A 72,089-nucleotide genomic window follows, 5' to 3' on the forward strand; every position below is an offset into this window, starting at 1 on the left:
ACAGCAAACCCTGCTCTACCTTGCTAGCTACTGTAATCACAACTCTACTTCTTACCATTGGTGACTGAAATTTCCATCTTGCTTTGCCTTTAACCTGTCACAATAATTTTTATTTTGCTACACCAAAGGCCCTTTTGTTTGCATTTGAGGTGGTGGGTGGCCAAGACCCAGAACCAGTGAGAGAGGTTCTGACTCAGTAACAGTTTTTAGACCTTTGTCTTGTAATAGTGACACTCTATTTATAGTCCTGGCATTTGATCTGAGGTGACCAAATGGCCTATGACAGAGATGATGAGGAAATTAAGAAATATTTTCTTCCTAGTAGGAAGAGAGTGATAAGGAGAAGATGTCTGCTCTTTTTCTTCCTGATCATGGACAAGGGTTATGTGAAGACATGCTGTCTGGTACTGTGGCACACTGAAGGTGACAGCAGAAAAATGGAAAAATCATGTGTCTTGATGGCATCATGGAGATTCTCGATTAACCTGGGACTCCACACCTCCTACTTTTTATAATGTGAGACTGCTATTGTGTGAATTGCCTTTGATGGGATATTCTATGACTGAAGCTCAAAGCATCTTCATTGACAGACTCTGAATAAAGAACAAGTCTGGGGAGAATGTCAAAGACTCTGATTTTAGGAGTAAGTATCCATGGAAGAGCAGAGCTGAGACAGAACTGGGCATTTTAGGGAGAGCTCAGTCACCACCCACCAGGGCAGAAAAAGGATTGGATTCTTGCAACCAGGAGGAGCGAGAGTATTCCCCACTGCTAGATGGTGAATGAGAACAAGGAGACAACAGAGGCCACTTTGGTGAGGAACTGAGGACTGGTGCAGCCAAGCCTCTTTGTCTCTCCATGGGAGGGACAGGTTCAGGGCCCCCATGATATGATAGCTCTGCTGGTCTGATGGTGGTGGAGGAAGTAGGGTCTTTGGAGTCAAACAGAACTGGCCCTGCCATTCACTTGAGCAAAGCTGTAAAATGAGGAAAGTCATACCTACCCTTTCAATTGTTACACAGGTTAATACACATTAGCTCTTGTGAATTTTCTGGGATGTAATGTAAATATTTCTACAATATGCTAAAAATTGTAAAACATGGTTATTAGTATTTAGCCTTGGAGATAATGAAAATACTTCATGATTTACCACTGATGCAGGATCAATAGATGATGGGTGAGATAAGGCTAATTTGAGACTTGCCAGGGCAGTCTGATGTGGACCTACTTTGATTGGTTTTCTAACAGAGAAGACTCCTGGAGATGGCGATCATTTCTTCTCTGCCCCTAGGGGCATATCTAAAACAATAGAAACATTTTGGAGGGGATCATTAATATTTGCCATCACATTGCTTCCCCCTGAGCAGGGATGAAGGCAAAGACAGAAAGTGTGCAGTGCTGATAGAAGTGAGAATGCCAGAGAAAAGTGGGCTTTCCAAGATTCCTATGGGACTGGGTGGGGATTATCATGAGACCTCAGACTCCAGGGAGGAGGGAGAAATGGCCCCACCCATCCCATCATTGACCGCTTGGGTTATGAGGGCATCAGGGGTATAAATATAATAACCAGAACCAGAGGTTTCCTGCTCACGGATGTGAGGGAGGGGAGAGGACCAAAATAACCACACAGCATTAATAGCATACTCCGAGAAGCCACCCCTTCTCTCCCAGAGCCCCTTCCAACACCCCTTTCAAGTAAGTCCTAACCTTGTGATGATTCACAGAAAGAAGAAGAATAGAAGTTACTGGCGTTTGTAGTAACAGGATGAGAAAGTGCGAGACTTCCTGTTATGAGTGTGTGACAGCTGGTGATAAGTGGAGGGCCCCGCACAGGAAATCCGCTCAGCTTCTGCAATGTGACCTGCCTGAAACTTGGTCTCTCCTTTAGTCTGGAGGTTGATGGCAGCGCAAAGGGGCGGCTGGACCATGGGTGATGTGGTAGAGAAGAATTTGGAAGGACCCTTGCCACCTTCTACAGACGATCCTGCTCCCAAAAGAGGAGATCTAGTAGAAATCTTAAATGAAGACAAGGTAAAATTTGACGACACGGGACTCTCCTTAATTCTGCAGAATGGCCTGGAAACCCTGCGAGTGGAAAATGCTCTGACAGATGTCATCTTGTGTGTGGACATTCAGGAATTCTCCTGCCACCGCGTGGTGCTTGCCGCAGCCAGCAACTATTTCAGGTCAGCACGCCTAAGACTGGAGTCAAATTGGGTGCAAGTTGTAAGGAAAATCTGTATTGATGTGAGAACTCAATCGAAACAGTTGGCAGTTGCATTTATGGTTTATGTATTTATTTAAGTTTGCGGGTCTATTCAAGACACAAGAAAAGAAGTGACAAAAATCTTAGCTTTTAGCATTTAAGTCATTTTAAAAGAAGATTGGCATTATTTAAAAACAATGTTTGTATATTATGGTCAAACTTCCAAGTATATGTCCTTGTTCCAGAGGATGGAAAATTACTGAAGTTGTGAGGACTTTTCTCCCTGGGTCGGACTAGTATGTTGGAAAATGATGCTCTTTGTTAGTGAGCAGAGGTAGAGAAAAGAGTGTGGCCCCACTTTTGCAGTTATAAAATAACTTGTTGAAAATTAGGGGCTTCTGCATGTGTGCAGTGGGTGGGCATGAAGGAAAAGCACTTGCCAAGGTGCATGAGAAGTGAGAGACAAGCGGGCTTTCCAAGATTCCTATGGGACTGGGTGGGGATTATCATGAGATCTCAGACTCCTGGGAGGAGGGAGAAATGGCCATCTGAGAGGTGCTACTTACAGTCAATTTGGAGACTTGTTGGGTTCCAGGCCATGCTGCCTGCCCCTTCTAATTATGGGACTTGAGAATGTACTTTAATGCTCTGAGTTACTGTGTTGTCATCCTGTAACATTGGGACAATGGGTGTTACCTCTCAGGATTGTTGTGATAATTAAATAAGAGATGCAAATGGGTCTCAAACAGTGCCTCATGTCTAATAGATGCTCAATATATATCTTTTTTGAAATTCTTCCCTTGATTTTGCTTGACTCAGCTCAGAACCATTTAGTGAGTGTTTACCTTTAGTCAATGCCTGGGCTAGGATGTGGGAAAATCTGGAATCCAATGACTATGGCTGTAAACCAGAGGTTTTCGCATCGGTGTAGACATGTGAGAACTAGTCCCCAAGGGAAATGTGGATGAAGAAGGTATTTGGGGGAACTTGGGAAAAAAAGCGACCCTTATAATTTTTCTTAATGAGGTTCTTCTTAACTCTTGGTTCAGGCTGAGGAAATTAAAAGTTATTAATCTATGTAAATATCATGGACGATATTTTATTTTTTATCTTTTGGAGTTGCCTAGCGGAAAATGTTTGGAATTCAAAGAGCAGGGTGAGCAGGTTGTTGTGGGACTGATTAAGTCTCACATGTAGACAAGGCAAGGGGATATCTGGGTTTGTGGGAAGTAGTGTCTACTATGCACCAGACAGACACAGTTATCTGACTTTATTTTTGTAACAGCATGATGAAGATGACTGGTAACTCTTTTTTACAGAAGAGGAAATGGAAACCCAGCATTATATATCTAGGCGTTGCTGGAGAGGGATTGTACGCATTTTAGAAATCTGTGTTACTGTAGTACAGACTGCCCACACAATTTGGGACTTATTCCACAGGAGACTATAAAGATAAAGCCTGGGCACAGCCATAAAGACAAATTTACGGAGATGAAGATACTACTTGCTCCACCAATACAGGCCATATACATTCACATTGATCCTAGACCTTTTTAAAAGTGAATGAAGACAACTTAGCTCAGTGTTCCGAAGACTTACTTTTAGGTTTACTCCTTCTGTTTTGAATCACTGGAAAACTGCTATCACAAAAGCTGCACTTAATCAGCAATTTTGTTAGTGCTCGGCTTGGCTATGGAATGGGGCTCTTGGCTGTGTGCTCTCCAGTACCTTCCTGGTCCTCAGATTTCTCTTCCTACACAGAAGGCATTGGGCTCAGAGCCTTCCAACCCCATTCATGTAGGATACTTCGGGGAGAAGCCTCCTCTAGTCTTTGCAGGAGGCAGCAGCAAAGGAAGCTGAAAGAGCTTGTGGATGTAGTTTCTTCTAAAATTGTCAGGTCGTGAAGGGAAATACCTGCCATTCTTTTCTTCAGAGTAGTGACTTTTGATTCTTATCTTGGTATTTCCAAGAAGACTTTCCTGCTATAATGAACACACTCTTGGAGACAGGATTCTTTTTTCCGCTGCCACCAGTAATAATAACTTGTGTTTTTGAGCACTTAGTGTGGGTCAGGCGCTGTGCCTCTGGGCCACATATGCAACCCCCTTTTGCCTTTTTAGCAACTCTCATGTACAGACAAGGAACCAACGCCCTGAGTGTCTCCATTAATAAGTTGGCCAAGTGGGATTTGGACTGACATGAAATCTGACATTGCCTCACTGCCTGTTTTGCTTTGTTTCTAAGGTTTTGAAAGGGGCTGGGAGCCAAGTTCCCCTTATGCTCAGATTTAGGAAGGTCAGAGAATCTGTTGTGAGAGGCTTCCGACATGGCCTTCTGTGCTTTGGAGGTACTGGAAGCTGATTGTTAAATTATTTAAGTTTTATTTCCTTTATTCATTGAAAATACAAACATTTTCCCTTACTGAGAGAACCACAATTAATTTAACTAGTCCCCTACGGACAGAGAGTTGAATTGTTTGTAATCTTTTGCTCTTAAAAGCAATGGTGAAATGAAACCTTATACATTTGTTATTCCATATATATGCGTGAGTGTCTGGGTGTGCATTTCTAGAAGAGGGTTTGAAGAGTCAAGACAAATGCATTTGCAGTTTTAGTGGATATTGTCAGATTGTCCTTGATAGGTGTTCAATTATTTGGCAAAATTGAAGAGCCTTGCCAAAAGAGAATGGCGACCAAACTTTGAATTTTCCCCTATCTGTAAGCTAAGAAAGAGTACATTTGCAGCTAATTTGCATTTTTCTTATTTTAAATAAGGTTGAACATCTGTTCAATCTGTTTAAGAGCAGCATGTTTAAGGATAGTCTGCCATTTTTTCCTGTGAACTCTTTATAGCCTTTTAAATTTGCATTGTATATTTTAAAATATAAACTGTATCTTTGTCAAATAAATACATGTGAATAGTTGTTAACAAAGAGTCAAATGATATTTAAAGGCTTATAATGAAAAACACAAATTCCTCCTCCCCTCCTCTGCCCTTCAGTCTTGCTTGTTAGATGCCACCATTTTCGACCATTAACTGCTCCTTCTGATATATTTTATATTTCTACAAAATATGCTTAGATTGATCTTTATTGATTTCTAAGTGTTAGGCACCATATATTGATTTCTATGTATGTCTGATTAGGACTTAGCGCTTTTGCCTAATTGTCTTATGCATTTCCCTTCCCTATAATCTCTCAATATGGTATCACATTTTGGGGGATGCATGCACTTGCATTAAGTTTACATTATGTCCAAGGAAACAGTTTCCCATTGAACCAAATGTGTGATATGATTACCTTTCTTGTACACCTTATTGTCTTTCCTGAAGTTAGCAATTCACTCTTTTTTCCATTTGCTGACTTTGGCGGTATCTTTTAAAAGCTCACCATCTTCACAATGATGTGGTCCATTGCATCAGAGAACTGGGATTCAGACCTAGTTCATTTAGATACTGTTCCATTTCTCCCCAGAATCTTCCTCATTTCCACCATCCCACATATATTCTCTGGACCTGCTGCTCAGTTACTGTATCTGTGTCTTGACCATTTCTAAGAATCCCCCTTAACTCTTTCCTATATTGAAGTTTTTCTCCCTTCATCATTTATCTTCTTCTTTCTTGGTTTACTCTTACTTTGATGGTGCATATCCTCCAATAACTTCTAAAAAAGAACATATTATCGTATTGAAGTCTCAGAACACTTAGTTCAAAGTGTTATTATCAGCAACACTTCAAAGAAGCAGAAACATTAACCTCTGAGAGTTTAAGTAACTTGTTCCAGGTCACAAAACTAATGGGAGAGAAAGCACTTCCTTGTGTCTTATTTCCTTCTGGTAATAAACTCTGATTTTGCAAAAACCTACTTTCCCTAAAGACTCAGGCAGAATGCCAAGGAAATCTATGTCAGCAGCTGCCATTATCCTGTAAATGTTCAGATTTCTGCTAGCTAGAGGGATAATGAAACCAATGCCTTGTGTCACTTTATACATGAGAGAGAAACCTGTTTGGTCACCAATTATTCCATTGTCTTTGCCACAAATTGCCCCTGGTCCCCAGCAACAGACATAGAAAAGCAGCTTCAAAAATTTATGTAGTGTCAAAAGACTAAGGGAGTGGGGGTTGTCAACCTGGAAATGTAACTGTAAACAAGGACTATATTAGTAACCCGGACAGTATAGTTCCCTTTGGAAGCCATATAAGTCTTGCCTGGAATGAGGAAGCTAGGAAAATATGTAGATTTGAGACCTAGAAAAGGGTGAGAGAGACTAAGCTTAGAAAGTAGGTCATAACCTACATTAAATGTGAAACAGCCAAATGTCAAGCTGTCCAAATATTTTCATATCAGAAAAGTCAGCGGAGGCATAGATTTTTTTTTTTTAAGATTTATTTATTTATACAAGCACTGGGTATAGTCAGAAGCACGGAAGGGCGAGAGAATTCACCAGAGCCAGAACGGGGAACAGGACAGGCAGAGTGATGAAATACACTGCTGAGGGGAGCAGCGGGCACGGCAGAAGAGGTCTGTGCACCATGTGGGACCCTCGCTGGTGGCTGGGGATTGAACCAGCACTGCAGAGGCTGCGAGCATCTTCACAGCCCAGCACTCAACCACTGTGCCACCAGGAGAGGCCCAGGGGAGGCATAGATTTAATGCTCATTAACAAAGCTTTATTTAATAATGCTACCAATGGCTATTATGAAACTATTAATAAAGATGCCATTTGTGTTGTGCCTATGGACAGGTCCCCAAGTCAGTCATTGAAAGGAGTTGTGCATACTGAGCCCTACCTCCCAAAGGATCTTCATCTAAACCTGGATTTCTCACCACTTGGGGGAAGGAAGCTCACTGGCGAGTATGACACGCTTCACCAGTGGTGCTGCTGTGGGAAGGTGACCATGTTGTGATGCCAGGGGTGGCCGAGGGAGGAGAGTAGTGGCCGCGTAGAGCCAGGTCATGAGGTTTCTCTTAATTCTATCAACATGGATTTAAAATTTCCAGGCTGAGACTGTGTCAACAGAAGCTCCTTTGTTGTTGGTGCTGCCTGAAATCCTCGCCTGGGCTTTGACCCCTGCCTTGTGCCTCAGTAGCTGTCTCTGGGTCTGGTTCTCTGTGGTTGTGATAAGGGAATTTTACCACTGGCAAAGAAACTCAAGTACAGGTCAGGAGGGGAAATGGTGTTGTACATATAGCCTATTAATTATTATTATATATTAATCAATCACCAGATAGCAGGAAGTGGGGCAAGAGGTTGCTCTTAAGTTTTGCTTATGGGTTTTAAGCAATCCTCTAAGTAGCCCTTAAAAGGCTAATACAGTCCTTTGCCTTTCCTCCATAATGGTTTAAGATCCAGAGATAAACAAGAATGTGTTTCAGACCATCTGGGTCTAGATTAAAAAATCCGGCTAATGTCAAAAGCATGCAAGATTCTGTTGTCACAGTGGGTACTCCCGATGAATTCTAGTGAACTGGCAATTATTCTTCCAGCTGTAGGTACTGTATGTTTAACTTTCAATGTCATCTTTTAGCAGAACCGGTATGGTGGTTAATATTGAAGTATTATAGATCTCTAATTCCTCATCTGCAATTCCTAAAGCCCCAAAGTGCTGAAAAATGAAAAGCATCTCATAACTCATTTGATGGCCATATCTGACTAGAACTGCACTCATCTGGCAGTGACATCTGTCCTGAACCGAGGGGAGTTTACTTAGAGTATTTATTCTGATTTGGGCAACTATTCATATGTTTGCTGGTGAGGACTAATGCATTGGATTAAGTGGTGCTATAGATGCTATATGATAGTCAAGACATGGTAATGTCCAAAGGTAAAAATGCTTTCTCTATTGGAATCCAAATTGAAAACAGACCTCTCTACCAGGCAGAGATGTGGCTGCTAGGACATTTCCTACGCAAGACAATAAAATGGATTAATATATGAAATTATTTGACTGAACATTTTTGGCATGGTAGTAAGTCAGATTTCTTGATCTCAAGGAATAGAAATGAACTGGCTTTGTTGTTGTTGTTGTTGCTGTTTTTGTTGAGATGAAGAGGGTTTGTTCGGGTAAGTCACAGATTTCCCTGAAAAGCTGGAGTACCAAACTCAGAAAACAGACAGGGACAAGGGAGGCCAGGCAGTGACAAGGACCCCCACCCCAAATCACCGGGAATCTGTGGGGGGAGCACTCCACTGCTGCTGCAGGACCCTGGAGACTGGTTAGCACAGTGACCTTCTGGGCACAGCCACAGCCACTGCTGTCATAGCACAGCTACCTTCACTGTCGCTGGAAACTACTGGAGGGCACTGCTGCCTCTGCCAGAACTAGTTCTCCTCTCTCCCTGCGCCTTGGCCTCACTGGCTCCCAATTTATAGCCTGGGGTGGTTTTATCTGTTAGGTCAAGGTTGAGTTACATTTATAAACCAGCTAAAGCTGGGAAAGTGAGCCTTGGACCTTGGAGCAGGAAGTGGCTTGTGCCACCCACCATGTTCTTATTCAAAGCGGAATTCATCACCTAGGGAGGGTGTAGACACTAGGTAATTGAGAACAAAAAAGGTCTGTTTTATGTAACTGCTATGCCAGGCCTACATTAGGTGCACCATGACTGTGGAGTATAAAGTAATTCCATGACCTCGTTACATATGCATCAGAGCTAAGGATCCTGAGAGAATGGCAGGCAAGAAGGCAATTATTTGCACCTTTACTCCTCTGTGAGTAACTCTGGGCACCCTTGTGGGAATGTGTGACATGAAGGCATCACCCATCATGATACCAGAAACAGGCTGAAAGTGTGAGCTGCGTGAAGTGTTTGGCCCTGTCTCAATGGCTTCTGTTCAGCAGACACCCTGTTTGGCATGAATAAAAACTTGATATTCCTCCTGCCATTTCAGTCTCTGATTAAAAATCATCCTGGTCAGAGTAGGAAGTCCTCAGAGTTGGGAGTTTATTGCATAACTTTAGAAAAGGGAAAGATAATAAAATGTGGTCATCATAGGAAAAATTGGAAGTTGCAGTTAGAAAAATCCAAAATGCTTCAGAACATTGTGGATCCAACAGGTCACTCATCTGACCACCTTGACCCAGATGCACTCTGCCTGCCCAGGGACTCCATTCCTTTCTTAGCATTGAGAGATACTTGCAGGAAGCGGGGAAGTTGCTGTTGTCCAGGGCAGAAGTGCAATATGTTTTCTTGAGTTTTCAATAACATGTCATCTCTGTCATATCCCTGGTGCCTAAGGCCATATTTCAGTCAAGATCAGAAAATTTATTCTTCTTCAGTTTGGAATAATATTCTACGCAGCTTTGAACTAAAACATAACAGAGAAATACTTTGAGGATTGCCTCTCAAGTTCTGAGCTTTAGTCCTGCATCAAGGCCACAGTAAGTAACTGGCCTCCTTTACAGATGGAGATTCTGTAGGTGCCGAACAACCCCTGAGAAGAGCTGGCTGCACGCAGAACGTGTTGTTGGTAAAGCTGCCTTAAAGCACCCCATTCACCATGTTGCTCAATGTTCGTAGGTTGGTCAGAATTCTTTGGTTGTGAGGGATAGGAACTCAAATCACATCAGCTTAGGCAAAAGAGGAAGGCATTTGGCCACATAACCAAATCATAGGAAGGGCTGGATGCAGCAGAGTCTGGCAAAAAGAGGAACCAGGACCTTGCAGACAGTTGGGGTGCTTTCTCTCCACCATTACTGGGCTTCTTTTTGAGGTGGGATTTCTCAAGTGTGCTTTTTTAAGTTTTTTTGCTTCATATTGGGAATTTGTTGGTCCACAGCTTTGAGACTCACTTCTCCCAGCTTGGTTCCCGAGTGAAATGAAGAGCTAACCTCAGTTGGAAAAGACCCCGGATTGGTCCAGCTCTGTTCAGTTACTCAGTCCTAGGGTAACTCCCTACCACTGTCAGGGAGGTGGGGTACAGTGAGGAGCAGCCTAGTTTGGTTTAGGAGTCCACCCTTGGCCAAAGGGGGGTGTTTGTGTGTGTGTGTGTGTGTGTGTGAGAGAGAGAGAGAGAGAGAGAGAGAGAGAGAGAGGAAGAGGAGAGAGAGGTGGGTAAAAGGTGAGAACTCCTGTTTCTCACTTTTAAACCACCTGATTTGAATGAAACTTGGGACCTGGCTAGGAAGGGCACCCCCATCACTTCATGGGGCTCTACAAAGAAGGAAACTAAATGTCCATTAAAGAAGGATAACCAGGGCCTCCCCTGGTGGCGCAGCGGTTGAGCACTGGATTGCAAAGCTGCCCGCAGCCTCTGCAGCACCAGCAAGGGTCCCACATGGCGCAACAGACTTCTCCTGCCACGCCTGCTGCTCCCCTCAGCAGTGTATTTCGTCAGTCTGCCTGTTCTGTTCCCCACTCTGTCTCTGGTGAATTCCCTCACTCTCCCGCACTTCTGACTGTACCCAGTGCTTGTAAAAATAAATAAATAAATCTTTAAAAAAAAAAAAAAGAAAGAGGGATAACCAATCTTGGTTCACTTTCTTTTGTTAACTGACTCATTGCACTTCTGTTCTTGCTTTGGCTGTCAGGAAGCTCAGTGCATTAGCTTTCCATAACCTTGGCACTAATGATAAACTCTTTTCCTACTTTATTTATTTAATTCTAATGTTACTACTGTTTTGTATTTTATAATACCTCTGTTGCATTAGAGTAAACCACCTTAAGTTCTTTTGGAGGGGCCATTTCTGTCTCCTAAGGAAAGACTATCATTTAGTCAAACTTTGTCTGCTATATGGGTAGGCATTTTTTGGTTGCATTTATCTTTTTTAAAAGTTTTAAAAACACAATAACTACAGAAATACTGATACTGCTGTGACTTTAAAAACAGTCAAACAAATAATTGCATCATATCCTTTTTGAGGAGACACTCAGAGGTCTACAAAACTGGTGAGCAGGTTTGGATGAAATGATTCAGGTCCAGAGGTCAAGAGTTGACTAGAATTCAAGCAATCGTAAAGTAAGTTCACTTATAAGGGACTGGATCATTTTGGTGTTGGGGAGATAAGGGTGTGGCAGTGAATAATTCCTGGAAGGTGGGTCCAATGAATGCAGCACACAAAATAATAAGACAACAAAAATGGACATTAAGAAGTTTAGGAAGAGTTTTGGGTAACTGGCTGCATCCTGAAAGCTTAGGAGAGCGAGTTGGCAGGTTATCTGTCTTACTTCAGATGACCCTTAGTTGGACAGGGAGAGAGAGATTTCTTAGTAATTGCTACGAAAACCTGCATTCCTTCTACACCTCTTCACTGGATCACCAGTGACTTGTAGGCCTATAATTGTGGAACTCTGGATCATATAATCTTTCTGAAGGTGCAAATATCTGGGGAAGTGGGGGAACATAATGTTAAACCTTCATTACTCTTAATAATTCAACTCTCAAGTTTTGAGTGGGTTTAATGAAATTCCATCCATGTATCCATTCATGCATTTTTTCAATTTATCCAAATTTATCAAGTGCCTACTCTGTGTCAGTCACTTAATATACAAAGATGAATTAATTATGGTTCCTGCTTGACTTTTGAAGTCACAATCTGTTAGCAGGGAGATATAATAAATCAGTATTTATAGCATAGAGTGACTAGTGCTATTATGGAGCTCTGCACAAGAGACAATGGGAGCTTAAAGACACTACCTCAGGCAGGAGAAAAAGAAGGGAAGACTACCTGGAAGAGGTGATATCTCAGCAGAATTTTGAAGGATTAGTAGGCATTGGCCAGAGAGGTCAAACTAAGGAAAGAAGCAGGGGGGAACATTCCAGGCAAAAGAAAACACACCTGGGAAGGAATGATGCAACACAGGTGCAGGAAACCCAGAAAAATAGGGTAGGAGTAAATATGTGTGGGCCAGTAAGGCCTAGAGATGGGCAGGGTCAGATCATGAAAGGTTTAGTTAGGTTGGGATGAAGCGTAATTTATAGGCAATGGAAAGCAATGGGAAGCCATGAAAGAGATTTTAAGCAGGAAAGTGACTCCAGACAGGTTTTAAAATAACCCTTTGGGCTATAGGGTGGAGACCTTGACAGTCTAAGGAGGCCCTCAGGTGGTTGCAGAATTTATAATGAGAGAAGAGTGTGAAGGCTGGGATTGCAAGTGTGTAGGAGATCTCACATAACATCCTGTGTTCTCTGAATCCTCAGGGCAGCTAGACCTCACAGACCCCCAACTTGTGGGTGGCCCTGCATCATGAGAATGGGGGAGTGGAGAAAGGGAGGCTGGAACAAACTAAATGGACCCCACCCTTAAGGGTCAACTCAAACCTAAATTGAGAAATAAAATGCAATTTTCTTTTTTTTTTAAGATTTATTTTTATTTATTTATGCATATAAGAACTGGGGTGTAGGCCAGAGGTGTGGGGGGTGAGAGGATTCTCCAGAGACAGAGTGGGGAGCAGAACAGGCGGATCTACTGAAATACACTGCTGAGGGGAGCAGTGGGTGAGACAGGAGAGGTCTGCTGCACCATGTGGGTCAGCTCCTGGCCAGGGATTGAACTCATGCTGCAGTGGCTAGCTGAGACATTAATCCCTGCACCACCAGGGAGGACCTGCAGTGTAATTTTATAAATCATTACCCATCCTCACAATCCCGTTTTAGAGCAAAGCTCAGAAAAAAAAACAAGTAATTTCAAAGTAACCCTGAACTTGCAGGTTTTGAGCACCTTAAAGGAGCTCCACACCATAGCCGTTATTAAAACCTCATTCCCTTTCTTAGCCACATCTCTGATGGGGACCTCTATCTATTTTTAGGGCTCCTCTGCATGACTTTTAAAAGTTCTGCCTGGGAGGACCAATTAGAAACAGGTGCCCTTTCTCTGGGGACTGTCACAGTCCATATTAGGGTGCAAGGTGTGGTGAGTGTGGCAGGGACTACATTTTCATCCCAACTCTGACTTGGCCAGAACTGTCCCAATCTGTGATAGCTCCTCCGCCTCAAGGATCTCCTGGTCTCAAGGATCTCTACCTTCCTCCCATTTCCTCTGGATTCCGTATCATGAATGCCCAAGGAACAATCCTGGCTTTCTAGATTCTTCTGTGGCAACTGGAGGTCTGGAGCACATAAGTGATCTTTTTTACCCTGTTACAACTGGGGTAACTTTTTGACTGGGGAAGCTTCATATTTAAGTACCCGGGGGTGGGCCTTGAGACCAGTCCCAGTTGGCATGTTCCCAAATGGGCAGAAAAATGTCTAAGCCAGGTGGATCCTTGACTGCTGGATAATGACATGGAGGTTGCAAGGAAGCCAACATGGGGCCTTAGGGGCAGGGATGGAAAATATTTAGAAAAAGAGGGTGCTAACGAGGCTTCAGGGAAAAGCCTGGTTAGGATGTGGCAGTGGACAGTAAGTGCAGACATTGACATGGCCCAGCGGGAAGTGAGAATCAGAATGGACCTCACCGAAGAACTTTGTGAGGGAAGTGGTGTTTTATTTGGGGAAGCCAGTTTGCATCTCTGGTAAGCAAGTGGAAGATGGACAAAGGCATAGTAATATGAAGAATAGCCAGGTTTTATAATGTAAAATCTCAGGTAGGAGGAATTAGGATGAACATCATGAACTACTCGGGGCTCCAGTTTGGAGAATCACTAGATAATACAGTTCTTCTCATACTTGCTTCACTCCACACTCGTTCTTGGCGCACATCATTATTTATTCAGCGGCAGTTATAGAAGAGTGGGTCTGGAGTGTGTGGGGTAAAATAAGCAATCCACTTGGCCTATAGGATTGCACTGCATGTGTAACTTACTTCTCATGCACGCATATGTCCATCTGTCCAATAAACATAACTGTGGGCCAGTAAATGAGAATTGAGAGAGAAATAAAATCCAATTTTTGCTCTTCAGATCTTTATGAATCTAACAGAGAGAAGACACCTTTAAGGCAAGCCCAGTAGAATGTGCATACAGGAACTTGTCTGCAGCCCAAGGGTGCTGATGTAAACAGAAGCATATGCTGGAAACTGCTGGTCACTGGGTGGAGCTGTGTTATGGGATGGGGAAGGAGGTGCACAGACCAGACTATAAAGGGCCTGGTGTGCCAATGTTGAACACACTTTAACATTTCTTTTTCTGGCCACTTTTTAGCCAACCTGCTTTGGAATTTGGGCCCATTTGTTATTCAGGGTTTTTTTTTATTCAGTTGTGTCAGGTAGTACTTGGCATTGCAAATGGCTGATATTCAGTCTAATTGGTTCAAGCTTTTTTTGAAAAAGAGAATTTATTTGCTCACATACTTAAAAATTACAGAGGTATTGGTTTCAGGTCTAGGTAAACCTAGTTTCCCTCCATTTAATTGTTCTATTGTACTCTGTATTGGCTTCTCTCTTAGGGAGGGTCTCCACATATGGAGGCAAGAAAGTCTCTTGCAAGTCTGAACTTTTATTTCTTCCAGCTCAGCAATTCTATTTGGAAGAATACTTTTCTTTCCCAATAATTTCAGAGGAAGTTTTGGAATTGACTTCAGTTGGACAGGCTCTTCCTTATGCCCATGCCCATTGTGAAACAAGCTCATGGCTTAGGAGATGTAATATGGGACATGGACCATGCTCACCGTTGGTCTAAGAGGTAGGGCTAGCTCCAGCCAAACCTCCCAGAGTAATATTGGAGAGGGACTATTTCCCCAAAGGAAAATCTGGGTCTTCCTACTAAAATGGCTGGGAATGATGTTGAGCAGGCAAAACAAGGCCTACTCATTATATATATCTGTATGGCTGAATCATTACTGAATCCTGACCACAAGCATTTGCTGTGAATGGTGTTCTATCCTGTCTGATCTTGCAGGACAGAACATGTCCTTCTTTTAATTGTAAATTTGGTTGGGCTGAGTTACATGGCATGCTGAGGTCTCAGCAATAGGCTAGTGGTTCTGGGAAGGACTCTGGTTCTATAAGAACATGGTTGGAATTCTGGTCCCCAACAAGTATGTGTGTGCTGTCCATGAGGAGTGGTGAACTTGGGCAAGAAACTTGGTAGAGGCACTTACTTGGAGGCCTGATGATGTTTGGAGTCTGGTAGGGAATTCCAACTCCTCTGTTCATTTGGAGTAAAGACAGACAGCATCTGGGGATTCAGAACCTGACTTTACATCTCAGAGAGATGTGTTTCTGGAGTGGAAAGAGATTAGCAGTGAAACTTTAAATCCTCCTCTGTAGATACCCCTCCAGATGTGTGAGATTTACATGTGTACAGCAAATAAGAACAAAGAATTACACACTATATCTTATTAATAGGGCTCTGGCACCACATCCTGTTTTAGAACTCTTAGTTCTAATGAACTGTGTTTTTGACTATAAGCTGAAGGTGTTATGGGGCAACCCTGATATAAAACGGGTTGTCTGGCTGTGGGTCCTCACCTGCGTGCTTAAAAGGGACTTATTAATACTCCACTACAGGCACACACAAAAGGTTAATTTACAAAGGAAAGGGAATTAAGGAAATGTACAACTCAGGGAGAAAATAGGGAAATAAAGTCTTTAATGCGTCCTACCCAATCTGCCGACCTGGAAACCCAAAGACACTCTCAGAGCTGGCCGGACGCTGCGAGCTGGCAGAGAGCCAAAATGGGGGGATCTCCTCCAAAGCCCACCTGTCTGGCTTTATACCAAACCTGGCTGCTTAACCCCACCCTCAGGTCCCAGCAACCTTCCCTTTGATGGTGATGGGATTGGGAGTTCCCAGTGTCTTTTGGCTTTGGTCTGGGGTGGGGGTGGAGTCCACAAAGCCTGTATGGAATTAGCTTTAGGACATCCTTTTCCCCCTAACAAAAGGACTCCATCTGTGCAGCTGAGCTAGAGAAAGACTTAAGAGATCAGGACAGGGCCTGAATCCATCTGAGCTCCCCAGGTTGAGAAGTGGAAGAGTACTTCCTCTCGCTGCATTTGGGAGGCAACACCAAACCGCACGAAATTCTAGGAAACCTGGCTCTCAGAACATGAAATGAGAAATCTGCAGTGAGGGAACTTAAAACCAGCATTCCTTGACCTTGACTTTGACCTTGTCCAACTCCATTCTTCACAAGAGAAGCTGAAGGACCCTGTTTGGGAAGTGACCACTCTCTAGGATCATTTGCAAAAGAATTATGGGTGGGGTCTGGGTGAGTCTAATGAAATTTATATTTTTTCCCCCACTGCCAGAGATCTTGATTCAGTAAGTCTATGGTGAGTGAGGATTCTGGACTTTTAACAAGCAAGTCAAGAATTCTAATGTACGGATGCTTTCACTTACAGCAGGAATACAGGGGAAGCAAATAAAACAACAATGTAAAAAAATAATAACAATTCAAAACACAAAAAAGCAAAAACAGACAATTATAAATCAGAGACATACTGCAGGGGAGGAGGAGGGAGAGGGATCAGAGGGAGGGAGGGAGGAGCACAGGGGACTGAGGTGATGGTGCACGGGTGCCTTGGGGAAGGAAACTCTATGGGGACTACACCTGAGGAGGTGGGGGGAAGCAAATATTGTTTAAAAATGAACAATGATGTAAAAAAATATATAATATAAATAAATAAATACCTAAAAAAAAAGAATTCCGATGTAGGCAGTTCAGAGAACATGCTTTGAGACCCACTGGCTTTGAGGCTGGAGTGTCTACAGGCCAGGGATGTGGGCAGGAATCCAGGGTTAGAGGTCAGAATGGAAATAAGCCAAATGTTTATGTACTTCTCTTGGTTGGTTTTGGAAGGTTTTGAGGCCTGCTTAGAGGTGCTGGGGACCATAGAGAGTGATGTCATCCTGTGCTAGGTCTCTCCTGCATCTGCTGACTCCATGCTTTCTTTGCAGTGAAACCCCTTTAATCAACTACGTTAGATTTACATGCAATGTAACTCCTATTATTAAATCCTTTCTTAATAATAGATCATTAAATAGAACATGATTATTAATTAAAGCTTGTTTTAGTCAATTGTATACATATTGACACATATTCTTAGGTAGAATTGAACTCAGTTTGCAACCAGTGTTAGAGCCGTTCTACCCCAGGATGTCTCACTGCTACAGAGGAGTTAGTTCTTGGTATAAATGGACTGGTAAAGGGCTTAGAGGAAGAACAGACCAGCCCAAGTGGAGCTGGTCAAGGAATGAGTGTAGTCATAACAGGGGGGTATAAATTTATAGGACTGTGATTAGGGTAGGAGATGCAGGAGGCAGTTCAGGGATAGGTGTGGAAGACTCGGGAGGAGGTAAACCACAGGGAATTTGGGTTGGATAGAATATTCTGAGTTGATGATGGTTGGAGTTGCAGACCATGCAAAACTCAATAGGCTAGAGAGTGGCATGTTCCAAGTGGGGGTGTGTCCTGGTCAAGCTGGACTTGGGGTATGATGGGAGTGGAGGATGCATAAGGCAGGCCTCCTAAGTTGTATCCTCCAGGGAGTGTTTAGTGATTCTTGGAGGTGGGGATTCCTGTCAAAAGCAAACATAAAGGGGCCAGGAAGAAGATGTGCATTTGTTCACTCATTTCTCCCCAATATTTACTGATTTCCTAGTTGGTTCCAGTTCAAGAAATGTAGTGGTGAGTATGGTACATCCCTTGTTTCACCCATGCCCTCGTGGGGAGACAGTTGTGAAACTAGCTAACAAATAGATGTATAATATAATTTTATGTAGTGACAAGGTTGTGTAGAAAACCGAAGAAGGTAAAGTGTCAGGGTGTGACTATTTTAGATTGGGGCAGTGTCAGAGAGGACCACTTTGAAGAGGTGACATCTGAGCAGAGATCTGGATGAAGTGTGGCAGGTAGCATTTGGGGCCATGGTCTGACTTTATTCCCGAAGATACTTGGGACCATGAATGTTTTTATGGCTGTTGTGGGTGGTAAGTTCACTGGCACAGGCTCTATTTTGGGGTGGGCACTGACTCACTGACAAAGTATTGGGCAACTGCTCCCAGCTGTGAGACTGTTTCCACTGTAAAATGAGGATCTTAATAACCACCTCTATTTTATAAGCTCTCATGAGAATTTTTCACTGTCTGTTTAGAAAGTATTTTTTATTGCACCAAAATTTGTATTTATTTCATGTATAAGCTGAGGGGTAAATGGTTAGCAATTAACCCAGCTGTGTTCTCAGAGAGCAAAACATGGTCTAGTTCACTCAGTGCTGATACTGAGTTGACCTCTCAAAATGATGTGCACTCCTGCTGATTTTCTTTGCTTTAACACACAGTTGAATGCCAGACCAACATCCAAAATTTCTGGTTTCCATTCTCTTGCCAAAAACCTGTATGACCTTGCTGTCCTGTTCTTGTGAGGAGAAAAGGGGCAGTTGAGTGAAGAGAGAAGAGGAAGAAAAGAAAATTTAACTGATTAAAACAACAAGGATGGATCTGGGGGAAAAGATCTTGGCTGATACAAAAGGTTCAAAAAGTCAACCAGGACCTCCCTGGTGGCGCAGCGGTTGAGCTCTGGGTTGCGAAGCTGCCCGGCAGCCTCTGTGGCGCTGGTTCGTGCCCCGGCTGCTCCCCGGCCACCGGAGAAGGGTCCCACATGGCGCGCAGACCTCTCCTGCCGCCCGCTGCTCCCCTCAGCAGTGTACTTCGGTCCTCCTGCCTGCTCTGCTCCCCGCTCTGGCTCTGGTGAATTCTCTCACCCTCCCGTGCTTCTGACTGTACCCAGTGCTTGTATAAATAAATAAATAAATCTTTAAAAAAAAAAAAAGTCAACCAGCCAAGTGATAAGTGATTTGTCTCTCTACCTCTTTCTCAATGTTTCTCTCTGTCAGAGTCTTTTGACTTTTCGATGTTTGTTTCTGGGAGATCACAAAGTGAGCTTTGTTTTGTAGTTTAAGAAATGGAGGACAGAAACTGATGAGTGGCATCCACAGATAAATAGGAGGAGAAGGGCGGAAGTGTAGGATGTGTGAGTACAATCACCTCTGTATTAGGATGAAGATCTTAGTTTTGGGAAGTACATTCTGCTACCAGCACTAGTCTGGAAACTTCTCATTTCAAAGACTTGACTGGGAGATAATGACTCTCCAAGATACTGGTGTGTCTGTTGCTCAGAAGGTCCAGTGACAACTGGTTGGAGAAATTCCCTCATAGTGTGGCTGCTGCCTCAATTAATACCATTTCTGGAAAAAGGTTTTGGCACCACCAAAAGTCACCCAGGTGTGCCTGGGTGCAGTTAATGCTGGATTCCAGTGGCACAAGTCACCAGCAAACCAAAGTGAGAACATACCTGTTAATTCTTTTTTGAGTCCTGCTCCCTTTTGCCCATTGAATAAAAGCCTAATTACCCAGCCTGCCTCCAGTGCCCTCCACAATCAGAACCCAGGTTATTTTTCCAGACTGATCTCTCACCACCCTCTCATATCCTCCAGATTCCAGCCAAACCACACGGCTGCTTCATCCTCTACGTGCCCACACTCTTGCATCTATGTGCTGTGCTTATTACCTGGAGGTCCTATATATTTTTAAAAGATTTATTTATTTATGCATACAAGAACTGGGGTACAGGCCAGAGGTGTGGAGGGTGAGAGGATTCACCAGAGACAGAGCGGGGAACCGAACAGGCAGATTGACTGAAATAAACTGCTGAGGGGAACAGTGGGTGAGTCAGGAGAGGTCTGCTGTGCCACATGGGTAGCTCCCTAGCCAGGATCAAACTTGTGCAGCAGTGGCTGTGGATAGCTTCATAGGTTGTGTCTTAACCCCTTGCGCTACCAGGGAGGCCCCACCTGGAGGGCCTATATATAAGCTTCACATATCACTTCTCTTTCTTTATGATAGGCCAGCCCTGGCCTCCACCGCACAGTGTAGGTATTCTGTGACCCACCTAGATTGTTATTTGTGTGTACATGTCCCTGCTAGATCAGGGACTAGTAGGCACTGGGATAGGACTGCTAGTCTTAGTGAGCTTGGGCTACAAAATGCCATACACTGGGTAACTTCAACAACAGAAATAAATTTTCTCACCATTTTAGAGTCTGGGAGTCCAAGATCAGGGTGCTAACACAGTTGTTTTCTGGTAGGGATTCTCCTGGCTTGTGGACAACTGGTGTGTACTCACTTCGCAGACAGAGATTCAGTTTCTCTTCCTCTTTTTATAAGGACACCAGACCTAGTGGATCAGGACCTCTTCCGATGACTTCATTTTAACCTCAATTACATCATTTTTCCACAGGGCACACGGGTCTTCTCTTTAGTCCTGTTACCAAGAATCTTGGTAGGATTCATATTCACACTTCTCTTCCAGGGCCATGTTCTGCAATGATTTAAAGGAAAAGTATGAGAAGAGGATCATTATCAAAGGGGTGGATGCTGAGACCATGCACACTCTTCTGGACTATACCTACACCAGCAAGGCGCTTATCACCAAGCAAAACGTCCAGCGGGTCCTGGAAGCTGCTAACCTCTTCCAGGTGTGTGAACACACAGGTTCAGTGCTGTCCTCTGGAGCAGAGGAAAGCAGCCATTCGCCAGAGACCTCTCTGGACTGGCTCCCAGGTCTGGACCTGGGATGTGTACACACCTAGCTGTGCTTACTTCAAAGGAAGACGGTACTGCTTTGGTGGTGACATGGGCATCATGCACTTAAGGAGGTGAAGCCAGGCGAGCTTGGTGCCTCATACATTTGGTTCCTGACTCCAGAAACAATGACTAAATTTATGACACCTAAGTGGAGCCAGGAGCTGTAACTACTACTTCATATGTGTAACTTCTACTCATTTGCACAATCTAGGGAGATAGTTAGACACCTCCACTTTACAGGTGGTGAAAGTAAGGCCCACAGTGGATACGTGACAAGTCTGTGACTAGAGCCCTGGGCTTGCCACTACACCAGACAGTATCTTGAGGTGCAGTGTCTAGATTTGGGGGCAAACAGGACCTGATCAGCACTTCATGGTGGGTATAAAAGAAGAACACGTGTCTTGAGGAGTATTATAGAAAATAAGTTTTGAACGCTTGCGTTTGACTGCTTTGATCTCGTAATAGTAATTACATTTAGCTTCACATAATAATTAGACCTCAATGATGTCAGTTGTGTCCACAGTTATCACAGGGTCCCATGCCAAATGGCCATCTTTGCCTAGGTCTAAGATTAAATCTTGAATGTGATTCCATTGGGATACAACAGAGATTCCCTCCCTGAGGATGTTGAGATTTATTTTAACCAGAACCCAGGGGCAGGTGAAGTTATCCCAGGGACCCAGGACAAGCATCATATCTTATCCACGGTTTGGGATTTGAGAAAGTAGTGACCTCTTTGCTCATCAGTTGGTCAGCAGTTGCCGGAAACGGAAAACAGTCTGGTTTCTTCTGAAGAAGGTGGAGAGCAAAGCGTTCCATGGTCAAGATCATGAGGACTGGTGTTACCTTTGGTGAGGCTGGAGTCTGGGTGGGATTTACATAGCCCATCAAGAAGGGAGAGAGGAAACTCAGTCATGAAACCATAATGAATCCTCGCTAATGGCATGTTGCAATGGTAACTGATTTTATTATTTCAGTTTCTTTAGAACATTTTATTTTATTTATTATTGTTGTTGTTGTTGTTATTATTATTGGCTTTTGCAGGCTCTTATTGGGATTTTACCAGGTACACAGCAGGCAGGGGTGCTGGTGGGCCGGGAGACTGGCAGGCCTCCCAGCCCCCAGCAAGTCTTCACTCTTTCTGGGCTCGCTGGCCTTCTCTCATGGCCTCTGCTTCTCTGCTGGTGGTGCTCTTGCTCTTTCCCTCTCTCTCTGTCTTTTGCTCTTCTGTTCTTTAGAACATTTTAAAGTCACAGAGTGAGTAACTTCCAGCAGGACTGGTCATGCCTACCTGTTGCTGTGTCTAAGTCACCACCCACACATCAAGCCCTCGCCCTTTCTCTTTCCTAACCTGTTTATAACCTCAGCCTTATGGACTGGAATAGAAACATCCCTCATTTAGTGGAGGGAGGGGCTCAGCTGCTTCATACTCAGCATCACCATCTCATCCCCTCCATCCACTACTCCAACAATTAAAACTCAGGAAAATCCATCTCAAGTCATGAAGGAGCCTCTATCAATGCAGTCTTTATGCTTTTTCTGAAACACCTTTAAAAAAACAATATAACTCTGGCCTCCCTGGTGGCGCAGCGGCTGAGCGCTGGGTTGCGAAGCTGCCCGCAGCCTCTGCAGCGCCGGTTTGATCCCCGGCTGCTCCCCGGCCACCAGAGGAGGGTCCCACATGGCGCGCAGACCTCTCCTGCTGCCCGCTGCTCCTCAGTGTACTTCAGTCCTTCTGCCTGCTCTGCTCCCAGCTCTGACTCTGGTGAATTCTCTCACCCTCCCGCGCTTCTGACTGTACCCAGTGCTTGTATAAATAAATAAATAAAATAAAATAAATCTTTAAAAAACAAACAAACAAACAAAAAACAATATAACTCATCTGCACCAATAACCTTGAGCAGAATCACCCCCTTCACCATTATTACAAAGTCAACTATAGCTGTCTTTTAAAAAATTAAACAGAAATTGTTTAAAAATATATATATTGCATCATAATTCATTTATATATAAATTGCAATTATAAAATTATATAAAATGCAATTATATATATTGCATCATAATTCATTTGTGTATGCTTGTATATTTTCTCCTCTCAGGTGTAGTGCCCATAAAATTCCCACCACTAATTTACCTGTGAACTATCACCATAGTCCCTTGTGCTCTTCCCTCCCCTGTTTCGATCCCTCTGCCTCTCACTCCCTTGCAGAATGTCTCTGATTTATAGTTGCCTGTAAATTTTGTTTTTTTTATTTATTTGTTATTTTTGTTATTTTCCCCCTTTATCCCTTATTTGATTCCCCTATATTCCTCCTAGAAGTGATGTCTTTTTTTTTTTTTTTTTTTAAGTCAATCTCTTATTCCCACTCCCTCCACAACCTATTCTTCTGGAGCAATTACTGTCACTTGTTTTAAATGTTTCTTCTTTTATTCACTTCTATTTTTCTAAATGCTTTGTGCACTTTGCTCTCTTTTGTTGCATCAGTTTTATATAGCTTCTATTCCCTCTGCCTCCTTTTGTAAACTTAAGTGGTTGCTCCTAAGTCCTCTTGTTCAGCTGTCATCTGGGGAGTTCCTTTTTATCTCTTCTCTATGTTGGATTTTCTTTTCCTGGATCCCATGACTTTTTTCTTCTTGCATATTCCAACCTTTAATAGCTTACGATGAAAAGTATACAAATTTACGGACTTAGCTGTCAAAAGTGTTTTTATTTCACCTTCTTGATTGATATTTTGGTGGGCATTTTTGGGTGGGATATTTTTCAGTTGTGTCCACAATTGAAAAATAAAAGTCAAGGTGGAAAATAATTTTCTTTGTACATTTTGAAGACAATGATCCATATCTTGTACGTTTTATAGGAATAGGTTCCTATTGGACAAGCTTTTGAATCTGTTTATTTACCCTATTGTATTATAATTTTTTTCAAATCAACAAATCTGTTTCTGTAACAGCATTTACAATAGCTGCAGGCTTTTTAAAAAAATAATTTTTTATCTATGCATCCAAGAGCTGGGGTACAGAACAGAGGTGTGGGGGTGAGAGGATTCACCAGAGACAGAGTGGGGAACAGAACAGGCAGATTGAACAAAGTACACTGCTGAGGGGAGCAGCGGGTGAGTGAGGAGAGGTCTGCTGTGCCTTGTGGGTTTCTCCCTGGTTTCTTGTGGGTTTCTCTCCCAACTCGGGCTGCAGAGGCTGCAGATAGCTTCATAGTGCGGTGCTTAACCCCTTGTGCCACCAGGGAGGCCCCGCTTAAACCAGATTTGTACAGAAGCATGGCCCCTGCCCAGGTCGAAGTAGATGAAGTGTTTGGTTTCGCGTGTCAGTACCTACGAATTCCTCCCCAAGATACAGCGCCAGGTAGGATTGGACTTCTCGTCAAACTCCTCCTAATGGGGCTGCAATGTCCTTCTCTATGTTTTCTTTCCCCAATGCCTGAGTAGCATACTCCACGGAGTCCTGCTGCATCTCTCCAGCACACCCGTATTTCTGATTGCCCCTCGCGGTCGCACACGGCTTTGTGGGGCAGCGGCTGCAGTGGTCTCCTGGGGGAGGGGATGGCCAGGCTCAGACCAGGCCAAGCTACTGCGGCTATTGAGGCGGTTTTGCATCTGCCTCCATTTTTAAAAAGACAAATGTTGGCACATGATTCTCAGATCTGGAGCCTAAATCCAGAGCTTCTGACTCCTATTGCTGCTTTCATTCCACATCTCAAAAACAATGATTCCAGTGAGCTCCAAATGAGGGGGCAATCCAACTAGACCGCAAAGCAGAAGGCAGAGTTCAGACACGGTCTGGCTCTGAAGGCGGTGGCATTGAGCTGGTCTTCATAGAATGGGTAGGATTTTAAGAAGTGGTAGTTGGGTTGGATGAAGGTATTCCAGACAGAGGATACTAGTAAGCAAAGACTTAAGGTTTTCACATTCTCTACCTGCCTTCCTGTGGATCTGCTTCTCAGGATGTGACTTCTTAGGTACCTGTTCCTCTGTCACACATGCATGCATGGGTGTGCACGTGCATACACACACACACACACCATCCTGGCCTTTGACCATGTTGCAGATGCTGTCATTTCATTTAATCCTCACAATGGTATTCTCTCTGGCCTGCATCCTGTCCCTGGGCTGAGTCACTAAGCCCCAGCTGTGCTACATGCCCCTCGAGACACGTAGTGTTAACATGGTTCACGTGTATCCCCTACTGTGTGTTGCTAATCCCTCTGAAACTTGGACTATCCCCTCTGAAACTTGGGTTATCATAGTGTCCTAAGTCTCAGTCAAATTTGCCACACCTTTTGGCACTACCCCCTTTATTTCTTCTGTTTCCACTTGAGGTCCATTTACCTCTATAGTTGCCTCAGTCCCCAGCACTTGCCCCACCTTACTGAGTTGCCCTTCTGCAAGTCTTAGATGCTTCTTTTCCTACCCACTCCAGTTAGCCCCAGTAACCAGCAGGCCTTTCAGTTCCATGTAGAGTACGGCCTGGAAGTTTAAGGGAGCACAGGACGTCACTGGGATGGAGGGTATACTCCCCCAGGTCTGAGGGGTGTATGTGGCTTGAGAGAGAGAAAGAGAGGCAAGGATGGAAAATCAGGATCAGAGGGGATATGCAATTTTGAAGTATAAAGACCCTTTTTAAAAACAAATATAGATCCCACAGGAGAACAGCTTTACTTTCCTTATCTACAGCCATGCATCATTTAACGATGGGGTAAGTTCTGAGAAATGTGTTGTTAGGCAATTTTGTAGTTGTGTATACATCACAGTGTACGTTATTCTCCAAATAGTACTTCTTCATTTAGCTGGCGTCGCAGTTCAGGAGGGTGAGCTGGAAGCAGAGCGAGGTCAGCCAGGACTTCCCATGGATCTGATATTACACTGGCAGTGTGTGTTAACCGTGGCACTGGGCAGTAGGCATGTGGGCACCACGTTGGCATATTCAATCCTTCATTGAAGTGTCAGGAGAGACATGACTATAATGTGTGAGAAGAGAAATGGTGACAAAAATGTACAAGGAATTTAGAAACAATTCCAAATAAATTTGAATTTTATTAATCTCATAAAGAAATTACTACCTCTTCACATACATTGATTTGTTGGGGCTGAAAGGTAAGAATATCAATGTGTTTATAAACCCATTGTAAGAATTCTAAGGTCAGTTAGGAACTGTGGTCAATGGACTTGTTGATTGGGAGCAAAATGTGACTTCAGTTAGTTAGGAGTGGATTTGAAGGAATCTCTAGGGAGACATGGAATCGTACTGGTGAAGTCCCTAGGACTGCAGGTTTAGAGAACAAAAAGGGAAGTGTAAGAGGGGCAGTGGAGTTGGGGCTGCGCTCTTACTGAGGCAGACACTTCTCATGGGAACTGCAGCCATATCTCAAGTGGTTTCTTTGATCGTATTTTTAGCCTCCCTGTCTGAGAATCAGGTGCCTGGCTGTAACCTTTTGTTCACATGCCCCCCAACAGGAAGTTGGTTGGTTACTGCCATTATCTGCCATCACCCAGCTTTAATAAACAAGTACATGTGTCATCAGGACAAGCTGAGACCGAAAATTTACCCTAAAGTCTTAAATAATCTTAATATGAAGAAGCAAAAAAAATTTTTTTTAAGGAAAACTATTTTTATCCCTATAGCTACCCCACACAGCAGCTGGTTTCGGCCTTTAGTTGGGATCACATGCTGCTCTTCTATATGCCTCACACTCAAAAGTATTTCTTGAAACATATTCTGGCGGGAACATAGGCAACTCTTCAGACTCTCCTGGAAGTTTGTTAGCGCTGTGATGGGCAGTTCCAGAGGCACTGTGATGGTCAGTGGGAAGAGAGCGGGCTCCAAGGTCATCTCTACCATCTACCAGCTAGTAATTTGGGCAACGAACTTAATGCTTTGAATTCTCCATTTCCTCCTCTCTACAAATGGTAATATTAACACCTACCTTGTTATTACTTGTTAAATAAAATATATTTGTTAAATTTATTCATCAAATAAAATGACAGATAGGAAAGTATCTCGCACAGATCTTGGTGCATACTCGGTATCTGAAAAATATTTTCTCTCTCTCTGTCTCCTTCTCTTCTTTCCCTTCTTTTGCCAGAGTTTGTGCTGGGTGCTGTTGGATATAAAAACACAAGTATGACCTAGAACCTGCCCTTGAGATGTTTGACCATAAAGCAAGACAGCGATGTAATCGGTGCTCTGCTGTAGGGGCAGCAAGCTGCCCCCTGGAGCACAGAGGAGGGAGGAGTTGATTCCATGTTGGGCATCTGGAGAAGCCACGAAGGAGGAGTGGCTTTTGAGAAAGAGCTTCATGAATAGGTAGGATTTCTTCTCTTCTTCTCTCTTCCCTATTCTTCTACTCCCTTCTTTTCTTAAGCAAGTTTTGACTCAGAATTTAAAATGTCCAGAAGCAGGGAAGACTTAAAACAAAGTCTGCTTAAGAGTCTGGGTCTGTTTCCTCTGGCTTGTCCAGTGGACTTTCCTCCAGTGTTGACATTGTCCCCGGGTGGATGGCTGCCAGAGAGCAGCTCACAGCATCTCCTGTAAACTCAGTTCCCAGAAAGATGACAAACATGCAGACAAATGTTTGCATACAGTTTCAGGGGCTCACAGCCCATCCATTAGTTCCAGAATTGACTACTTTGAGTGACAAGAACAACCCTGTATAAATTAAGTGATAGCCGTGGTATTCACTCCTTTTGTAAGTTTACCTTCTTTTATATATATATATATTTTTTTTAAGACACCCAAAGAAAGTAGAAATTTATTTATTTATTTGTTATTAAGTAACATATATTGGCAGGTATAAGTAAAAATCAGCCTGGATTATCTCTAAGTGGTTATTATACTTCCATCATGAAACACAAGAATATGATGTTCAAAGAAATGGAAATGTGCTTTTTAGCTAATTAATCTCCACTTTGTTTTTTTTTTGAAGTTTCATTATTGTATTTTATTCTTTTTTTATAAAAGTGTTGCTTTATGTCCTTGTTAGTGTTTTGACAGTACAGGATGGTAGGAATTTAGACATAAGTTTTGATGTAGAAAGTTTACCTTCTTTAGAGGTAAACATAGAGATATCTCAGTGGAAATTGATCTGAGCTATCTGTAATCCTTTCTGAAAAAGTGAGGCTCTGAGTTAAACTTGCCTGGGTCAGAGGAGTAGGATTTTAACAGTTAGTGATGAGGAAGAAAAGTGGGTGAAGCCAAGGAAATGGTATGAGCATAGAAAGATGCGCCATGGGCAAACTTACGGGTGTTTGGAGAAGGCAAATAGATGGGCCTGGCTGTGGGGTCTTCTTTCAGGGAGGGTCCAGGTGATGGCTTAAAACCAAATTGTGCACGGATTGGGGAGTAGGAGCAGGGCTTTCTTCAGTTTCTTTAGGGGGTGGAATCACTGAACTTTGTATGTAGCACTTATTGCAGTTGCAATTCTATATTTTGATGTGATTATCTGATGACTGTCTGCCTCCCGCACTGATCTTCTAAACCCAATGTGACAGATACTCAGCATATATTCTGGCTTCCGAGTGGAGAGAGACACATTTGGGTCAATGTTTCTAACATTGTGAACTTTGGTACTTGATTCTCTTTCATGGTTTCCTTCTTTGCTCATCAGTATTCATGGGGCAGGGGTTGGCAGGCCTTCACATGGCTGCGTGGAGCAGACCATTCGACCAGTCTGGTGAAGTGTGCAAATCCTTAGTCCAAGTCCTTAGCCCATGCCCACTATTTGACCTGAGGCAGCTTGAAAAAGTGTGAAAACATGCATTTTTGGAATCAGATAAGACTGGTTCAAATGTTAGCTCTTCCTCTTATTACATATCTCTGAAGAAATTAGCTGACTCCTCTGAATCTGTATTCTTTGTCTCTAAAACAGGAATGATAATAAACATGATAATTTATAGTGTTAGGAGGATTAAATGAGCTAGGTAACAGGTGAGCTGGCACACAGTAGGAGCTTATTTCATTTTTTTATGTTATATTTTGTTTTTTCATAGTGTTCTTGTATTTTGCAAGATAGTGTTATTTTATTTTTTTCTAACTTTAGCAGTAACTTCACATTCAGGGTAGAAAACTCGATCTTTACAGCAAAGTCTAAAAAACAAATTGATAATTTACGTATAAAGCTGCACTTTTGATGTGTCCCCTTATGGTGTTTTCTCAGTTCATGAGAAATTTCATTGATTTTATTAAGTAATTTCTCCATATGACACACAATTTGAAGTGGCACAAAAAGATAAGCAGTGAAAAGTAATTCTCTCTGTGACCAGATACCAGCTCTCAAAACAACCCCTGCTATCAGGTTTTTAAGTGGCTCCCAGAGAGAGTTTACATGTTTTAAAAATATCTGCTTAGTTTCCAATTACCTTCTTTTCACACCAACGCTGGCTTGGCCTGCCTACGCTTTTGTACTGGAAGCCACTACCTTAAGTAAGTGCCCTCTCAGCCCTCACAGGTATCTGTGGGCATGGCCACAGAGGTCACATGCTCAGTGAGGCTTGGTCTCGGCTGTATATTTTTACTCTCGAACTGAAAATCTGTAAACAATTAAACAGGTGTCAGAATTCTCAGTCTCAACTGTCTTCACAATTGCTCAAGCGAGAAACAGATCTGCTGGTGGTTGATGGCCCAGCCATGGCAATCTGAGGCACAATTCAGTCCTTCCCCAGTGTTCCTACCCTCAATGTTCTGGAAACTGATCATTAAGAAAGCGTGGTCTGACATGAAAAATAAAAAATTTTGCAACTGGGGCTGATCCCCCAAAATAAAAATGTGTGACCCTAGTATGTTCTAGAGTAAAGGTCAGTCAAAGTCAATTTGATCCATTCTGAGACCGTTCGTGTTTCCACTCACACCCTTCAGGCCCACAACCCTGCTCCCCCTGGTTCTTGTCACTGGAGCTACTCTTCTGTAGGGTGTGTCGCCCCCCCCCACCCCCTACACCCTCATGTCTGTCTTGTCCGAACTCTCTTTGGACCCTGCCTTCAGATAGATCCTCCAGGACATCTTTCCCTCAGTCTCCTTTTTTCCTCTCCTTCCATGAATTGACAACCCAAGGCCACAAAAACTTGAATCCAGGGCCTCCCCTGGTGGTGCAGCGGTTGAGCGCTGGGCTGCAAAGCTGCCCGCAACCTCTACAGCGCCGGTTCGATCCCCGGTCACCAGAGAGGGTCCCACATGGTGCACAGAAATCTCCTGTCGCCCCCTGCTCCCCTCAGCAGTATTTTCAGTCCTTCTGCCTGTTCTGCTCCCCGCCCTGGCTCTGGTGAATTCTCTCACCCTCTCGCACTTCTGACTGTACCCAGTGCTTGTATAAATAAATAAATAAAACTTAAAAAAAAAAAGGAGGATTCCTGCATTTAAAAAAAAAAAACAAACTTGAATCCAGTGGACAAGAAGAGGAAATAGCTTGAACTCCCACAAGCCTAAGTGGCAGAGAGTAACCAATAAGAATGAACAGATACATTTGAGACACCCTCTTCTTCAAAATGAGTATCAAATACCATAATTGATATGGCAGTGCTTTGTAAGCTGTAAGGTGGTGTGTAACACAGGGGATTCAGAGACTTAAAAGAGTGATGATGATTTAAAAGTAAGACATCAAAACCCAGCATTAATTTTACATATTCATTTGTAGTTACAAAGTGCTTATTCAATGTAGAGGTTTTAAAAAGTATATAAACAGGGGAGGGATTGGGATCAGAATGGGGGGGGTTGCAATTGTATGGGGAATATAAAAATAAAATTTATTATTTAAAAAAAAAGTATATAAACAAAATAACAAAAAATTTCCTAGAGTCTTATTAAAGAGTGTGGTACCTTATATTATTTACACAGTATATTCTCTATCTATCCCTAAGGGAGGATTATTATTTTTTCCACAATGAATTTTGCCACAAGACATATTCCTCGAAGTTAACTGTGAACAGAAATGGCATAGATGACCTCTGAGCAAATGTCTTAAGAGCGTTTGTGTGATTCTGCCATGTTCTCTTCCCTCCGCTACCACAAAAATGGCACCTCTCAGTTACGGGCTTTTTGTTATCCTGGGTCTTGGAATGAAGAGGCTTGTGAAGGTTGTAACATGGGTGTGAAGTAAGCATTTATTGTTGTAAACCGCTGAAATTTATGGGTTGTTTGTTACTGCAGCATAACTTGTTCCAAGATTTGGATATGCAGTGAGAAAGCACCTGTTAATACCTTAGCGTATATCTTGCAGTGTTTTTCCTATGCTTATGTTCTTCATAAAAAAAAAAATAATAATTTTTTCTTTATAAAAAAAGATCATAATGTACATATGATTTTGTGAAGTGCTTGTCTCATTTCATCCACAAACATTTCTATGTATATATTGAAAAATAAATGTTTAATTTATATATTTATATTTTTCTTTACATAATGTAACTTGTATATTTCTTTAAACAAACCCATAATACCCATACCCATAATACTTAACATTAATAACTGTTTCATATCATCAAATATTAATTATTATAAACATTTCTCTGACTTTTGTAATTATTTTGCTTAAATCAGGAATCCAAATTAGTTTCGTACTTTACAATCAATTGATGTGTCTCTTATAGTTTTTTCTCCTTAAGCTCTCCTTCCCCTTCTTTTCCCCTTGTGATGTATTTATTGAAGTAACTGAACTGCTTGTTCTGTGGAGTTTCCCACAGTCTGAATTTTGCTGATTACACTCCTGTGGCATCACTTGACATGTTCCTCTTTCCCTTATAGTTCCTGTAAGATTTAATCCTGCTGATGAAATCTAGAGGCCGGATCAGATTCCATGAATGGATTTTTTTTTTTTTCCCACACCTTATCTCATTTAATCTTTTTTTTTTTTTAATTAATAAATTTTATTTTTATATTCCCCATACAATTGCAATCCCCCCATTCTGACCCCAATCCCTCCCCTCCCGCCCCCCACCCCCCAAAAAGTGTCTCTGGTTCATAGTTTTTGTTGATTTTGATTTTCACTTTCTTACAGTTATTCATTTTCCTGGTCCCTTATTTAAGTTTTCTAGATCCCTGCTATGAGTGAGACCATCCGGTATTTTTCTTTTTCTTTTTGGCTTATTTCACTGAGCATGATCCCTTCCAGCGTCATCCATGTTGCTGCAAATTGCATGTGTTTATCTTTTTTGAATGCTGAGTAATATTCCATGGTATATATGTACCACATCTTCTTGATCCAGTCATCTATTTTTGGGCATTTGGGCTGTTTCCAAAGCTTAGCTATTGTAAACAGTGCTGCTATAAACATAGGGGTGCAGGTGTTCTTTGGAATTGATGTTTCTGTGTTCTTTGGGTAAATACCTAGGAGTGGAATTGCTGGATCCTGTGGAAGCTCTATGTTTAGTAGGTCCAGAAATCTCCACACAGCTCTCCATAGTGGTTGGACCAGTTTGCACTCCCACCAACAGTGCAGAAGAGTTCCTTTTTCTCCACAACCTCGCCAACATTTGTTGTTGCTAGTTTTTTTAATATGTGCCATTCTCACTGGTGTAAGATGGTATCTCATGGTAGTTTTGATTTGCATTTCCCTGATTGCAAGTGATGTTGAACATTTTTTCATATGCCTGTTGGCCATTCGCATTTCCTCTTCAGAGAAGTTTCTTTTTAGTTCCTCTGTCCATTTTTTGACTGGATTATTTTCTTTGTTGTTGTTGAGTCTCATCAGCTCTTTGCAGATTTTTGTGATCAGTCCTTTATCATTAGTGTTGTGTGCAAAAATGTTCTCCCAGTTGGTGGGGTTTCTCTTTGTTTTTGTTATTGTCTCTTTTGCTGTGCAGAAGCTCTTTAATTTGATGTAGTCCCAACTGTTGATCTTTGCCTTCACTATCACTGCTTTGGGTGATGTGTCTGTAAAGATGTCTTTGATATGCAAATCACGTAGTGTTTCGCCTATATTTCCTTCTATGTATTTTATGGTTTCAGGTCTTATGTCTAGTTCTTTAATCCATTTTGAGTTGATTTTTGTATATGGTGTGAGGTAGTGGTCAAGCTTCATTCTTTTGCATGTAGCGACCCAGTTTTCCCAGCACCATTTATTGAACAAACTTTCTTTGCTCCAATGCATATTCTTTGCTCCTTTGTCAAAGATTAGTTGACCATAAATCTGTGGGTTTATTTCTGGATTTTCTATTCGATTCCATTGGTCTGTATGTCTGTTCTTGTTCCAATACCATGCAGTTTTGATGATTATGGCTTTGTAGTAGAGTTTGAAGTCTGGGAGTGTGATGCCTCCATTCCCTTCTTTTTTTTTCAGGAGCGCTTTGGCTATTCGGGGTTTTTTGTGATTCCATATGAATTTCATCAATAATTGTTCTATTTCTTTGAAGAATAACATTGAAATTTTGATTGGAATAGCATTGAATCTGTATATTGCTTTTGGTAGGATGGCCATTTTAATAATGTTTATTCTCCCAATCCATGAGCAGGGGATGTCTTTCCATTTCTTTGTGTCTTCTTCTATTTCTTTTAACAGTGTTTTATAGTTTTCTTTGTATAGGTCCTTTACCTCTTTTGTTAGATTTATTCCCAAATATTTGATTTTTTTTGTTTCAATAATAAAAGGGATGGTTTTTTTGATTTCTTCTTCTTCAGATTTATTGTTTGTATATAGGAAGGCTACTGACTTTTGCGTGTTGATTTTGTATCCTGCCACTTTACTGAACTGATTGATGAGTTGAATTAGTTTTTCTGTGGAGTTTTTGGGGTTCTCTATGTATATTATCATATCATCTGCAAAGAGTGATATTTTGACTTCTTCTTTTCCTATTTGTATTCCTTGGATGTCTTTCTCTTGTCTTATTGCTCTGGCTAGGACTTCCAGTATTATATTGAAAAGCAGTGGTGAAAGTGGACATCCTTGTCTTGTTCCAGATCTTAATGGAATTGCTTTCAGCTTTTCACCATTGAGAATGATACTGGCTGTTGGCTTGTCATATATGGCCTTTATGATGTTGAGGTACGTTCCTTGTATCCCAAGAATTTCAAGGGCTTTTATCATGAATGGGTGTTGCACTTTGTCGAAAGCTTTCTCAGCATCTATTGATATTATCATATGGTTTTTATATTTCTTTTTGTTGATGTGTTGGATAACGTTGATTGATTTTCGGATGTTAAACCATCCTTGTGTCCCTGGAATGAATCCTACTTGGTCGTGGTGAATTACCTTATGGATACACTGTTGGATTCTGATAGCTAAAATTTTATTGAGGATTTTTGCATCAGTGTTCATTAGGGAGATTGGCCTATAGTTTTCTTTTTTTGTGTTGTCCTTGTTCGGTTTTGGTATTAGTGTAATGTTGGCTTCATAGAACGTGTTAGGTATTATACCTTCCTTCTCAATTTTTTGGAAGAGTTTGTGAAGGATAGGTACCAATTCGTCTCTGAATGTTTGGTAGAATTCATTTGTAAATCCATCAGGTCCTGGGCTTTTGTTTTTGGGGAGGTTTTTGATTACCATTTCAATTTCGCTAATTGTAATTGGTCTGTTTAGGTGTTCTATTTCTTCTTTATCTAGCTTTGGGTGATTGTAGAGTTGTAAGAATTTGTCCATCTCCTCTAGATTGTTAAACTTGTTTCCATATAACTGTTCATAGTAGTTATTAATAATTCTTTTGATTTCTGCTGTGTCCGTTGTGATTTCTCCTCTTTCATTTATTATCCTATTTATTTGTGCTTTCTCCCTTTTTGCCCTTGTGAGCCTGGCAAGGGGTTTATCTATTTTATTTATTTTTTCGAAGAACCAGCTCTTGGTTTCATTGATCTTTTGGATTGTTTTTTTAGTTTCGATTTCATTTATTTCTGCTTTGGTTTTTATTATTTCTTTTCTTCTACTGGTTTTGGGGCTTTTTTGTTGTTCTTTTTCTAGATCTTTGAGTTTCGAGATTAGGTTGTTTCTTTGAGTTCTTTCTTGTTTCTTGATGTGAGCATCTATTGCTATATATTTTCCTCTTATTACTGCTTTTGCTGCATCCCATACATTTAGGAAATTTGTGTCCTCCTTGTCATTCAATTCAAAGAATTTTTTAATTTCTTCTTTTATCTCCTCGTTAGTCCAGTGGACTTCCAGTAGTGTGGGTTTCAATCTCCACGAGGTAGGAGAATACCTTGCCTTCTCTTTATGGTTTATTTCTAGTTTGATGCCTTCATGGTCAGAAAAGATGGTTGGTATGATTTCAATCTTGGTGTATCTGTTGATGTTTGTCTTGTGCCCCAGTATATGATCGATCCTAGAGAATGATCCGTGTGCGCTTGAGAAAAATGTATACTCAGATTTTTTTGGGTTTAGTGTTCTATATATGTCTGTTAAGCCTAAGCACTCTAGATCCTTATTTAGAGCTTTAGTGTCTTTATTTATTTTTTGTCTTGTTGATCTATCCATTGTTGATAGTGGTGTGTTGAAGTCTCCCACTACGTATGTGTTTTCTCTGATGTCTGTTTTCAGAGATGCCAATAGTTGTCTGATATATTTTGGTGCTCCTTCGTTTGGTGAATATATGTTAATGAGTGTTATTTCTTCTTGAAGTATTATCCCCTTGATCATAATGTAATGACCACTGGGGTCTCTTTTTATCTTTTTAAGTTTGAAATCTGTTTTATCTGATATGAGTATAGCTGTTCCTGCCTTCTTTTTTGGTCCATTTGCTTGTAGAATTGTTTTCCATCCTTTAACTTTGAGTCTATTTTTATCTTTTGCAGCTAAATGTGTTTCCTGGAGACAGCAAAAGGTTGGGTTTTGTTTCTTAATCCAGCCTGCAACTCTGTGTCTTTTTATTGGAGAGTTTAGTCCATTTACATTTAGAGTTAGTATTGATATGTTAGCATCTGTATTTGCCATTGTGTTTGTCTTTCCTTTGATTTTATTTATTTATTCTTTTAATAACTTTCTTTGGCCTTCTTTTGTTGTTATTCGTCCCTCTGAGGTTCTGGCTTTAGGACTCCTTGTAGTATTTTTTGGAGTGGGGGTTTAGTCGCAATGAAATTCCGGAGTTTCTGTTTGTCTGGGAAGGTCCATATTCTTTCTTCAAAGAGGAAGGAGAGCTTTGCGGGATAGAGTATTCTTGGTTGGCATCTGTTTTCTTGGAGTCTGTTGACTATGTCCCTCCACTCTCTCCTTGCCCGTAGTGTTTCTTCAGAGAAGTCTGATGTCAGTCTGATCGGTTTCCCTTTGAATGTTATCTGTTTCTTCCCTCTTGTTAGTTTCATTATTTTTTCTTTGTCTTGGATTCTTGGGAGCTTTACTATTATGTGTCTTGCTGTATTTTTCCTTTTGTCATGGAAGTTTGGTGTTCTTCTTGCTTCTTGTATATCAATTTTCAGATCCTTCTTAGCGTTTGGGAAGTTCTCTTCAATTATATCCATGAATATTTTCTCTGTTCCTACATCTCTCTCCTCTCCTTCTGGGATTCCTATAACTCTTATATTTCCTTTCCTCATGGAGTCAGATAGTTCCCGAAGTCTTTCTTCGGTCTTTTTCCTTCGTACTTCTCCTTCTTTTTCTGTTTTTGTTCTTTTTATTTCTGTGTCTTCAAGAGTACTTATTCGTTCTTCCATTTCATCTATTCTGCTTTCACTGCTTTTCCCAGAGTTCTTTAGCGTCTCCATTAATTCTTTGATCTCCTGCATTTCTTTTACTTCCCTCTTTAGGGACTCAATTTCATTCTTCTGGTCATTAATTATTTTCCCCTTATCATTGTTTTCCTTTATGACTTCTGTCAGTTTTTTAATCACAGCAATTTTAAATTCTCTATCTGGAAGGCTCAGAAGTTCTTCCAAGTTACTGTCGTTGCAATCTGGTAGATGGTTTTCTTTTTGTGGTGTGCTATTTTGCTGAGGAGTTGCTGGGTTGCATGTTGTTTTTCTACTCCCTACTGCCTGTTTTCTAATTTGCCGTATTCCTTGTGACACTGTGTTGCTGGTACTGGCCGGCATCTTGGGCGACCTTCCCAGCTCACCACTGGCTCCTCTGGGGAACTTCTGCTGGGTTCACAAGTCTCCAGCAAAGACAGGTCCCTGCTCTGTCTCCTCGGTGAGCCTTCTGCTGGGTTCACACAGTCTCCAGCAAGAAGGGTCCCTGCTGCAAAATGCCAGTGCCGGCGACGCGCTCCCCTGCACGCCCGGTCTGCCCCAGCGGTGGGTGCTGCTCCCCTCTGGGCTGGAACTGCAGGCTAGAAGGTGCCCGGTGTGGGCAAGCCTCCCAGCTTAACCTCTGTCTCCTCGGTGAGCCTTCTGCTGGGTTCACTCAGTCTCCAGCAAGAAGGGTCCCTGCTGCAAAATGCCGGTGCCGGCGACACGCTCCCCTGCACTCCCGGTCTGCCCCAGCGGTGGGTGCTGCTCCCCTCTGGGCTGGAACTGCAGGCTAGAAGGCGCCCAGCATGGGCAAGCCTCCCAGCTTACCTCTGTCTCCTCGGTGAGCCTTTTGCTGGTTCACACAGTCTCCAGCAAGAAAGGTCCTGCTGCAAAATGGCGATGCGGGAACGAGCTCCCCTGCACGCCCGGTCTGCCCCAGCGGTGGGTGCTGCTCCCCTCTGGGCTGGAACTGCAGGCTAGAAGGCGCCCAGCATGGGCAAGCCTCCCAGCTTACCTCTGTCTCCTTGGTGAGCCTTCTGCTGGTTCACACAGTCTCCAGCAAGAAAGGTCCTGCTGCAAAATGGCGATGCGGGAACGAGCTCCCCTGCACGCCCGGTCTGCCCCAGCGGTGGGTGCTGCTCCCCTCTGGGCTGGAACTGCAGGCTAGAAGGCGCCCAGCATGGGCAAGCCTCCCAGCTTACCTCTGTCTCCTTGGTGAGCCTTCTGCTGGTTCACACAGTCTCCAGCAAGAAAGGTCCTGCTGCAAAATGGCGATGCGGGAACGAGCTCCCCCCATGAATGGATTTTTATTTTTATTTATTTTAAAAATTTATCCAGGGCCTCCCTGGTGGCGCAGCGGTTGAGTGCTTGGTTGCGAAGCTGCCTGCAGCCTCTGCAGCGCCGGTTCGATCCCCGGCTGCTCCCCGGCCACCGGAGGAGGGTCCCACATGGCGCGCAGACCTCTCCTGCCGCCTGCTGCTCCCCTCAGCAGTGTACTTCGGTCCTTCTGCCTGTTCTGCTCCCCACTCTGGCTCTGGTGAATTCTCTCACCCTCCCGTGCTTCTGACTGTACTCAGTGCTTGTATAAATAATAAATAAATAAATCTTTAAAAATAAATAAATAAATTTATTTGTTTATTTATTTATTTATTTTACATCATTGTTCATTTTTCTACCATGTTTGATTTCTCCCCTCAGGTATAGTACCCACAAAATTCCTACTACCAAGTCACCCGTGATTTGTGTAATCTCTTGTGCTCTTCCTTCCTGATTTGATCCCTCTCCGACCCCCTGCTGTATGTCTGCGACTTATAGTTTTCATACTAGTTTTTTTCTGTTTTTTTTTTTTTGACCCCTTATTTGGTTTCCCTATGTTCCTCCTATAAGTGAAACCATCTGATATTTTTCTCTTTCCTTCTGACTATTTTCACCAAGTATAATCCCTTCCAGCTCCATCCGTGTTGCTGCAAATGTCATGAGTTTATTTTTTTTGATTGCTGAATAGTACTCCATTGTATATATAGACGCCTCATCTTCTTGATCCAGTCATCTGCTTTGGGGCATTTGTCAATAGGTTGCTTCCATATTTTAACTACTGTGAGTAGTGCTACAATAAACATCAGAGCGCAGGTTTCCTTTCAAATTAATGCTTTTGTGTCCTTTGGGTAGATTTCTAGGAGTGAAATTGCTGGGTCATACAGTAGCTCCATTTTTAGTAATTTGGGGGTTGTCTATACAGATTTCCACAGTAAATGGGTCAGTTTGCATTCCCACCAGCAGTGGAAAAGTGTTCCTTTTTCTCCACATCTTGTGAATGGATTTTTCAACTCAATACACTGTTAACATTTCCCAAATCATTTAATATTTTTCTACAACATATTTTGTTAATGCTGTTGAAATAGGAATGTGTTAGCTAGTTTCCTATTGTCAATCATTTAGGTGAGCCACATGTGGTTCCCTGATAAACTTTTGTGGAATAATCCTCTTCTGAGCTGATTTGGTGCACTTCTGCTCTCTTAGTTCCTGAGGATGGTGGATGCCTGTGCCAGCTTCCTCACAGAAGCCCTGAACCCAGAAAACTGTGTTGGAATACTGAGGCTGGCAGACACACACTCCTTGGAGAGACTAAAGAAGCAGGTTCAGGGTTACATCATCCAAAACTTTGTGCAGATTCTGAACTCAGAGGACTTCCTGGAACTTCCTGTGGACACTCTATACCACATCCTGAGGAGTGATGAGCTGTATGTGACAGAGGAGGCTCAGGTGTTTGAGATGGTGATGAGCTGGGTCCGGCACAAACAGTCAGAGCGACTCTGCCTGCTCCCCTATGTCCTGGAGAACGTGCGCCTGCCACTTCTGGACCCCTGGTACTTTGTGGAGACGGTGGAGGCAGATCCTCTCATCAGGCAGTGCCCAGAGGTCTTCCCACTGCTCCAGGAAGCAAGGATGTATCACCTGTCTGGCAATGAGGTGAGTTGAGAAGTGCCAGTCAGCCAGCGAGTGAAGGTGTGAGCAGGCCTTGCAAAGGTTTTGGTGAGACTGGTTCACAAATCCCTAGGGCATGGAGAGGATGCTGCTGCAGATTTCTAGTTTGAGTCATGAGCTTCCAGAAACCTTGGATTTCTAATTTGTAAAATGAGGATGACACTTCATTTTAGACAACTATTGAAAGAATTAGGTGAGATGTGGAAATCTCACATTTACCAATCACTTACTATTTATTAGGGACTCTCCTAAGGTCAGGGGTCTGCTAAGGACTCTCCTAAGATATACTGTACATACTAACACCACACCTGGAACATCCTTCTTCTACCCAGTTGCATAAGGGCGGGAGGTTGCGGGGGTGACCGTGCAGGAACAGAGTGTGCCGCTGTCCTAGTTTACCCATTCTGGGAAGCCTTGAGTCTCTTGGGTCTCCTCTGACATACCTTGATACAGACTGTCTCTACTTCCTTCCTGAATTTCTGAAAATCCCTCAAAATTCACCTTTCTGCCTTCATGGTGGCCTCCTTCCAATTCATCAGCTGAATGACCTAAAGCTCAAACTAATAATTTCCCACCTGGGCTTAACCCTCTTACTGGGTCCCTACCACTTTCAGGATAAAGCCCACATTTCCTACCTAAGCATCCAGAGCCTGGCCTCCCATACTTCTTCTGCCGCCTTCATCTCCAACTTCTCTCTTCTCCTACAGTCCTAAGGCACTGTTTGTAATTCCCCAAAGTGTGGCTGTGCTCTTTTAGCCTCCAGGTCAATACAGGTGCTGCTCAAATGCCTTTTTTCATTTGAGGTTCTGGAAGGTCATATGCTTGATGTTGGGACTCACTCCCCTAAACTCCCTGACCACAGCCCACTCACTATTGGTTCCTTTCTCCCAACTTTCTGCCTGTTGTCAAGATTTCTCTTTCAAAAGTTTGTTTTCAAACCAAAGTCTGGAATATCGTTAAGAAATTGAAACCAAGGAGAGGGAGCGGGGTGGAGTAAGAGGTGACCAGAAACGAAATTCCAGGAATCGAGTCTTCAGAACAGGCAGGAAGGGAGAGGCAGGAAAGTGCATTTGATGGTAAACAGATCTGAATTTCTTAAAAAACAGCAAAAGCACCAACAGATAACCTTTATTGAGTATGTGTCAAGCACCAGTCCCCAGGCAAGGCACACTTCATTTAAGATCTCATTTAATCCTCACAACAAACTTGTACTAATTACCACAAATATCCCCATTATACAGATGACAAAATTGAGGCTCAAGAAGGTGCTAGCACAAGATTGTACAGTGGCAGAACGGGGAACAGACCCTGCTGTGCTAGCTCCACAGCCTCAGCTCTGAACCTTGTGTCATCCTGCCTTTGGTACTGTTTTTGACTTTCCAGATCATCTCAGAGCGCACCAAGCCCAGAATGCATGAATTCCAGTCTGAAGTGTTCATGATCATTGGCGGCTGCACGAAAGATGAACGCTTTGTGGCTGAGGTGACCTGCCTGGACCCCCTGAGACGCAGCCGCCTGGAGGTGGCCAAGCTCCCAATGACGGAGCACGAGCTAGAGACAGAGAATAAGAAGTGGGTGGAATTTGCATGTGTGACATTAAAAAATGAGGTGTACATCTCAGGTAAGTAGCAGCCATGTGATGCTGAAGCAGCCAGTGCACCATGTATCTTCCTGAGCGAGGGCCAGGCAACCATCTTAGATTTACTGTGAGTGGAGTGACTTGGTTCTGACTGGGTCAGAATGTGGAAATCAGGAGCTCAGGTGGTCTTTCCCAGAGAGCACGTTACTGCATGAACACTAACATGTGAGTTGTATTGCACTAGCATCTGGGGGGACAGGCAGTTAGGTCCAGTTCTTCATGGAAAAGAAGAAGAAAAGTGACACTGGAGTTTATTTGGTGCCTGCTACCCGCATAGAACCCCGGACACCAGTACACAGTAGTGAATAAAAATGTCTGCTTGTCCCTTAAACCCAACGTCTCCGCTCAAGTTTATTAGGTCATATTTTTAGATGCATTAGTAACAATCCATTCTCTTTCATTTCTTACTTCTAAGTTGTTTGCTTAATTATTTGTAGTTACTTTATGCCTGTCTCATTAGACTTTCAATTCCATGAGAGTCAACAAGGTTTTCAGGGCCTACGCATTGTGCCTGGCTAGAGAGTAAAAACTCAATTAATATTTAGTAACTGATAGATTTCTCACCATCTTTATGGCATTGTAGATGAATTTACACTTTGGTAGCACATCAACTCCATAAGGTAGATGATTTTCATCTCCGAGATACAAATGGAAAAAAAAACGGTGATTCAGAAAAGTTAAGGAATGTGCTCCAAGGTCACACAATGGTAAAAACCAGGCAGGATTCAAATCCAAATTCGATATAGTTTTCATACCTTTCTTTGAAAGTTTATAATTATTTTATTATTTTTGATGCTGCCTACATGGGGTCAATATCACAGTGTTTTGAGTAAGTAGATACCTCTAAAAGGTACACAACCTAAAGAAAAATGGTTAAACTATATGAGCAAAATAGTCACAGCAGAGAAAGAAACTCAGTGTCCCTAGCAGTCAGGGAGAACCAAACTGTGATATCATTTTTCTACAGCATGCTATAAACAAAACAATTTAAAAAATACCCAACAAAACAAAACCCAAAGAAACCAAACAAAACCTCCAATTCCTAATAGCCTCTGTGAGTAGGGCATGGGAAAGTCAACAAAGACAGTTTTGCCAGGCTCTTTGGCAACACCTATAAAAATTCAGGATGATTATGCCCTTGACCTAAGATCTTGGTCTTGACTACTGGGCTTTACCATACTTCCCTGTGACATGGAGACTCATTAGTGATATTCATTGCCGCACTAGTGTACATTTATAATCTGAAAAGTACATCTTTTGCTTAAAGTTGTTGGTGAGACACAAAGCTATAGACTGTTTGATTGAAGTCGCCAACAAAGTCAGTCTCTCTCCCTAATGGAATTGTGTACTTTCTGCTTAGAGAGTTATTATGAAAAATAGATTTATCAGCTTGTTTTCAAATTACCTATTGTGAGCAAGTCATCCTTTTAAACAAAGTTTGTTATGAAGTAGGACAAACCCCGCTTATAAATTTTGATAGTTATTATTTATTTATTTTAAATTTATTTATTTATATATTTTACATCATTGTTCATTTTTGTACAATGTATGCTTTCTCCTCTCAGGTGTATTCTCCATAGAACTCCCATCACCAATTCACCCGTGCACCATCACCATAGTCCCTTGTGCTCTTCCCTCCTGTTTTGATTTTTCTCCCCCCTCCCCCTGCAAAATGTCTCTAATTTATAGTTGCCTATTGATTTTGTTTTATTTATTATTATTATTATTATTTTCTGATCCCTTATTTGGTTGTCCTAAATTCTTCCTATTAGTGAAACCATTGATATATTTTCCCCCCCTCTGGCTTATTTCACTGAACATAATCCTTTCTAGCCCCTTCCATGTTGTTGTGAATGTCATGAGTTTATACTTTTTGACTGCTGAATAGTATTTCATTGTTTGTGGTATATATACTACATCTTCTTGATCCAGTCATCTGTTTTGGGGCATTCAGTTGTTTCCACATCTTAGCTATTGTAAATAGTGCTACAATAAACATCAGAGTGGGCCTCCCCGGGTGGCGCAGCGGTTCAGCGCTGGGCTGCGAAGCTGCCCACAGCCTCTGCAGCACTGGTTCGATCCCCGGCCACTGGCGAGGGTCCCGGATGGCACGCAGACCTCTCCTGCCGCCCGCTGCTCCCCTCAGCAGTGTATTTCCTCAGTCTGTCTGTTCTGCTCCCCGCTCTGGCTCTGGTGAATTCTCTCACCCTCCCGCGCTTCTGACTACCCAGTGCTTGTATAAATTAATAAATAAAATAAATCTTTAAAAAAAATTAAAAAATAAACATCAGAGTGCAGGTTTCCTTTTGAATTAATGTATTTGTGTTCTTTGGGTGGATTTTTAGGAATGGAATTGCTGGGTCATATGGTAGCTCCATTTTTAGTAGTCTGAGGAACCTCTACACAACTTTCCATAGTGGTTGGAACAGTTTGCACTCCCACCAGCAGTGTAGGAGAGTTCCTTTTTCTCCATATCCTTGCCAACATTTGTTGTTGCTATTTTTTTTTTTTTAATATGTGCCATTCTATCTGGTGTAAGGTGGTATCTCAGTGTGGTTTTGATTTGCATTTCCCTGATTATAAGTGATGTTGAACATTTTTCATATATCTGTTGGCCATTTCATTTCCTCTTAGAAGAAGTGTCTTTTTAACTCTTCTGCCCATTTTTTTGACTGTATTGTTTCCTTTGTTTTTGGTGAGTTGTGTGAGTTGTTTGTAGATCTTTGTGATCAGTTCCTTATCAGTTGTATGGAGTACGAAAATTTTCTCCCAGTCAGTAGGGTGTCTCTTTGTGTTGTGTTGGCTATGTCTCTTGCTGTACAGAAGCTTTTTGGTTTGATGTAATCCCAGCTGTTTATCTTTTCCTTCATTTTCTTTGCTTTGGGGGATGAGACTTTAAAGATGTTACTGAAATGTATGTCTTGTAGTGTTTTATCTATATTTTCTTCTATGTATTTTCCCACTTATAAATTTGATATAGATCAGATATGAACCAAGAGAATTTTGCAAGATTTCTTGATACTCTTCCAGGTTTATATTTTTGTTTTTTGTTTAAATAAATAAGCAAACATAGAACTCATGTTGCTTTCTAATTGGTCTGCTTACCAAGGCCTTCCCCCCCACCTCCCCTTATTTTTCAAAAAAACTGAGTCCAGACTCCTATTACCCCATCTACTAGGCTGATTTGGGTGCCATCTCCCTGAAGCCCACCTTGTCTCTAAACTCTCACAGCACATGGGTGACATAGGACACAATGACTTGTAATTTGCCTGTCTTATGTTGTCACTCCCTGTTTCCCTGTTGGCTCTGTCAACCAGACTACCCCAAGACTGTTTCTTTTTCCTGGCCTTGGGGGGAGGGGAGTGTGGGACATTATGGAAAAAGCTGTATATGTGACTCATCGGGTAGGTTCTTAAAACTCTGAAGGGAGAGGGGTCAAAACAGGGGAGAGAAGAGCACAAGGGACTGTGGTGATGATGGGTGCGATGGTGGTGGGAGAACTATGGACACTACACCTGAGGGGAGAAACCAAATACTGTCCAAAAATTAACTATGTAAGAAAATAAATATAAAAGATAACACCCCCCCCCTCAAATCTGTATCACTCTTAGGTGGCAAAGAAACACAGCATGATGTTTGGAAATACAATTCTTCCATCAACAAATGGATTCAAATTGAGTATTTGAATATAGGCCGCTGGAGGCATAAGATGGTGGTGTTGGGAGGCAAGGTGTATGTGATCGGAGGTTTTGACGGTCTGCAGAGGATCAACAATGTGGAGACATATGACCCCTTCCACAACTGCTGGTCAGAGGTAAGGGAGATGACTTCTGTGAGACACTGTATTACTACTTCAAAGTTTTCAAAAAAGGTGTACCCCCATGTAAGTACCATTGACTTTTAACAACAGGGGTTTGAACTACACGGTTTCACTTATAGGGGGACTCTTTTTCTATCTGTAGGCTCCACGTGGATGAATTCTACCAACTACCAGTGTGGATTGGTTGAATGCCCCCATGTGGAACCAGCATATATGAATGGACCACTAGAACATGCGGGAATTTTCAATTGCAGAGCTTAAATCCCCACCCCTTTGTTCAAGGGTCAAATGCACATGGCTCTAAGTTCTCTCTGCTTCCATTGAGAAACTTTTCAGTGGCTCTGAGTTCCCTCCTCGTAAGGCCACTGCTTCAGATTGCTGACCAGGTCACAGAAGTGACTTCCTTCCAGGTGGGGAAGCTCTGTATGGCCACCTATCCTACCCTGGCCAGAACCCGGGCTCTGGAGGGGAGGCTTGGTGCTAACCTTGGTTCATGCCTTTACCCAGAGTCTGTCTCCTCAGATGCTGCCTGCCCTTGTCTTCTCCACAATGGGCACACAGGATCTGTCAATTAGTCTGTGGAAGCCAGAGCCATTTGGTAGTGTTTAGAAGTCAGCCCTTACTTATAAGCCTATTAGCCATGAGCCCTTTACATGCAGCTTACGAGACTTTAGCAAAGCAGCCTCGGTACATAGCACACTCAGGAAAAGGCAAAGGGCTGCTGGTCAGGTTACAGGGCAGGGAGAGGGGCACCCCAGATCCCACAAACCTGCCTGCCCTAAATAGGTTCTGCCATCGGCCGCATCAACACGAAACATATGAGACTTTAATGGGAAGGAACTTTAATACAACTAGGAAACAATACAGGAAAGGCAAAGAATATAGTTTCTAGGGCCTCCCCGGTGGCGCAGCGGTTGAGCGCTGGGTTGCAAAGCTGCCCGCAGCCTCTGCAGCGCCAGTTCGATCCCCGGCTGCTCCCCGGCCACCGGAGGAGGGTCCCACATGGCGCGCAGACCTCTCCTGCCGCCCGCTGCTCCCCTCAGCAGTGTACTTCGGTCCTTCTGCCTGCTCTGCTCCCAGCTCTGGCTCTGGTGAATTCTCTCACCCTCCCGCGCTTCTGACTGTACCCAGTGCTTGTATAAATAATAAATAAATCTTTAAAAAAAAAAAGAATATAGTTTCTAAATCAGGCACCCAAAGTTACCTGTCCCCTCGTGGGTAAAAGTCCACCCAAGCAGGATTGGCCCAGAATAAGGCCCCAAAGCCTGCTACAAGTCTAAAGCATCTTCCAGTGGGGACCCACAGACAAGTCTGGAAGGAAAAGAGCAAAATCAAAATCAAGACAAAACCTGCCATTGTCACCTCCCTACGGGTCTCTCACCACATCTGTGTCACCCAGTCCACGACCAAAAGGCAAGTGTAGTTTCTTCACGTGTCTCTAGGCTCCATGCGCCTCCTCCAGGTCTCCTTCTGGCTCCATCCTGCTGCCTTCCCTCCTCAGTCTCCTCTGCAGCTTCTTCTTTCCCTGCTCAGCTCCACCTTCCCTTGGGTGGGACAGGGAACCTGGAACCTCCCCCTTTCCTGGGGACCACCCTGTTACAGGCACAGGGCATCAGTGTCACAAGGTAAATAAGCCCTGGAGATCTGCCATAAGCACTATGCCCACAGATGACAATACTGTGTTTTACACTTAAATTTAAGAGGGTAGATTTCATTTTAAGCGTCCTTACACAATAAAATGAAACCTTTTTAGAAGTAATGTGATCTCACTTCTTGTGTCTCCAGGTTATTTGCAATCTCAAATGATCTTTCTCCTTATCAACGGGCTCATGTTAATGGGCAAGAGGCTCTTGGGAGTCCCCATTAGTTCCCAGGGGCTCACAGGGGAGAAGCACAGGTCTAACTTGATCACACAATCTCCATGTTACTCAGGGTGGGGGCATGTGCTCACCCATGGCCACCTGAAACCCTCACTCCAGTTTTTCCTTCCTGGATATAAACACTAAGGGTAATGCCCTGCACATAGTAGGCACTCAGTAATATTTTTTGAATGAAGGAATATGAATATGCATGTTTGAGAAAACATTTTCCTCCAACATTGACTGGCTTTGTTGGGGTTTTGTAGAGTTGCAGGGTCCTTGGGTTCACTCTGGGAAAGGTTTCACCAGAGCTCCCATTTCAGCGGTACGCGGCGAATTTCCCAGGCGAGTTTCTCCATGAGGCAGAGACATTAGTTATATTTAAAGAGCAGGTTTAGGGCCTCCCCGGTGGCTCAGCGATTGAGCGCTGGGTTGCGAAGCTGCCCGCGCCTCTGCGGCGCCGGTTCGATCCCCGGCTGCTCCCCGGCCACCGGAGGAGGGTCCCACATGGCGCGCAGACCTCTCCTGCCGTGCGCTGCTCCCCTCAGCAGTGTACTTCGGTCCTTCTGCCTGCTCTGCTCCCCGCTCTGGCTCTGGTGAATTCTCTCACCCTCCCGCGCTTCTGACTGTACCCAGTGCTTGTATAAACAAAAAACAAAACAAACAAATAAATAAATAAAACATGCTTCTATAAAAAAAAATAAAAAAATTAAAGAGCAGGTTTATTAGGGAAAAGGAAAAGGACAGGTTCTGCTAAGAGAGGCCTGCATGGTTGCAGGCGGGCGGCCTTGAGGAGAGTGGCTTCCGCTGAGGGAGGTCAGTGAAGAGAAGTCCCGACATGGTACAGGTCATGGGCAGCCAGAAAGCTGCTGCCCTACAGAGGGAGAGAGTTGGTGAAAAGAGGCACCTGCATAGTCACAGGTGGGCAGTGGGAGTGCTGCCCCGAGCCTGTGCAGAGACTGCACTGATAGAGTCCTCTTCTCTCTGGGAGAGGTCACTCCTCTGTGGAGTGGCCTGTTTGGTGCTGATTTGGGATAACTAGGCAAAACCAGGAAGGGACCAGAGATTCCAGGGTGGGCCCAATCTCCATATCTTTACCTTCAGGCCTGTGCTTCACTTCCTGTAGCATCTGATCCTGCTTGGGTCTCATGCCTTGTGATAAGGCTCTGGTGCCTGAGGGTCATGACCTCTACAACTGGGTTAATGGTCATGTTATTCCCCTCGACCCCCTTGTGTGACTCCTTGTGTGAGTCAGGTTTTAGTCTTGTAAGGCCTCCTTTCCAGTTTTTTCTATTCTTGTCCTCCATCAGTTTCATCTGTATGGGCATTTATTCTTGTGCCTCCTCTATCCCTGAGAGCTTGACTTAGAGAAACAGGCTAGAAATCTCCATCACACACCTGTGCTAGGCTGGTCTGAGCCTGGAGGAGGATGGAATGTGTGCTTTGATCTTCTCTCTGTCTCAAGGAGTGACAGATCTTTTAACTCTAGGCAAAGGATGCAGAGGCTTGTGTCCCCTGATTCCTGGCCTTGCTTCTATTAGTGCAGGGGTCTGGGTATTTGACTGACTGCTTTTTCTGGTGCCTGTGCCTCTGCAGGCTGCACCCCTCCTCGTCCATGTCAGCTCCTTCGCAGCCACAAGCCATAAGAAGAAGCTCTATGTGATAGGGGGAGGACCCAATGGGAAACTGGCAACTGACAAGACTCAGTGTTACGACCCTTCAACCAATAAGTGGAATTTAAAGTCGCCCATGCCAGTGGAAGCTAAATGCATCAATGCAGTGAGTTTCCGGGACCGCATCTATGTTGTTGGTAAGTGAACAAATAGCTTGTCTGAGATTCCCCCACCCTTGTAGCCCTGAGGGTAGAGCAGACAGGGCTCTCCCGAAAATAAGGAATTCCTGAATGATGTGGGTGGGGTTGAAAGGGAAGAAAGATAAATTGGGCGGACTCCAGGTTTCACAGGATTTACCTTGGCAGTCCTGGAGGCAGAATCAGCCTCCATTTCTGAGACAAAGCAGACTGACACTGGGGAGAAACCGTAGTTGCTACAGAAACCAAGTTGTGTTGTAAACATTAGCAAATGGATAGAAATTGAAATGTACACGTTAGTGCCCAATAAATAGTAGCTATTGCTATTTATTATTTTGTATTAATGGTGATTTTACACTTACCACTTGTTTTCAGGATTCTGAAAAATTGCCTTTAGAAGAAAATCCTCACTAGTCAGACCATCACAGTTAGTGTGTATTTTTTTTTTTTGTACTTACTTATTTTTATTTGCAACATTCCAATCTTAGCAGAAAGGGACACATTAGCAACAAGATCACATTGATATTTTTCAAAGGAGTTTCTGGGATTATTAAGCACTCAGTTTATTCCCTTTCACAGCAAAAAGATAAAGATATTGAATGTTGTTTAAAACAATGACATTACAGCATATGAGGTTATCAAATGTCCACAAAACCATTTAATTGCCCCAGCTTATCATTCTTTTTCAGATAGAAAAAGTATATGATGTAGAAGAACCTCGACAGTAAGAGTTAGAACAAAAGCATTTTTCATTGACTCCTGACTTAGATACGACTTCTAAGCTACTTTCCTTAGAAAATAAAAATCTCACGATGTGATGTGACTTTAGAAAAGAAATCTACAACCTCTGATTTGGAACTAGTTTACAGAAAATCTGAATTGGAAAGGGCAGGTGAACTACCAGATTATTTCTTGAAGTTTGTTTGAGCATCTCATAGAAATGTGCCCCTTATGCAAATTTTGTAGTTGCCCCACACCTGAAGTACCTCCTTTCTTCTCTACTCCAGGGGATATTCCTAGCGTTGGAAAGTACATCTGTTTTCTGTGGAATTTCCCCCATCTACCCCTGCAAACAAGCAAACCTACTACACGACACATTAAGGTTGATGGATTACAATCCTGAATACTTGTTAGGATCACCTAGGGAGTTTTTACAAAAATAGAGGTAGCTAGGCTTCATTCCAGGCCAATCAAATCAGAATACTCTGCTCTGACAAACAGGACAAGGTGTTTTTAAATATGCAGCCAGTATTGCATATTGCAATCTACTGATAAAGGAGATGCTGAAATTAAATAACTTCAGTGAATGAGCGCTAATCAGAGAAGGCTTCCTGGAGGCAATATAGAGGAACAGATTAAGGATAATCCTTGCCTTCTCTCCCTTGCCTCAGGTTTCCTGTGTTTGTGGTCAGTCACATGTCTGCCCCAGGTCATGCTCAGACTACAAAGACATGCCACCACCTCTAGTCACTGCCATGTTTTGCCACTTCTGTTATCAGGTGTTCCGCCCTGAGCCTTATGCCCCCGTTCTTCTGATGTCTTATGACCAACTACTGTCCATGCTTATGGTTGCAGATCAGAGCTGGGGTCCTGAGCTGAGTGTCTCTGGTGCACCAGGCAGTGTTTCTTCTAGGGAGCAGTCTTAGGGTGCTTTTGTGCATCCATGGTAAGGCAGGTGTCCTTTGGAGCCCAGTTAGCATCTGGCTACAGAATTGGAAGGGGGCTGTGAAGTGTTTCCAGCACTCCCTGGCAGAGTGATCCCCTCTGGCTTTCTGGACAGTCATCAGTCTACTTTCTCTGGGCAAGATGGTTCTCAATTAAACCAGCAGGAGGGGGTTAGCCGTTCAAGGGGGAAGAAACGGGAACAAGAGTGAGATGTCCTCTGTCTTTCCCTCCTCCCAGGTGGGGCCATGCGGGCCCTGTACGCCTACACGCCTCTGGAGGACAGCTGGTGCCTGGTGACCCAGCTCAGCCATGAGCGGGCCAGCTGTGGCATCGCGCCCTGCAACAACCGGCTCTACATCACAGGGGGCCGGGACGAGAAGAATGAGGTCATCGCCACCGTGCTGTGCTGGGACCCTGAGGCCCAGAAGCTGACAGAGGAGTGTGTCCTGCCCCGGGGGGTGTCGCACCACGGCAGTGTCACCATCAGGAAGTCGTACACACACATCCGGAGGATTGTGCCAGGCGCCGTGTCTGTCTGACCCTGGAGCCCAGCGCCAGCCACTTGGGGAGCTGGGCAGCTGGGGGAGACTGTCCTACTTCTCACCGTCCACCCCCGTTCAGACTGCAGGCTGAGCTTGAGTTTTAAATTCCCAGTGATTCCACCCCTTGGAGGGGCTGCTTGGAAGCCACACTTTGGGGATACTTGAGACCAGCCAGGATGTTTTCATGACCTACCTCAGGAGGGAAGAAATGATATTTTACCCAAAAAACCTACAAAAACATGTCTTATGCCAAGCCTTTTTGCATATCATTTCATTTTACTGGTGCAGTGACATGCTGACAGTGTTATAGGGCAGCCCCAATACAAAACGGGGTGCCTGACTCTGGGTCCTCACCCGCACGCTTAAAAGGACTTATCAATGCTCTACTGCAGGCACACGCGAAAGGTTTATTTACAAGGGAAGGGCAAATGAGGAAATGTACAGCTCAGGGAGAAAAGTGGGAGACAAAGTTTTAAATGAGTCCTACCCGATCCTCCGATCTGGAATCCCAAATGGCACTGGCCGCGAGCCACCAGCCGTGAAGCCAGGAGGCAAGCGACAGCGAGCCACCCCAAGGCCCACGTGTCTGGTTTTTATACCCAACCTGGCTGCTTAACTCCACCCTCAGGTCCCAGCCACCTTCCCTTTGGTGGTGACGGGATTTGTCTTTCCCAATGTCTTGATGGCTTTGGTCTGGAGTGGGGGTGGGGTCCACAAAGCCTGTATGGGATTAGCTCAGGATATTATCACCCTTATTTTACAAGTGAGGAAACCAAGTTTCAGAGAGGCATCTTGATTTACCCCATGTCACTTAGAGTACAAGTGGTTAAGCTAGGAGTCTAAATGCAGATTTTTCGGTTTCAAAATCAGGGCCCTTTCTGTCTTGCTGTCTACTCCAAGGCAGGAAAAAGGCAAACAGCTGGCTCAGTTTTGTTCTGGCAAGTTCTTTAAAGGATTCACTCAGCAAAACACGGAAATCAAGGTGTTTCTTTTTCCTCTGCTTTTCTTTTTTTCCCTTATTTTGAAGCCATGTGGAATCCACAGTGTTGGAACCTTGGTTGCTCAAATGGTAGAACTATGTAGAAGCTGTCATTCTGTGAGACTGGAGAAACTGTGGTCTGGAGAGATGGGCCTGGAAGACTGCTTACTTCAAGAGATAAGACTTCTATTCTCTCACATCAAAAACTTCTATTTTTATGATCACAGGAGACCCATTTTGGACTAGAACTGTCTTTGCCAGGCAGAATTGTGCCTTCAGCACTGTCTAGTAACCTGGCCTCTTAATGTCCAGTGGTTGTACTGCGATGTTTAAAAGAGATTTCCAGAGACTCAAAATACGGTTTTGTAAAAAAATGTAAACATGCTAACTCTGCAGGCCACTGCAGGAATTGTTACAGGGCAGCCCCGATACAAAACGGGGTGCCTGACTATGGGTCCTCACCCGCGCGCTTAAAAGGACTTATCAATGCTATACTGCAGGCACATGCAAAAGGTTAATAAAAGGTTTATTTACAAGGGAAGGGCAAATGAGGAAATGTACAACTCAGGGAGAAAAGTGGGAGATAAAGTTTTAAATGCGTCCTACCCGATCCTCCGATCTGGAATCTCAAATGGCACTCAGAGCTGGCCGCGAGCCACCAGCCGTGAAGCCAGGAGGCAGGAGAGAGAGAGACCCCAAGGCCCACGTGTTTGGTTTTATACCACCCCTGGCTGCTTAACTCCACCTTTAGGTCCCAGCCACCTTCCCTTTGGTGGTGACAGGATTTGTCTTTCCCAATGTCCTGATGGCTTTGGTCTGGAGTGGGGGTGGGGTCCACAAAGCCTGCCTGGAATTAGCTCAGGACATCCTTTCCCCCTGACAGAATGACTGACTCTTCTTGATGGTAAACTTTCTACTTTTTAGCCAGTGATTTGGGTCCTGGTCCCTGAGACACCATCCTCCTGAAATCTTAATTTTCAGGGTCCTTTTAAGGCCTTCCAAATGGCTTTTGGATCAGGTTGATACAATTTTTCTCAAAGAACGGAGTTTGTCCTTCACCATGAGAGACAGAGCTTTGCAGTGAGCTCACTGGAAATGTATTCTAATACCCCAGCTGGGGAAGCAGATTAAGAGACCCTGTTAAATAGGCTGTATTTAAAAGGCAACAACAATGGTAACAGCATAGTAACTGCATTATTCAGTGTGCTTTATTTTCATCATGTGATTTCAAATCTCTTTACCGAGCTGTATCCCATGTCAGTTGTGTCATACTATGCTTGTCTTCCTCAGTGGTTTGGTAAGAAGAGGTATTAGAACTGATAGTGAACTTAATTTTCTTTTTTAATATTTTATTTTATATAATTCTTTCATCATTTTTCATTTTTGCACAATGTATGCATTTTCATGTTGCTTACATTCCCCATACAATTGTACCCCCCCCACTTATTTTGAGCCTAGTCCTTTCTCTCCCCGCTCCTCCCCTGCCCTCCCCATAGTGTGTCTCTGGTTTATAGTTGCTTGTTTATTTTGATTTTTACTTTGTATTAATTAGTCTTTTTCCTGGTCCGTTATTTAGGTTTTCTAAATTCCTGCTATGAGTGAGACCATCCGGTATTTTCCTTTTTCTTTCTGACATATTTTGCTCAGCATGATCCCTTCTAGCTCCATCCATGTTGCTACAAACTGCATGTGTTTATCTTTTTTGAATGCTGAGTAATATTCCATGGTGTATATGTACCACATCTTCTTGATCCAGTCATATATTTTTGGGCATTTGGGTCATTTCCATAGCTTAGCTATTGTAAACAGTGCTGCTATAAACATAGGGGTGCAGGTGCCCTTTGGAATTAATGTTTCTGTGTCATTTGGGTAAATACCTAGGATTGGAATTTCTGGCTCATATGGAAGCTCTATGTTTAGTAGGTCAAGAAATCTCACACAGCTTTCCATACTGGTTGGACAAGTTTGCACTCCCACTGCAATGCAAGAGAGTTCTTTTTTCCCCACAACCTCGCCAACATTTGTTGTTGCTAGTTTTTTTAATATGTGCCATTCTCACTGGTGTAAGATGGTATCTCATTGTAGTTTTGATTTGCATTTCCCTGGTTACAAGTGATGTTGAACATTTTTTCATATGCCTGTTGGCCATTTGCATTTCCTCTTTGGAGAAGTTTCTTTTTAGCTCTTCTGCCCATTTTTTGACTGGATTATTTTCTTTGTTTTAATTGAGTCTCATCAGCTCTTTGTAGATTTTTGTGATCAGTCCTTTATCATTAGTGTTGTGCGCAAAAATGTTCTCCCAGTTGGTGGGGTTTCCTTTGGTTTTGGTTATTGTCTCTTTTGCTGTGCAGAAGCGCTTTAATTTGATGTAGCTCCAGCTGTTTATCCTTGCCTGATAGTGAACTTAATTTTCATAGGAAAGCTTTGGTTAGAAAAAGCTAAAGTACAAAGCAGATTTAAAAAGACTTGGAAAATTACAGGTGAGATTTCTGCTTAGATCATTGAGGATACATAGAAATGCTAGTTTGTGGGTGAAAAGTTGTGTGCCTTAGGGTCAGTGTGACAGTTTAGCTGCCTACCATGAAACTCAAGGAGGGAAAATGTAAACATATTGGTGGAAAATTTAGAACACATGCATTGCTTACTCGTAAACACTAATGACCGTAAGGAAGCTGTCCATTGGAATAGTTTAATTCAATTCAGCAAATGGTCATGCAGTTCTTTATATTTGTCAAGCCTTATATTTGTCAATAATAGACCTTACCATAGAGACACTCAATATATGGGCCATAGGCCCCTAGCAAATATCATTATTTTTATTTTCATCAAGAAAATGAGATGTGCCTCAGCAGAAAATGAGATGATGTTTCCAGGCCACACCCAATGCTTTATTGCCCTTCCCAGTGGTCCCTTGGGATGCTGGGCACTTTTCAATGATGTGGTCATTGCTTACATGCTTTTCTTTCTTTGAGATCATCTTGAGAAACCATTTATGAGCTACAGGAGAAGTCAGTAGTATTCCAGTATTCTGGAAATAACTCCTAAAGAGGAAATCCAAAGATAACATTGAGGGCATACATAGAGTGTCTCCTCAAAAATAGTGTGGTTGTCATGGTGACCTTTGGTAAGAGCAGTCAGCAAATTCTGAGCCCATCAATCTTATACTGAGAAAGTGAGGATTTAGGGTCTCTGTGTTAGAGACCTGGCTCTAACTGCAGGACCCAAGTTTTAGGACAAGTTCAGAACACCTCAGTCAGGACAAAAGGAAGGTTTCCAAATGCTGTTTCTATCACCAGATATCCAAGTGAATTGTGGAAAAATCTCAGTTAATTGATGTTTAAGAAATAGGAAATCTCCTAATGGCATCAATTAGCAGATAGATATACCTATTAATAAAGTCCAGCATTCTATACTTACAGTTTTTAGGGAAAGAAAAAAGTTCAAGACATTTTTTGGAAACTTTAGATCATCAGGATTTAAGCTTCTAGGCCCTAGCCCAGATGGAAGCTCTTCAAACTAAATTTCATTACCAGATAAACAAATAAAAATGTAGTTTGCAGCAAGTTAACTGTTATAACCCATTACCAGTAGGGGCATGAGGCAGTTTGGTGCCAAATGATCTGGAGACAAGGGGCACAGGGACTCAGACAGGATCATTGTAGGATCTCCTGGTACAACAGACTTTCTCTCCATACAGGTGATGAGACTGCACAGAGCTCCCCAAGGTGGAGGGGAAAAGGGGGTGAAGATGGAAAAGGACCCAGGTCCTAGTCTAAGGACCCAGGACTAGAAATGTCACCAGGGGCCCTGGAGTTTGTGAACATGACTCCATTCTCAAGGGTAAAGAGAGATAAGAAAAAAGGCTGCCAGGCAAGTGGCTTCCAGGAGTCAACTTCTTAGATGTGAGGTCCATGTTAAAGCAGGACTAGCAGTCAGATCCATTTGCTGCAGGCTGCTGGGCTGCTTGGCTGTGTCTCTGATTCTTTTGGATGTAGAGACAATGAGGTCCAGAGACTCTGATGGGATGGAATCTGTAGGGGAGGTTAAGGGACAGCTGCAAGGGTGTTCTAAAGTTCAAGTTCTTCCAACACCAACAGATAAATGTTCTTAGTTTCCATCACATTCTGCTCTCAATGGCTTTAGGAAACACAACTCTCTCTCTCTCAAAGCAAACTGAGCTCTCAGGGAAATGTGAATATCATTAGTTTTTAGCTGTGAAAGTATAGCTTTGTTATTTATAGAAGTCCTTCAATTACTGCTTTTATTTACTTATTCTATTTGATTTTGAAAAAAAGAGAAGTACTCAGGGGAATTTTTAGCGTAAACAAATACTGCTGGAATTTCTTCTTTGAAGTTCTAACTTGGAGTTATAAAATAATGTTTAAAGTCAGATCTCGACGTTATGTCATGTCTTATATTTTGAAGAGTCCACTTTCACAGAAATTCACAAAAAGCTCAGCTATAACTATTGCCAAATTGGTTTTTGCAAGTGAGATTTTGGTTTTTTTAAAGATTTATTTATTTATTTATACAAGCACTGGGTACAGTCAGAAGCACGGGAGGGTGAGAGAATTCACCAGAGTCAGAGCCGAGAGCAGAGCAGGCAGAAGGACCGAAGTACACTGCTGAGGGGAGCAGCAGGCGGCAGGAGAGGTCTGCACGCCATGTGGGACCCTCACCCGGTGGCCGGGGATCGAACTGGTGCTGCAGAGGCTGCGGGCAGCTTCGCTACTCAGCGCTCAACCGCTGTGCCACTGGGGAGGCCCAAGATTTTTTATTTATGGATATTAGTCAACATTTATTAACCAGATCCTTTAAGCATTTTGATTATATTAAGTTGTATTTTTTAATGAACAAACTAAAATATTGTTTATAAGTAAATACACAAAGTTCTTATTTATTTAATAAATGTGTGGAATGGATAAGCATATATTATATACAGTTATTGTATGAATTTTTTTCTTGTTTTTGGTTGATGTAAGTGGTATCTAAATAGAAATTAATTTAGGAAGTGGAAATCTTAAACATGCCAGTTGCCTCAAGAGGGTTACAATAAAATCATAGGATAAGATTAAGCAGGTTGGGCCTCCCTGGTGGCCCAAGGGTTAAGCACCACACTATGAAACAGTCTGCAGCCACTGCAGCATGAGTTTGATCCCTGGCCGGCTAGGGAGCAACCCACATGGTGCAGCAGACCTCTCCTGACTTGCCCGCTGCTCCCCGCAGCAGTGTACTTTGGTCAATCTGCCTGTTCTGTTCCCCATTCTGACTCTGGTGAATCCTCTCACCCCCCACATTGCTGCCCTGTACCCCAGCTCTTATATGCATAAATAAATAAATTTTAAAAAAAAGATTAAACAGGTTTAGTGTAAGTGGCAAAAAGTACAGTTTTCCTTCCCTGGTGCCTCATTTCCTCTTGGAGCAAGTTTTGACATTTGCAAACTGTGTGCATCTCATCCTGCCTGCCCTTACCCCTTCATAGAGGGAGCTTCCTTCTAGGTTTCTGACTTCTGGCCTAACCCCTCAGTCTGCAGCTACCAACTTCATCATATTGTCTCTGAAGCCCTAACTGACCTGTGCTTCTCAGAAGTGTCACATGAAACTTAGCGTATGAGACAGAACACTGTGGTTCTTGACCCTGGAAAGCTTGTCAACACTTTAATTCACTTTGGATTACAGTGTTTTGGATGGCAAAGCTCCTATATAACTGAAAAGGAAAGGCTGAAGCTTTCAAGAAAGGAGGGGTCACATGAATAGCTTTCGATCATTCTCCTCTGGGCCTCTCCAGCAATAGAGATTCTTTCTTCTCTGCCATCAGGATTCTGGATAGAAAACCTTGGGAGTACAGCTCCATCTCACCAGTAGGAAGTATGCTGGATTAATCCTGGGCCAAAGATCACCAGACAGTGCACCAACTCTGAGTCAAAATGGGTTTTTGACTTTAACTTCATTACTGAACCCTCCAATTTTCCTGCTGAGTCTAAGTGGTAATCTGATGCCTGGGCAGATTGACTGGGGCCTGGCATCTACCCTGCTTTCTTGGCCCCTCTATCTGCTCCTGGTGTTCTCTGCTGGCCTGGCATTCCTTGGACCAATCTCTTTTTTGCTGGAGCTGCAGCCTGTACATAGGATCACAGTTCTCCCCCACCTCCTAGAGGCCCATGCCTCATTTGCTGTTCCTGTATGCTGCCACATTCAAGATCCTTGTGCCAAGGACTGCCCTGGTCTGGTACCCCTCCTCCCCAAACTGGCCAGCCTCAGCCTGCCTGCTTACCAATCTCTCTGGTTTTCACTGCATTTTTTGTTTCTAGCACAAGGGATTTTCCTTTTTTCTCGCACAATCAGGTGTCTCCTTTGTTATTAATTCCTGTGTGAGCTTCCTTGCTACCCACGTGTCCCCACCTTTGATAGTCTGAGTTTCTAACCTGCTGCTTTCCCTGGGGTCTCCAAACAAAAAAACCTCATTATCTTCATCTCTTTACTTCTAGCTAGACCAACACCATAGCTTGTCTAGGTTGTTCTAATTTCTGAGACTTGGAGAAAGAGCGAAAGAGGATATGGGACTTCTAGGCTGCAAATTCTGCAGGAAGGAAACTTTCCTGCTTCGTTGGTAAGAATGGCCTTGTTCCTTCAAGTTTGGCTATATATAGGGAAATTCCCAGGGGGACAAAGAGTTGGATCGTGTGGTCCCAAACTCTGGTTCCTATAAGAAGGAAGCTTGGACATGACCCTTCACAGAATATCCCAAAGCACCTAGCACAGACCAGGCTGGAACAGGAAGGAAGCTTCACTGATGACTTACAGAAGATATAGGGAGAGAAGCACAGAAACAACCTTCTGAGGAAGGAGGGTGACAGGCTTTAGCTTTCTCTGAGAAGCAGTGTTCGCCCTTAGGAGGAGGTGGTGTGTGTGTGTGTGTGTGTGTGTGTGTGTGATGTCAAAGATAAACAAAGCTGGATATTAAAGTGTTGAGAATAGACTTTATTCAGTAACTACTAACAGTGAGGGAAAAGGTCTGAGCCACAATCTCATTTATGCAGAGTGACTGGATGATTGAAGGGGAGAATGAGGGAGGATGGAGGAGGAGAGAGTCAGGGTTGGAGTAGAGGCAGGGACGTGGAAATTTACCAAGGGTTGGTCGGTGTAAATGTGATTAGGCTCCCTGTGTCTGCTGGCAGGCAATCATGGCATTAGGATCCTACCCTCCCACAGAGTTGGGAGACAGAGGCCCTATCCTTCCCGAGGATTGCACCTCGGGTGGTAGAGCCTTCGGGTCTTTGGGAAAGATTACTGTGTTGTAGGAGATTTGTACTTGTGTATCTGAAAGGAACAGGGGTAGCTTTCTCAATCATAAGCCTCTTTTGGCAAATGTTCTGAGAAAGTTTGGTGAGGGGCCCCTCCTCAGGTTTTGGCTAGAACAGAGGGTAAATTCTTCTGACAACTCTGGGCTCTTCCTGACAGGATCTCAAGAGGGGTTGGGAGTTCCTTGGGACGCTGACTTAGGCTGCTAAAAGCCATGCCAGGGTTGTTTAAGTCTCTTAGAGGGGGGCAAGGGAAGAAGGGTGAGGTTTGGACAGAATGTCTCTGCAAAGCATTTTTTGCAGTGCTCAGTGCCCCAGGTGTATTTACTTTATGAAACAGATGCAGTTGAAAATAAGGGTGTGCCCACCTCTTGCACTGCTGCTGGGGATATTTTAAAAGAGAACTGACCATTTTCTACAAAAATTCAACATTATAAAAGAGACATCTACATAAAAAGTGGAGCACCTTGTTCCCTGCCCCCATTAACATGCAGCACTTTGGATTAGCTACTAGGAACTAGGGGTAGAACTGAGTGAAGCTATACAAAACAGAGGCAGGTGGAGAAAGGTGTGCTTGCTTCTCAGCTTTGAACCTGCACCAGGGATCTGGGGGACATGAAGAGAAATGTGGGTGAGAAACGTGTAGGGAGCTGACAATGGCAGCAGTTACCTTGATTTGTACTTTGATTTTTCTCCTTTTGTCCCAATTTTCTGGGTCTTGCTTTAGAACCCCCCCAGAAGGTGACTTAGACTTGTGGCAAGCTTTTGGGTTTCAGTGGCCTCACTTTGGGCCAACCTTATTTGACTCAGCATTTACCCATGATGGGATGGGTAATTTTGGGTGTTTTATTGGGAAACTACTATCCTTTCTTTTCTTCCCTCTCTGTGCATTGTAATTCTATTAAAGTTCTTTCACACGGAGTCTCTTTAGTGCTCATAGATGGCCAGACCCCAGAAGAGTGCAAATTTGGGGCCTTATGGTACCCTTTGGTGGTGCGCCAACAAACGAGACTTCTGTGAGAACAGGAATGCCAGACTCCCTTCTTCTAGAATATTGCTAAAATATGCTGAAGACAACTGTGCTGTTGTTATTTATAATCAGTACATATTTTGGTCATTCAGTTGATCAAAATACATTTCTCATACATATTTTTTCATCCACAGTTCCTTGCTCACAATTTCCAAAAGCCCTTGGAATTTCCTAAGTGTTATGAGTGATGAAAGTATCTTTTCTATGATAGTGAAGGTGATTTTTTGGAAAGCCCATAAAGATGGGAGCTGATTGCCAGGGAAACCAACAGGAATAGAGGATGGAACTTCCATTTCCACTCACCTACCCCACCTCCTGGGAGGGATAAAGAGTTGAAGGTTCAGTTCAATCACCAATGGCCAATAAATTAATCAATTGTGCCTATGTAATGAAGTCTCCAAAAAAAAGCCAAGAGGAGAGACTTCAGGGAGCTTTCCTATTGGTGAACATGTGCAGATTTGGGGCACAAATGGTGTGCCTGGAAAGAGCATGGAAGCTCCACACCTTTCCCCACACATCGCCCTATGGATCTTTTCCATCTGGTTGTTGTTTGTATCCTTTAATATACTTTGTGATAAATTGATGATTGAGTGAGTAAACAGGTTTCCTGAGTTCTGTGTGCTGTTCTACAAATTAATTGAACCAGATGAAGATTTCCTGGGAACCTCTGACTTTTAGCCAGATGGTCAGAAGCACAGATAATAATCTGGGCTTGTCGTGGGTACAGGTAGTCTGATGAGGGAGCTGTGGGGACCTCCTGTCTGTAGCCCATTGGTAGAAGCCCAGGTAACCATGTGGGACTTGCCTAGGGCTTGTGAATGGCTGGCTTCTGAAGTGGAGGGTGATCTTGGAAGACTGAACCTTAACCTGTGGAACCTGACACTACCTTTGTATAGATTGTTTCAGAAATGACTTGGATTTTTGAACCCCTTTCAAGTGTCAGAGAGTTGCTTGAAAGTGTGGAAGGAGCTACCCACACATCCATGTAGAAATTGGTTTCAGGACACCCTCAAAATGTAACAACTAAAGATAAAAATAATTCTGAAACTTCAACGAATATAGGCCATGGCGTGCTTTCAGCCTATTTTGACTATGTGCTGCAGTTTCAAAATGAAAACATTTTCAATCTATTGCAATTTTTCTTAAAATACTATTTTCAATCTACTAAATTAATTTCATCATGCACCAGTGGGGCACAAGTCACAATCCACATCTGAAAAACACAAGACTGAGAAAAAGCGAAGACAAAAACAAAACAAAATCCAAACCCAAAATCCAAACAACTAGAGGGTGCAAATATAGGCAAAGAAAGGGTAGGGCCAGAGGTCAGGAAGTTGGCAAACTGTTGGTTCAATACTTACTGGAGAAACCTGAGGGAAAATCTGACTTGTGCAAAGAAGCCTATAAGCCTGACCTTAGATAAACAGAATTTGGGGTGGGGGGCAATAGTCTATTATTTCATAATAAAAATGTAGTAACAGGAACATCTATTGACTGATTTCCCAGAAACAGCAAACAGAGCCAGAAATAGAGATTGGAACAGTGACAAAACTAGTGTAGGTAGATATGCTGGAATTTTTATTATTACAATACATGCTGATAGAAAACTACATTTCCAGCAAGGTTTATACAGCAACCTGAGAGGAAATAATACATTAGACTTTGTTCCTGCTGACGCATAATAGACACCAAGGAAGGAGGTAATGGGATGAGTCTGCGTGAAACAAAGCAACAAATATTTGTTAAGCATCTACTATGTGCTAGGCACAATTCTAGGTACTTGGACTCTAGCACCGAGAACTAAACAACGAACAAAAGAAAGTCCCTGCTCCCGCCAGCTAACATTCTATTAGGGAGAACAGGCAACAATCAAACATGTGAATGATGTAATGTCAAAAAGTGGTAAATGCTAGAAAAGAAGTAAAGCAAGGTGAAGGGCATGTGTGTTACCTTCAGTAGGATGGGCAGAGAACTCTTTCTAGAAAGAGACAGGCAGCAGTTTGAGTGAAGAGAAAGTGTGAAACCTGTGAATATCTCCATGTTCAGGGGAGGGAACAGCGGAAGCAAAAGCCGGGAGGTGGGAGGTTCAGTGCATTCAAAAGATAGTAAAAAGACCTCAAGGGCTGGATTGAATGAAGAGCAACAATAAGAATTGCAAGGTCCCTGTGAACACTTTGCATGTGATCAGAGCAGGAGAACAGGGCAGAAGACAAGTTCAGAAATAACATTTAACAAGTGTTACATACCCAAGCTTGTGGCTTACAAAATATCTGCCATGTTATAGTGGCAACTAGCAGCTAGGAGCTGCTGAACCCAAGGTTTTGTGTCAATCCAATAAATTGAACTCTTTCTCCAAATACTCAGTCTTTCTGATCCTGCCCTGTGTATTCCCATCTTGGCAGGCTAAGGCTGGTTCTGCCAATACCTAGTCACACCAGCCTAGAAGGTTTGGGGGAAAACATCTCAAATAACCAAGATCTATCTGTCCTTTCCATGCAAATGGAAAGGTGGCACTCAGCTACAAGGGCTCCTGAGGATAATGAGGCCATCCGGTGGGGTGGGGGGAGGGGAAGGAAGGGAAGCTAGATCTTTCACAGTCAGTGACTGCCAAAAAGCCTCAATGAATTTTGAAAACCTGTTATTAATAACCCCAAATAATGTGGACTGAGATCCAGCACATTACAACACAGATTAACAAAAACTTTTAGTGGCTAAGGACAAACCAGCTAACCATTTAAAGAAATCTACATATAAAATGTGTGGCAATGCAGATGCAAACTAGAAGTTAAGTCCTAAAAGTGTTATTTCCAGGTGATTTAAGAGACTATTATCCACAGAGATGGGTTGGAATCCTCTGTAGGAACCATGGCCAGAGATGTGGTGGCTTAGGTGAGGCTGAAGCATTGCACTCAACTTCCCTCACTCCCAAGTAGAGTAATGGTAGTCTATACCCCATGGATTGTGGGTAAGGATGAAGTGAGTTAGTAGCTGTGAAATGCTCAAGTCGCTGTTCATCAGATTGTAAATGTTCCATCTAGTTAACTATTATAATTGTGCTCACTTGAGCAAAGTCTGCAGGGCTGGGGGCTATTTTCTTGTTGGGCTTTGTATCACCTGTATCTATATCCAGGCACACCACGAACATTCATTCCTGCCAACAATAATTTTTTTTTGGGGGGGACAGTTCCTCAGCAGTTGCCACCCTAGTAATTATTAGCACTTTATTTATCACATCCTGGACATTTCACTCACATCAGAGATTGAACATTGAAAACCACAGATACCTTTTGTTTGGACTGTGCTAAATTTTTAATTGATAACACTGGCGCCATATTCCTATGGAACAACAGGCCAGAACGCAATAGGAAATGTCCTCTTTAAGAAAGGAATGTGCTTTCTAGTTTACCAGACTCCACTGACCTCCACTGACTGTTCGCCAAGGCATTTGAGTTTGCAGCCTCTGATGTACACGATCCGTTTAATTCTTGCTCCAACTCCGTGAAGTATATCGAATCTTTGTATATGAGAAAGCTGAGGCTCAGAGATGTTGAGAATGTCTCAGAGTGAGGGCCTGGACGTAGTTCTGTGGGTCTCCCAAGCTGGTGGTGCTTCTGCTATGCCCACCCCTGCCTATGAGGAGAGAGTAATAGTGAATGTAGTGATGTCTTGGGACCCATGAAACTCTAGGATGCTATGATTTGAATATTTTTGATCATATGTGCCATAATTCTAGAGTCACCCAGAGAAATGTAGAAATAAATAGAAATAGTCACTCACTGTGATATGTGCAAGACTAGAGACCTTTGCCAAGAGAAAGCGGAAGGGAGGCAGGGAGGGAGGGAGGGAGGCAGGGAAAGAGAAACCAACCAACCAGGGCTTGGATATGATGTCTCCTATGATGTCGCTAATGCACGTCTATTCCAAACACACTAGAGGAGGCCAGAGAGCTCAGGAGATAGGGCTGCACCTCCGGCGATTGTCCACTAGAGGGCAAAAGATGACAATGAACACCTTAGTTACGTGCTCGCGATGGGGCGGAGCCAAGCGCTCCTGCGGGTTTATTTTCCTAAAAGGAAAGATCTGATCTTAACTGCCGGGTTTATGACTATTCTGTTCCCCAGTTCCCTGCCAGGACTCCTCTGTCAGAGTGTGCTTTTACAGGCTGTTACCTGTTCTGTTCTGAAGTCACCGACTCTTAACACATGTTGATTATAACACGCATCTCTATTTTGGGTGACTACAACAAAGAAATACGAAGGCACAAGGCATTCAATGACAGAATTTCACACGGATGAATTGGCTGTACCAGCTTCTCTTTGTTTTGCAGTTTCTTTTCACTTTCTTCATAGATAAGGCCATTTGTCCCAGCCTTAAGATAATATCGTTTAGGATAATATATTGCTTTGGATGATATAAGTGATCCTTTAGCAGATATCGTCAGTAACAAAGTAGAATCTAGCACCATCTGGTTAGGTGTCCCACAGCACTTGTTTGTTGTTTTGCAAGAAAGTTTGGGTTGTGATCACACCGCCTCTAGTGGATAGTAGTTCCACTAAGATAACATTGGTGACCCTGTAGAGTGCAGTTCAGATGTCAAGATGCTAACTCCCAGCTGGGTGGAGGTTTCACTTACTACCCAGTCAATCACATATAATTACAATGTGATTTATGGGGAGGTTGGGATGCACATTGCAATAATATAAGCACAGATTCAATTGTCATAAAAGGAGGGCTCTCTGCCACAACCAAGACAAGGTTCAGGAAACCAGCAGGAGAGTGGAGGCGTTTGGGGTTTGGAATTTCCTTGTGGGGTCAGCTTGTTGGAGGGGGCAGTGCTGTGACTATGGACAGAGCCTCCAGTGGCAGATGCCAAATTTGGAGAAGTCTTAGGTGATCCAAAGTGTCTCAGACTGGTTTCTTCAGCTCTTGTATTTATACTGCTTCAGGGTTTTATTAACAGAGCTTGGTGTTGGGGCTTGGCCTGTCGGCACAGCGAGACTTTTATCTGTCCTTGCCTTGCATATCTGTTTATCAGCATCCTCATTAGCAGGTCTCACTTTCGTTTTATTATTATTTTATTATTATTATTTTTTTAAGATTGATTGATTGATTGATTTATTATTTATTTATACATACATACATACAAGCACTGGGTACAGTCAGAAGCGCTGGAGGGTGAGAGAATTCACCAGAGCCAGAGCGGGGAGCAGAGCAGGCAGAAGGACCGAAGTACACTGCTGAGGGGAGCAACGCGCGGCAGGAGAGGTCTGCGCGCCATGTGGGACCCTCCTCCGGTGGCCGGGGAGCAGCTGGGGATCGAACCAGTGCTGCAGAGGCTGCGGACAGCTTCGCAACCCATCGCTTAACCGCTGCGCACCGAGGAGGCCCTCACTTTCATTTTAAATTGTTCACATAAATCATTTTATTTCAGTGACACCCATTTCCTGATCAGTCAGGGTCATTATAATATCAATGCATATAGCAACCCCGCTGTTCTCTTTCCTTGCTCTTCTGTACATGTTGACTTTTTGTTTCAATGTCAAGTCATAGCTTTATCAAGAAATCATTTCTTAAAAGTCTTATTGGCGGGTAATTGACATACACTAAAGCACTGAGGTTTAGACTGTGCTCTTTGATAAATTTTGATATAAGTGTCTGTCCATGAGAACATCACCGCAATCTGGTCATTAACCTCTCCAGAGATTCTCCTGCTTCTTGATCATCTCTCCTTCCCATGTATCCCTCATTACTCCACTTCTGTGTGGGCATTTGTTGACTGACTTTCTGTCAGTATAGATCATTTTGAGTCTTTTAGAACTTTATATAAATGGAATCATACAATGGGTACTCTTTCTTTTGCTTATTTGGCCTCTTTCACTCAGCAACTCTCTTGACATCTATCACTGTTGTGATGAGGCTGGGCACTGAAGCTCCAGCATCTCTGCAGCAACCACAGCTTGGGTGGGCAGGGCAGGAGGCAAAGAGGGACCCAAAGACCTCACAAGACCCAGCCACTCCGCTGGTAAATGTGAGCCTGAGTAGAAGGAGCCCTGAGGCTGGCGGTTCCTTCCTGACTCTCTGCTGACCCTGTAGAGGAGGGAAGGGCTTCAGTGGGCCCAGGGCTGGCACAGAGGGGTGCTCATGGGCTACTGTGTTATCTCAAGGGTCATTTTGGCCATCCCCTCCTCCAGGCAAGATGCTGCCTGTGCCTGGAAACAGGCCCATCCTGCGAGTACTGCCAGCACCCACGGGCCACTTCCACCCATGCGCTGTCAGCACAGGTGGCCTCCTGGGCTTCTGGCACCACAGGTGAAGATGTGGGATGTGTGGGTTCCCAGAGGAACCTCATTTAGTTTGCAGCAGGGTTTTGTATACTCAGAGTGCAACTGCAGGAAGATGCAAATTTTACATCCCAACACAGTGCACACAAATGCAGTTATCAAGTTAAAACAGGTTCATGGAAAATATGACCCTTATGCTGTGTGCTGCCCTCCTCCATTCTGGTCCATTCTCTGCTCCTAGGCTGGCCTGGCCATTCTGGGAGACAGAGGAGGAAAAGGGCTGTGGGAGGTGATGGGGTCACCCACAATTACCTCACAACAGACCCTTTGAGGGAGAGAGTCTTCTGAAATAGACACAGCTGCTCTGGGGAGCCCTGGGTGTTTGGCAGCAGAGACAATACTCTATCCACCCAGCGCCCCCATGGCTCCTGGAAGAAACCCAGAACTCTTAGACCTTAGTCTAAGAACGTCCTTAGTCTACGGCCCTGGTTTTATAGGGGATGAAGGTGCAGCTCATGGCTGCCTTTTGCTCTATCCTTCTTGTCTCCATATTTAAGCCCTTCCTCCTGGACTCACTGGCAGTGGGTTGTGTGGTGCTTAGAGGCTTAGGCACCATGTGTGCTAAGAGACTTAAGTACTGTGGATGTGGCAGCACTGGGGAGACACCAGAATCTCTGGCCAGGGTTTGGCAGGTGATGGGCACGAGTGATAAGGGAAAGTTCCATTGCCTGTGGCAGGAGCAGGGGCTTTGGAGCCAGTCAGACCTGAGTGCAGTTCTGGCTGTGCCACTCACTCCCTGGCTGTGGGGTCTTGGGTAAGCCACTGAACCTCTCTGAGCATCAATTTCTGTCTCTAAAATGGAGACAATAGTATCTATTTTTGTAAGGTTGGTATGAAAATTAGCAGGACTGTATATAATGTAGGGTGTCTGGGAATTAAAAAATGACACGCGCTATGATTATTATTATCAGCAATTACAACAACACTAGAGTGTACAGTGAGTAGTGTGCAGTTTCCAGTGAGTTGTAAGTAGTGAGCTGTGAGGGTTTCAGAACTCTGCTTATTTATGTGTGCTGCTAATATTTAGTTTTCTTCCTAGACAAAAGAGAAATCCTCTCCAATACCTAGGGGAGGGAGCAAGCTTTTCTCATGAACTAGTTTAATAATAAAAGGAGAGGGAAACCCACATATGCAAACCAAGACCACAGCCCCTTAATGAGCAGTCAGCCTAGTTTCAAGGGATAGTTGCATTCTTGGGAAAAGAACAGAATGACTCTGGCCTGGTCCAACAGCATGTTGAGAAGACAAACCTGGTCTCTGGGACACTCCCGGTTCACATGCCAGAATAAACACCAAGTACGCTGTTAGCAAGGACCAGACAAATTGTAAATGGGGCCTGAAAATTCACACTAAGATCAGGGGAAGAATTCTTTCTTCTCTCTCTCTTTTTTTTTAATCACTATATGACTTAGGACATTTAGTTTTGGGGGTTAGTGTTTAAAAACTAGTGTTGTTGTTTTGCTTTGTATAATTGAATGAAGTCTCTTAACAAGTGAATCTAACGGAGAATTTAAATTATCCTACTGAAAAAACACATTTTTGGTGAATTATAGACTCTGAAAACAAAATCCAAAGATCAATTTTGCTCTAAATATGGCTTTTCCCTTGCCTTCCACTAGATGGCAGGATGGGACCGCTCGCCATCCCGCTGGTTCAGTGGGTCCCGCTTCCCAAGGCTTTAAATTTTTTTGGTTTGGGTCCATCTAAATCTTTCAGAATAGAAAAGAAAAGTAGCCATTTATGCACAACTTGAAAGAGTCCTCTCTAGTATGTAGACAAAGGTATATTATTTTCCTGTTTGAAGATCTAACCCTCGGATGTTTTCTTCTTTATTCAAAGGAGTAGCAAATAGTTGATGGCACCAATTAGTAATGAGCGAAAATGTTGCTGGGACTTGGCCTGGGTTCTGCTGACTGTCACTACCAGAAAGTCAGTAAGCCAATATAAGTGCTTTTATTTTTCAGATCACTGGCCATTGATCTGAGAACGCAGTGGGCACAGTTCCCTGAAAAGACTGTGCTGACATCTCATCTGGAGCGGGTCATTTTATGATGAGCTACACAAAGACAGTCATAAGCAACCAACCCATCAGAACAGCCCTTCACGGTTGATATTTCCGGTATTTGTCATGTTCCGCCCCCAGAACTTGTCACCTGCTTCCTGATCATCTTGACCCTGCTACATCTGGTGGTGTCAATGTCCCGCACTCCTTTGGGCATCAATGGGGCAGGAATCTCAATTCAAAGTAAGAGCCATATACTGTGTCATGCAGCCTGTGCTGGGTGTGATGTGCAGATTCCTGTACTATGCCTGGTGCTCTTCCCTTCCTCACTATCCCTGTAGAAGCAGCTGAGCCACGTGCCCTGCTGGGCACTTCATTCCATTCATTTAGCACAGGGAGGTTAGAAGGGATCCCCATAATTTTTGTTGCATGGACATTTTGTAGGTAAGAGCTCTGATATGAGTTGCAAATGTGACCATACCAAATGAAGAATCTAAATGAAAAAGTAAATGGATAAAGCTAGCCCCTAGGAAGAGACCTCTTTTGGGGGTTCGTCTTTTCATTTCTTGCAGTACCAGCTAATGTGACAGCTCTATATCTTACACAAAGAATCAGAAGACATCTGGATAAATGAATAAGCACAAAGTCTGTCCCAGAAAAGAAAAGCAGACACCATGGGACAGAAGCCCATGACATAATTATAGTCACCAGAAGCAAAGTGGTTCCTTCCTTTCTAAACAAGTCAGCCCCAGGACCCTTTATTCTGCAGGTTGCAAACATATTGTTTATGCCTATGTTATGACTTATTCCTCACAACCATGCTTCCACATAGGTGCTATGAGAGTGGGGAGGTACACAGGGAAATCCCCTTGAGTCATTAAATGGTTTTCTCAGTCACGTTCTTCTTATAGAAGTAGATACTAAAACATGGCTTCCCTGGTGGTGCAAGGGGTTAAGCACTGCACTATGAAACACTACGCAGCCTCTGCAGCACGAGTTTGATCCCCGGCCAGCCAGGGAGTAACCCACATGGTGAGGCAGACCTCTCCTGCCTCGCCCACTGCTCCCCTCAGCAGTGTATTTCAGTCAGTCTGCCTGTTCTGCTCCCCACCCTGTCTCTGGTGAGTCCTCTCACCCCCCCTGCATCTCTGGCCTGTACCCCAGCTCTTGGGTGAGAAGAGTGAGGCAGGACTGAGTAAGTGCAAGGATGGATGGTGTCTTTATTTTAAAAATTTGCTATTTTACTCAATATGAATTTTGAGTGTTAGTTTGTAAAGCGTGTTTGTGGTATAATATGGCATCTTTTGGTGACTGTGCTTTTTAGTGTCCCCTTGTATTTTGTCCTCCCAATGAGCTCCTTGGAAGAGGTAATCTCCCTAGCACCTGACTGGTCTGTGTGTTTCAGAGAGGGAATGAGGGTTGATAAGCAGGGGAGTCTTCAAGGAGGAGGCATATGTAAGGGTGAAAAGTTTTTGATGTCATCTTTCTCTGTCAGGTGAAGTCATCAGCACAGAGTGCGGAGGGCAGACCCTGGGTCAATGGGGAAGATTTAGCATGGCTGGCAACGAGGCTGGGAGAGGGAGAAGTCCAGCATGAGTGAGTGGAAGGTCACAGATGAATTCCCCTGACCACTCTAAATGTGGCCATTAGTGCAAGAGCTGCATTTTGCCAGAGCAAGGGATTTCTTTATATATTGCTCTTTGGTGGAGTTTTATGACTTTGTAGCATTTATTACTTTGGGGTTGGGTTGGTTTTTTGTATTGACTCGTTAATTATCCCTATACCCCACCTCCGCAGTTAGCTTCCATCTTTTTCCCTCAAACCCCACCCCCCCCATCATATCCTGTCTGAAATAACTAGGGGAGATGAAGGGTAGAGGTCCACCTTCCATAACTGTTTCAGGCTAGAGTGGGGTGTAGCGCTGTCCCTTCCTAGAGGGCCTGGCATCCAGGAGGTGGACAGTCTAGGTGACAGGAGTCAAGGTGTTTGGTTTTTCCAGCAGGGTGTGTGGTGTTTTTTGTTTGTTTTTCAGCAACCAGCAGATGTTGATGCCACTATCAACCCCAGAGACATTGGAGAATTTTATTTAGGGATGTAACACAATTCAGTTTTTCAAATTCCCAGGAATGTAGTTAGTCAGTTAAGGTTTATTTATTACAAGGAGGGGCAGAAGGAGTACAATTAATTGAGCTAACAATCCTAAAGAGGGAATGCAATTTGGTGATTAGAGTTTAATTTTGCTAACTCTCTAATTTTTAGTTTTGGGGAGATTTTGTTGCAAATCAGAGGAGCAACACTGCCCTACTTCAGGCCACACTGTAAAGCTACAGTGCTCAAGACAATGTCACATTGGTAAAAGAATAGATGAATAGGTCAATGGAGCAGAATAGAGAGCTGTGTAGTGTGGTTTGTAATAAGAAAAACGTATTTGTCTTCCTCTACTGTTTCTGGCATATGGTTCCTAAAACTCTTGTAATTTTCTATATAACAGTAATAGAGAAAGCTTTTGTTATAATAATTAGTCCCTCCCCCCCAGAGTTCCTGAAATAGCTCCACAGAATGAAGGTTTTCACCTTTATCTTTTGTCTTTTGTTATTCAAAACAAGTCCCTTTCTGTCACCCCTGGGGTTGTGTTAAGAATGGCTTTTTGAAAAGACCTTAAAGATGGAGGCTGGTTGCTAGGGAAACCAACCTGCTATTAGAGGGGTGTAGCTTTCAGCTTCAGCTCCAGCTCCTGACCTCCAGGGGTGGGAAAGGGTCTAGAGGTTGAGCTAATCACCAGTGGCCAATGATTTACTCGATTATGTCTACATTTACAAAGCCGCCATAAAATCCCAGGAGCACAGGGCTTAGAAGGCTTCTGGGAGTGCGAATGCTTGGATATACTGGGGGATTGGCACAACCAAAGAGGGCATGGAAGCTGTGTGACTTCTCCCTCATACCTTTCCCTATGCGGCTCTTCCATGTGACTATTCCTGAGTTATATCCTTTTATAGTAAACTGGAAAAATGGCAAATAGAATGTTTTCTTGAATTTTGTGAATCATTTCAGCAAATTAATCAAGCCTGAGGAGGTGTTACAGGGCAGGGAGAGGGCCACCCCAGATCCCCCAAACCTGCCTGCTCTAAATAGGTTCTGCCATCTGCAGCATCAAGACAAAAGATAGAAGACCTTTAATGGGAAGGAACTTTAATACAATTAGTAAACAATACAGAAAAGAAAAGAACATAGTTTCTCAATCAAGCACCCAGGGTTATCCATCCCCTCATGGGTAAATGTCCACCCAAATGGGATTGGCTTAGAGCAAGGCCTGAAAACCTGACACAAGTCTGAAGCAACTTCTGGCAGGGACCCACAGAAAAGGATCAGAAACAGCCAGACAAGTCTTGGAGGAAAAGAGTAAAGTCAAAATTGAGATGAAAGCTGCCATTTTTAACCTCTCCAAGGGTCTCTCACTCACATCTGTTGCAACCATTCCAGGACCAAGAAGCAAACGCAGTTTCCTCATGTGTCTCTCTGCTCCATGTGCCTCCTCCAGGTCTCCTTCTGGATCTCCATCCTGCTTTCTTTCTTCCTCAGTCTCCTCTCCAGCTTCTTCTCCCCCCTGCTCAGCTCCACCCTCCTTTGGGTGGGGCAGGGAGTCTGGAACTTCCTTTTTTCCTGGGCACCACCTTGTTACAGAGGGAGTCATGGGACTCTCCAACTATGGCCAATAGGTGAAAAATATAAGTAAGAACCTCAACCTGCATTTTGCATCCTGTATCTGTGGTGGGGGGAGGGCATAGTCTTGTGGAACTGAACTCTTAAACTGTGGGATATAATGCTATCTCCAGGTTAGTGTCAGAATTGAGTTAAATTATAG

At 43.3% G+C, this 72,089-nt stretch overlaps 1 protein-coding gene across 3 annotated transcripts; it reads left to right on the plus strand.

The window, feature by feature from the left end:
* Window positions 1-1,899: 1,899 nt before the first annotated feature.
* KLHL6 (kelch like family member 6) lies at window positions 1,900-50,571 on the plus strand (the record flags this gene model as incomplete). 3 transcript variants are annotated; one of them, XM_084231661.1, is made up of 7 exons in its annotated part: window positions 1,900-2,186; window positions 20,392-20,557; window positions 38,775-39,224; window positions 40,623-40,860; window positions 44,490-44,692; window positions 48,154-48,367; window positions 50,270-50,571. In XM_084231661.1, 7 exons carry the CDS (start codon window positions 1,900-1,902, stop codon window positions 50,569-50,571), a joined length of 1,860 nt encoding a protein of 619 aa, XP_084087787.1. The 3 variants fall into 3 exon arrangements, with proteins under 3 accessions (XP_084087787.1, XP_084087789.1, XP_084087788.1); XM_084231663.1 differs by having other exon boundaries at window positions 44,571-44,692; XM_084231662.1 differs by having other exon boundaries at window positions 38,784-39,224.
* Between the last annotated feature and the right edge of the window lie 21,518 nt (window positions 50,572-72,089).

Source organism: Talpa europaea, assembly GCF_964194135.1.
Source record: "Talpa europaea genome assembly, chromosome: 4".
NCBI lineage: Eukaryota > Metazoa > Chordata > Mammalia > Eulipotyphla > Talpidae > Talpa > Talpa europaea.